Genomic DNA, 72,089 nt, shown 5'->3' with positions numbered 1-72,089 from the left:
GAACTAGAAAAGATCTACAACAGATCTAGAACAGAACTAGAACAGAACTAGAACAGAACTAGAACAGAACTAGAACAGAACTAGAACCTGTTATCATAGGTTTATAGAACAAATTTTGTATGACAATTTGTTTTATAAGCCTTTATGAATAAGACCCTTATTCGTAAATCCAACACGTACTTAAGTTTTAGTTCTCATTAAACTAATCTTATTTAATGGATCATTTATATGCTAAATTCTAACAATAAATAAATCTTATTTATATTCTTAAAAACCATAATTACCCGGAAGAAATATTTCTTTATTATTAACATTTTCAAATAGCTAAACTGGTATTAAATAACAATTTTATGAATGAAATAAAGCGAAATATTTGAAAAATTAATGTCACAATGAAAACACAAAAGAATTAATATGGTAGATGGCTAATGTTAAATGATGAATGTTTAAATATAAATATGTCTTCATCAATATAAATGCAATATATGGTATTGTCTAGAATTTATTTGAAAAAAACCTTATAGAAATGCCTCTTTAAAGTTATTTCTGAATTTGCAGTCATTTTATAAAACACATAATTAAACATTTTTAAGCAAATTATATGAAGAAAAACTTATTATTTTGCTATTGTAGCACATGAAATTAGTTTTTGCAGCAAACGTTTGTCTTCCGTCTAGTTTTATTTATGAAATGTAAAATTTAATCAATTAATCTAGCAAAAACACGCCACATAAAATGAACATAAAGTGTCATAATATTTATTTACTATATATGATAAATTATTTAACACACTAACACCTCTAGCATAATCTCACTAAAAATAAAACAAAAAAAAAAAAAAAAAAAAACTAAAACAATTATTGACCAGCAGCCATAACCACAAGCATAGCGCAGTGGCAATAACAAACAGCAAGTGATGCAAAACAAAAGACTTAAGATACAAACTCTATAACATTTATGTTTAATTAACTCCCACTTTGTTACAACAAATAGCTTGTCTAATAATAAAACTAAAATTTACAAAGAAAAACTTTAAAACTATTTTATAGAAACTTGGAATTAAATAAAACTCTAACAAGTTAACAGTTAATGTTGGATTATTTTTATTTTACTTAATATATGAAAATAAAACTAAAACAAAGCATTGTCTAGAAAAAAAAAACAACTTTCTTCACATTTTTAAACTAAACCATAGTATTATTATTACTATGTATTTCTATATGTTAGTATATACAATTTTCCATTGTAATCAAATTGTTTTTGTTTGTATGTTTATGTAGTAAAAACATTACAATAGACACACCCGCCTAACACTACAAACACAACAACATTTCCAACAGCAGCGGTAAACTGGTATTTATTGCACATTTGATCACTAGTTTCAACTGATGTAATTCACTGAATATTTCAAATAGTTTTCTTGTTTGCTGTTCAAACTGAACAAAACAATAACAACAGATATAGCAACAGAAAAAGTTGAAAAAAATCTAATCGTGTTTCTTTCAAAAGAATCGAAATAATACTTTTTATATTGTTTACACTAACTTTTATTATTTCTATGCTATTGGGGGAGTTTCGTTTTTTTGTTGATCTAATTGAATGGATTTCGTTTGATTAGCTTCCTAAAGTATATATATTCTAGGAAAAGTTCTTGTTATATCGATATCTTCATCTGTCTGTTTTTATCACAACAATAGACAAAAGGGTGACTTAATTTTACCAGAATAATAGAATATATAAAATCCTTAAAACCCGATTTAAATCGGATGAATTGGGGGCCTATTTTCAAAAATCACACTCAAATACTCCTCTAAAATTTGATCCCATTTAGAAGTGCCGGTTTTTGCTATTAATTTAAGAGAACAATTTGTTCTATCTTTTGGTACTTTCTTGGTACTATTTTATTACTATTTTGGTCCTCATGTTCCTTTTAAAACAATGGACATAGATGTAAAATGTATACCACTTTTTTATCTCGTTGAAAAATTTGTACGTTTAAGGGGTAAAATCGTACTTACTTTTGGTACTTTATACCAAACATTGTTTTCTTTTTATTGGTTTGTACATATGAAAAAGGCTCCCTCTACGATTTTTTGAATAAAATTGTTGTTGCATTACTTGGGAGAAAAAAGTACCAAAGTGAGGTAAAATTTAAATTTTTATTTAACTCAAACTAATTGTTCTAATTTTGATTAAATTTTACAAATTAATAGATTTAGTTACACTAAAACGAAAATGGGTTAAAATCCTTACTTTTCAATGTAAGATTTTTCTGGTGTGCTATTGGTACTTTTTTGTTACACCCTACACCACTTTAGTGGGAAGGATATATTGGGTTTGTGCTGATATTTGTAACGCAATGCCAATGGACTTGGAATCAATTTCTGAGTCGATTTAGCTATGTCCGACCATGTAAACCTTGTAATCAAACTACAGGTTGCAATTGAAGATAATTCAATGAAATTTGGTACATGATCTTCTATTGTCCCAGGGAAGTGTATTGAAAATGGTTAACATCGGTCCATTATTTCACCTAGCCCCCATACAACTGAACCCGACGAATAGGGCTTTTAAGTTGATAATTATGTTTAATATACCCGTATCTCGACAAAAAGCTGCAAAACCAAGTTATATACTAGCTTTGATGACTCTCATGAATTTTATATTTATTTATAAATGTACTTTAGATATTATGATAATTTTTGAGAGTGATCACATGATAACTCTTTGATAATTTTGAAATCCATATTTCAGTTAAATTTAACTTCGATAAGGCTAGCGAAGCAACCAGGGTATAAATATAAAACTCTAGTACCCTGGTTGCTTCGTATAAATATAAAACTCCCCTCTTGCAATTGGAGTATAAAAAAGTTCAATTGTTTAAGCTTTCATGTTATTTTTCTGTTGCTGTTTCGATACCAGTTTGATTGAATATGCAAGTACTTTATTATACTACGTATAAATGTATTTCATGTATCATGTATGTATCTGAGTATCTGTGTGTTTTTTTTTTTTTTTTTTTGTTATTATTCATAGAATAACAGTTAAACTGCATTAATCTGCATTTGCTTAGCAATGCTTTAAGAATTCTTAAACTCGTACCAGTATATTATTATTCACATTTTTTACCTTCGCTATAAAAAAAGTTGTCTTTTCTTACTTTTAATATGAAGTCAAGAGAACAAAATTTTTTTACAGAAAATCCGGTTTTATATTATATATTAAAGGTAAATGTTGTAAAAAAAAATATTTTATACAAAATTGTAGAGTAAATGTAACATATGATATTTATTAATAAAAAAATTCTGCATTCATATTTTCTGACAACAAAATGAAGAAAACCATATGAAAATACTCAAAATTATGCCTTTAGTTCTATAGCTAAGCCTATATGTTAGTCAAAAGGGAAGTATTTGAAAATATTAGTTTTAAATGATTTATAAACTAGACATTTAATATATTTTTGTAATTCTCCAACGTTTTTGTGCAAACATTTTAACTATTTGATTTAAGTAGTATTGTAATGAACTATTTATATATATATTTTAATTTCATAAAATATCGAAAAAAAAAATTGGGGTTTTTAACACATCTTGAAAATGTCTGAAATGCCTACTAGCCTTATATTTTATTTACTTACTAATTTCTTATAAATTCAAATAAAAGTTTGCTAATAAAACAAGTAAGAAAGTATATTCGGTCGTGGCCGAGCGAATGATACCCTGCACCAGGTATAAATATTAAATATGATTTAATTTTCATAGTAAAGCATTTATCTTGAATATTGCCTTCTTTCCGATTTATGTATTTAAGCAATTTATGGACGAAAGGCTAATGTGAACCTATCTCGATCTTAATTGTGCCGTTTTTTATCGAGATATCTTGATAGTTGGGACCTATACCTTGCGCACAAACTTTTTATGAACAGTAAACCAACCAGACGGACGGACATGGCTTAATCGACTCAGAAAACGATCCTTGGTATTCTCTAAGGTGGGTATAGGACGTATATTACTGTGCGTTGCAAACATCAAACATCACAAACCCAATATAACCTCCCCACTAAAGTGGTGTAGGGTATAACAAATATTTAAATATTTATGTATAAAAAACCTACTCAACCTCACCCAATTGCTGCTGTGAAAACAGAACTGAGTCAAGGTATGCTTTAGCAACAATCCCGTTTTTTGTTTTTTTTAATAATATTATGCTCCAAATTAATACTTAATTAAGTTTGTTTTTAATTTTATATTGATTGCTAAGTTTACAGTTTATGACAAATTATTAAAATTTTTAACTGATATGCTTTAATGTTGTAAAGATATTTTAAACAAACACATACGCTGTAAAGCAATAAAAATTTAAAAAAATTATTATTCGTTTACTTTTTGCTTGTATGTATGTGAAATTAATTAAATAGGCTGTAAAAATTTTGGTTTAACAAGGAAATTTTAATATACTACATGGTTAAATTTTAGTAACAAATCAATTGCAGAATCAATCATATATTTTTGTAATTAAAAAATTTAGAAAAAAATATGAGTTATTTAAAGATTAAAGTTGCACACACAATAAATTTTATAAACATAATACTCAACAAGTTAGTGCGCTATATTCGGCTACGCCTAATCTTTAATACCCTCCACCAATAACCTACTTTTTATTAAAACCCATTTAACTATATTATTTTTAGATAACTTGGCAAAATTTTTGTTTCCTTATTGAGGGTACTAACATTTATGCATATGTCGAACTAATTTTGATTAGGTCTAGAAAAATTTATATTAATAGGCCAGTTCGAAAACATTTCAATAGTCGAATGTCGAATTTTATCGGGATATAATCATTTTATAACGAATTAAGTATTAAGTGATTTTCAGAAGTAAACCTTATATGGAAGCTAAGACAACTAATGGAACAATCCGGAAAAAATACACATTTATATTGAATTTTATCCCCATTACTTAGATTGTCAATGTGCTTTTAAGTAATTTTCGGAATTCGTCCTTATATGGGAGTTGTGACCAATTATGGACCGATAAGAAAAAAATTTCCTATAATGATTTATATGCAAAAAAAAATCAAGTCGAATTTTACCTCAATAGATTTATTAATAAATGAAAACTGTGGGTTTAGGTTATTTTTGGAAGTGGACTTTATATAGCAGCTATGATCAATTACGGGCATATCCGGAAAAATTTCGTAGAGTGATTCATATGTACACAAAACATATTTGTGTCGAATTTTATCTAGATATCATTATTTATTAATGTGTCGAATTTTATCAAGACAAAACTTATTTGTGTCGAATTTTACCAAGATAGCGTTATTTGTGTCGAATTTTACCAAGATAGCGTTATTTGACAATGAAATATGTGCGCTTAAGCGATTTTCAGAAGTGAGCCTTATATGGGAGCTATGACCAATAATGGCCCGATCTGTAAAAAATTTAGAAGAATGATTTGTATGTACACAAAACATATTTAAGTCGAATTTTAACCCTATGGCTTTAGAATTCAATGAAATATATGCGTTTAAGTGATTTTCGAAACTGGACCTTATATGGGAGCTATGACCAATTATGGGCCAATCCGGAAAAAATTTCGTACAGTGATTCATATTTAGACAAAACATATTTGTATCGAATTTTATCCAGATAGCTTTATTTGACTATGAAATATGTGCTTTTAAGTGATTTTTAAAAGTGGGCCTTATATGGGAGCTATGACCAATAATGGACCGATCCGTAAAAAGTTTAGTAGAATGATTTGTTTGTACACAAAACATATTTAACTCCCATACCTTATATGGGAGCTATGACCAATTGTGGACCGACTGAGATCTACGTTGAGGATATGATTTCTGTTCATATTATATTTGCATGTACTAAATTTTGTTATGATACCGATATATTTGAGGAAGTTATATAATATATACCTTTGTATGGGGGCTATGGAAAATATTGGATCGATTGTAAAGATTTTGAACGTAATTGATCACTGCCCTCAAGAAATAATGTGTGACAAAATTCATCGAAATATCTTTTGTAGTTTCTGAGAAAAAACTACTTAAGAAAAAAACAAATTTTTTCGAGGTAGTCTGAAATTTTTACTCATAATTTTTTACGTTGTGAACCAATTTTACTGATTTTCAATACCAAACTGCTTAGGATAACAGTAAATATTTTTGGGTAAAGTTGGTTGATTTGCTTTGCTTAGTGGAACGACAAACATATATATACCCTCTATCACCACTGATGGTGGTGCAGAGTATAATAAAAATAGTTGGATTATGTAAGACTATATAACTATAATGTAGTCTATAGTGATGAGCTATGTCTAAGCTGTAGTCATGATTAGATCAGCACCGTGGTCCTGATAATATATTATAAAATATATTTAAGTATTGGACATGAAAATATTTTTAGTCTAATTAACGATTTAAATTTGTCTGTTTTTAATTTTACATTTTACAAATAATTTGTAAAGCCTTCTAGAAAACCTTTAATTTCTGATTTAAAAAAAAAAAAATGTGAAAAAATATTTTTAAAGCCTTCTAAAGACCTTTTATTTCTGAATTTTTTAAATATGACGTTTAACTTGAAATTTTACAAATAACAATATTTATGCAATGCCTAACGAAAATAAACATAAATCAGTAAATATAAATATTTTGTTTAGAATATTCTAGTTGTTGTTCACATTTCACTTTTAACCTGATTCATAAGTTCTAAATTTAAATATTAAAATAATAATAAACTAAAATATATTCCAAAATGTCTTAAAACAGCCTGTTAAACCAGTAATTTAAATTAAGCAAAAAAAAAAAAAAAAAAAAATAAAATAAAATGAGAAACAAAAATAAATTCTTTAAATTCACTTTTTGTCTAGATTTTTTTTAATAAATTTTTATTGCTTCACCAACAGCCAGCATTTTGATTATTATTTTAATTCGAATATTAAAGTATAAACCGATAAAAAAGTTGTTAACACCTTGCCGAGGCTGGTGTATGCCAAAATATCTGATATCTAAAGATAGATTTGTATACATTTGTAGTTATTTAGTTATGAATATCTGTATGAATGTTGGTTTATAAGTGTTTTAGTTATTTACCGTGATATTTAGTTGTCAAGCCACATATTTGTATCTATTATATGTATATAAAAAACATAAATATGAATGTACATTCATTTGTATTGTAAATACAATCAGCTTAATATTTATATGAACTTTTTTTATTAAAACAACAAATTGCTAAAAACAAATATTTATTTTTACACATTTCATAATAGTTATAGAAAAAAGTAGTAAAATGACAATTAAAATACAAAAACATTCCAAAAATCACCTACATTTTTTATGATTTTCTCTACAATTTACTTATTGTTAGTTAATCAATTTTATTGCAGTGACAGTGATATACATACATACATTTATAGCAGTAGGCAAAATTCCAAATATAATGATTAAATTATTTTTATTAATTTTTTTCTCTTTCGTTGATACAAAACCCAAATATAAACTGGGCTTGTAACGAAGTGGGTATATTGTTTATTGATTTGAACTATTTTTTTTGTAGTAACTGAATTTGTTTGTAGAGTGGTCAAACTAGCCGGGTTGTACAAAATATATTGGTTTCATAGTATCTATTTATATATATTTTTGTGCACCCTACTTAAGTAGTTATGTGAATATTGAGGAGCAAATAAATTTAATACAATTTCCATTGTTTCTGGAAATCGCACAGGCAATTGCAACGCCAAAAATTTCTCTTCAATTGAGTGTCTGTTAGTAGAGCCAATTCAGGTGTACCTCAGGGCAGGAGTCCTCTTAGTTAGTTGGTTAGTTAGTTAGTTAGTTAGTTAGTTAGTTATTTAGTTAGTTAGTTAGTTAGTTATTTAGTTAGTTAGTTAGTTAGTTAGTTAGTAGTTAGTTAGTTAGTTAGTTAGTTAGTTAGTTAGTTAGTTAGTAGTTAGTTAGTTAGTTAGTTAGTTAGTTAGTTAGTTAGTTAGTTAGTTAGTTAGTTAGTTAGTTAGTTAGTTAGTTAGTTAGTTAGTTAGTTAGTTAGTTAGTTAGTTAGTTAGTTAGTTAGTTAGTTAGTTAGTTAGTTAGTTAGTTAGTTAGTTAGTTAGTTAGTTAGTTAGTTAGTTAGTTAGTAGTTAGTTAGTTAGTTAGTTAGTTAGTTAGTTAGTTAGTTAGTTAGTTAGTAGTTAGTTAGTTAGTTAGTTAGTTAGTTAGTAGTTAGTTAGTAGTTAGTAGTAGTTAGTTAGTTAGTTAGTTAGTTAGTAGTTAGTTAGTTAGTTAGTTAGTTTTAGTAGTAGTTAGTTAGTTAGTTAGTAGTTAGTTAGTTAGTAGTTAGTTAGTTAGTTAGTTAGTAGTAGTTAGTAGTAGTTAGTTAGTTAGTTAGTTAGTAGTTAGTTAGTTAGTTAGTTAGTTAGTTAGTTAGTTAGTTAGTTAGTTAGTTAGTTAGTTAGTTAGTTAGTTAGTTAGTAGTTAGTTAGTTAGTTAGTAGTTAGTTAGTAGTTAGTTAGTTAGTTAGTTAGTTAGTTAGTTAGTAGTTAGTTAGTTAGTTAGTTAGTTAGTAGTTAGTAGTTAGTTAGTTAGTAGTTAGTTAGTTAGTTAGTAGTTAGTTAGTTAGTTAGTTAGTTAGTTAGTTAGTAGTTAGTTAGTAGTAGTTAGTTAGTTAGTTAGTTAGTAGTAGTTAGTTAGTTAGTAGTTAGTTAGTTAGTTAGTTAGTTAGTTAGTTAGTTAGTTAGTTAGTTAGTTAGTTAGTTAGTTAGTTAGTTAGTTAGTTAGTTAGTTAGTTAGTTAGTTAGTTAGTAGTTAGTTAGTTAGTTAGTTAGTTAGTTAGTTAGTTAGTTAGTTAGTTAGTTAGTTAGTTAGTTAGTTAGTTAGTTAGTAGTTAGTTAGTAGTTAGTTAGTTAGTTAGTTAGTAGTTAGTTAGTTAGTTAGTTAGTTAGTTAGTTAGTTAGTTAGTTAGTTAGTTAGTTAGTTAGTTAGTTGGTTAGTTAGTTAGTTAGTTGGTAGTTAGTTAGTTGGTTAGTTAGTTAGTTACCTGTGGTTAGTTGGTTTGAAAGGAGGTTGTACATATATACATCAAATCCGAAGAAATACACCTATGCCCCTATCGGTCCTGTTGTGCGCTCCTTAACCAGTGCCTCAGGTGGAAATCGAACCCACCTTCTCCGGTCTACCAGACTGGAACACTAACCACTATCCTACCGGAGGCCATAGAATCTCTATAAGTATTGTATGAAATCTTCTATGCGGACTAAGGTACCATTACAGTGATCACATCTCATTAGAATTTTAATTTTTTTTTATAGGAAGACTATATTTTTGATTTTTTTAACACATACTTAAATTTCTACGAACCACATCGACAGGTTGTAGAGTTTACGTTTGAGAGGAGAGCGAAAAAAAAATTAAATCAAAAATGCATAACAAAACAATTCAAACCGTTTATATTCAATGTGAATATTGAAAGCGAAAGCCAGCCACATCGACAAGGTAGGTGGGTTTTTTGCTTTATATATAAAATATTTTTTTAATAAAGCATAAAAACTACACACAAAATGCAAAAAAACAAAAATAAGTGTCATACTCGTTATTGTAGTAATCTCCAGTAACTACGCTCTTGTACAGGCAGCCTCAAATTATATACCAAAATATACACTCAAAACGAATGAATGTCCGAGAAACTGAAAGTCATTCAGATACCATACAGACACACCAGCTCACATGCCAACAAACAGTAATATGCAGCAAACAAACAATGAATACAATTTTGTTGCAAGACCCACAGACAAATGAATAAAAAAAGGAGTAAAAAAATACAACAGCATTTTGAGTGCAAAATAAAAGTTGAAAACTACAACGTTAAGAGAATAAGAAGAAAAAGCAACGTAATTTACCATTACCCAGTAAAAAGTCCAAGCCAAAACGATACCAACTGAGAATGAACAAAAAATGTTTAAATGAAATAATAATAACAATAAGACTAGTATGAGTACCAACCATGCCACAAACTCAGTCTCCATATACACGAACACACACAGCAGAATAATAAATAAACAATAGCGACAGACATATGTACATACTTATGCCCCATACAACAATTTTCTCGCCATGCTAAACAAAAATGTTCAACATTGGGTTGGGTGTTTAAAGGCAAAATTACTTATTCTAAAATTAAACTGAACAAAAAAATACTCTGAACTAAACTCAACACATCATGCTGGCATAATAATACTGGTCAATAACAATTTTTGTCTACCGAACTGCTTGTTATCGATGCATTTTATTGAACACAAAAACTCATAGATACATATACATACATACAGACATATGTACTTGTACTCGATATACAAAGATTGTGTGTGTCTGTTGATTTTAAGTATAAAACTTATAAGTAAACAATAAGAAGAAAACAATAAGAAAAAAATTAAATCACTAGCTCCCATATAATCTGTAAAACTTTAAAAATATTTATGTATACTGGAATTCAATACTCTTCCTGCATTCCGAAACCTTGAATCATATTTAATATAAAACTGGCTATTTTCTTGCTACCCTCCACAAACACACCAAGCTATGTACATGAATAACACAGCAAGCAGCAGCCACTGCAACAATCAACAAACAAGAACTACAACAACAACAACGGACGTAATTTAATCAGTATGATTTTGCACCTTTTTCCCCCATGTTGTTGTATTTTGTTTTTCGTGTTCCAGATTATATTTCAATTTAAACAAAAAGTACAAATAACAAAAAAACAATTTCATGTTGCAATTACTTACCTGAAACATAAGAACTCCTTTATTTTCGATTAACAAACAATAACAACAAGAACTGTAATGGCAAACAACACCATCTAGTAATAATAAAAACATCGACAGCCGTAAAACTGACCTTTATAGTAGGTCGATTATAAATACAATTTACTAAAGGTTGTACTTGAAATAATATGCATAAGTTGCACGACATTTTATAGTTTAGGTCAAATTGGCTAAATTGTTAGTTTTTTTTTATGCTCCGGTACTAGATTTCCTATGATTTTTCATTTTTGGGACTTTATATTAAACGAATTATTTTAGGTTTCGCAGCTCGCTTTAGATATTTTGTACTAAAGCTACGTTAAGTTCTAAATTAACTTTGGCGAGAATGATTTCCTGAAGAAAGACTTTTGAAGCAATCTTAGACTGGACTGATTATAGAACAACTAATGTGTAATAAAACTTACTACACTACACCATTGAGAAGTATGTTATAACTAGGGTCTAGGCTAAAATTAGGTCCTATCACTAAGTGGTAGCCAGTAGTTTTCTAATAAGGAGAACCTTTTCTTCAGGTCATTTTGGTGCTAAAACCTTCGTCGACAAATCGATTTTCTGAAACCTTTCGTTTCAGAAATTTCGTTGGAAACTTTTTTATATACTTTTTCGACGTAGTTTTTATACTCTACGTAAAATAGGTAGGACCAATTTGAAATTTTAAAAAATTTTATAAAAGTTTTTGCCCTAATGTATACGTATGTATATAAATAGTCTTATTTATTTATTTGTCCATAACAATACAATTAAAAATTATATTCTAACCAAATTTCCCGAGCAAGGTGACGATGACCATACGCCCGTTGTACTATAGCAGACCAGAGTCTCTGCTGGGAATCGAACCCTAAACCTCCAGACTGACAGGCTAGCACACTACCAACTAGCCTACCGGGGCACGCTTTTAAAGGGCCTTATTCATAAACATTTATCAAATTTTGTATGAAAATTTGTTTTATAAAGCTTTGCTAAATGTTTATGAATAAGACCTAAAATTTTTTGATACAATACACTTGTTTATCATTTATAATGTCATTTTCTGAAGGGGACCTTATATAGGAGTAGGGTCAATTATGCACAGATGCTCATAAAATTTGGTAGGGGGATTTAGGATCATTTCGGACTCTATCGTGCTTTCAACAGACAGACGGACGGACAGACATGGCTAGATCGTCTTAAAATTTTATAAGGACCCAAAATGTATACTTTTGTGGATCTATGACCAATATTACGATGTGTTACAAACGGAATGACAAAATCAATATACACCCCATCTTTTTTGATGGTGGGTAGTTACTCTCTTGAACACTCTCTTTTTATTTCATATGAAAACCAAAAAGTACCAATATGTAAAAGTACAGATTTTCAGCAATTTCTGTATTTAATTTTTATTTTAGTTCATACCCCCAAAAAGAACTGAATTTACAAAAAGTACTAAACACCTGCCTGGTGATTTAAAACAAGGATAAGTGTAACATTTTTGTGGTATATGTTTTATCACAGAAAAAATTATCAGTAGTTTATTTTCAATTAACATGTTTTTCTCTTTTTTTAGTTTTAATTTAAGCAATTTTTTATTTGTCTTAATTATCTCGTTGTTTAAAACATAAGTTTACAAATTTGATTAAATTTTTAATTGATTCAATTAGTTTTTTAATTGATTGAAAAAAATTTTTTAGTTTTTTTTTTAAATATTTTATTTTGATTTCTTATGCAAACAATGTTTATAATTCTTAAATAGTCAATTCGATTTTAGGCATATAATATTCAAGTTTCCTGACAATTTATAAAACACTTTATATGTTCAAATTTGATAATAAAGTGATATTTTTTGTAAATGCTCAACGCATTGTTAAAGGTCAAGCATTCCTTTAAGATTGTGAGTAATCAGTTAATAATTTGATTGTTTTAATCATCAATTTAATTGGTCTTTAATACATTTTCTACCAAACAATCTAATTCAATTGATTAATAAATTAATAAAAATTAGATTTTATTTTTATTAAATATTTAATTTATTTATTTAAATTATTGATATTAATTGTTCTGATTAATTCGTTATTTGGAAAAAAAAAAGTATTTTTTTAATTTTTTTACAAATTTGATAATTGATATCATCATTTTAATGATAGGTGCAAAACTTGCTTGATACAATTATTTTGATAATTGAAACATATTTTTAGTTTTTTCTGTGATATATGAGATTACCGAATCTAATCGTTTTTACCTCCTAAAAATTATGATTATGATATGTTGCCAAGAATTTCGAATACATAAATCTGTGAGTATATTTTCAAATTGACGATTAACACTATTAATGGTGAGAGAATTGTTTCAAGCAAAGTCGTATAAAACTGAGTATCGTGTTAATCAAAGAGTATTGATATTGTTATCACAATGCTGAGCCAAGAGTACTTTTTGCTAAAATATATTTCTGCATCTGAAAGCAAAACGATTTCTGGCACAAAATAATCATTATCCAATTGACTTAACTTTCTGCACCTATTAATTTAAGATACTAAGGAACAAAATTAAACTATTTACAATCGGAGATATAATGGAAATTAGTTTGTAAGTTCAATGAAGCGTTCAAGAACATTTCCTGATGAGTAAATAAATACGTAATGTATTTAGTATCATTATGAGTATTACATACATATGTACATACATATGCTAAACTCTAGAATTTATTAAAATTACCCAACAAAAACTTACTCTGAAAGCTAATAAGAAAATAATAAACATAATTTAAATTTGTTAAATCTATATGAAAGACTCAAAACAAACCGAATTTTGGATTATGCCAGTCTTGTAGTAAATGAGCGATATGTACTTATAAGTAGGGCTTTAAAGATGTATATTGTTTAACGCACAAAATAAATTTTTCGATACAGAATACGAAATTGGGTCTCGTGATCTTTACTACGCTGACGTACTTATAATACCACTGCTCATTTATTTTTTTGCACATCAAATAATAATAGGTATTATACGTTTGTGCCGATGTTTGTAACCAATCGGCTAAGAATCACTTTCTGAGTCGATTTAGATATGTCCATCCGTCTGTCCATGTAAACTTTGTGTGCACTCTACAGGTCTCAATTTCCAAGATAATCTGAAGAAATTTGGCAAATACTCCTATTTTGACCCAAGAACGAAGTCTATTGAAAATGGGTAAAATCGTTATTTTTTATTAAAAAAAAATAATCAAAATTTGTAACATAATCACTGGTGTAGGATGTCATATGGTCGGCCATGCCCGACTATAAATTCTTACTTGTTTTGACTTTGCAAATAAAATGCAAAAATTCAAAATTATAGAAAGACATTATTAGAGTACTTAAAAGTAATGCCAACGGTATATAGAAGTCATTGGCATTTTTAATATTGGTCTAATCATAAAATCAACTGATAAATGAACTTTAATATTTCAAATAACAGATGCATTAACACCATATTTTGCACTTCAGGTTTTCTACATTATTACCATTTAGAAAAACTACTTGAAGGACAGACTTTATGTTGCATATTGTGACAATTATTTTGATCTTTAAAAAAAAGGTTAAACAAAAATACGAAATATACATACACATACGTACTATCTATATTTTTTTAACTTTTTTATTTTTTTTCACTTATTTTCTGTAAATATGCTAAATAATCAGCAGCATCATGTTAAAAGAAAAAGAACTGACAACAAATATATCAAGTCATTTATCTTTGTTTCAACTTTTATCTTGTTGACCATCATTTTGAATAGTAGTCATTGACTTGTTCCTCTCGTTTATTTGCTTCACTTGCAACAAATATACGGAACATGTTATACTATCGATTTTTGTCTTTACAAGTTGCAACCATTGAAATGTCATTAATTTTCCAACTGTCATTTGAAGTATTATACATTCCACCTTTTTTTGCTGTTATTTTCTCATCACTCTTCTGGGCCAGCCAATAGTCATTCAATGTGCAATTATGAAATGTTTATGATGCCCCATCCATGGTGTTGATTACTTTATTATTATTTATTATTGGGGATCATTACTCTTATCATGGTCAATATTATTATTGTTATTGTTTAATTGTTATTATTTCTTTTTATTTCAAATTTTTTTCTGTCTACTTGTTTATTTTTCCATAAATAATAATTTATTAAAGAAAATTAATTACATTGGCACGCAATTATCACAAATAGGAGTATTATTAAATAATAATAAGGGTACTCATTTTAACGAGTTTGCACAAGGTTTTATAAGACTGATTTTAAAATTATATTTTCTTAGAACATTCCAATTTACAAATTTTGCACTCCGTTTACACAAGAGTTCTCATACATACATATTATTGTACAATACAATATGGTAATATTTTTAGGAAATCTAACTAAAGTATTAAATAAACCATCAACAACTATGTGTGTTAAGCATTTATGAATATGGGGTAATACTAAGTAGTAGCACATAGTAGAAAATCAATTTACTTTTATTATTAATGCACATAATTATTTAAGTTTTTAGTATTTTTTGTGGCTAAACTAGATCACCTCATAAATCTTTAAACATCACAATGAAGTTATGAATGTCTGTCTCAATGTATCAAAATAAAAAATATACAACAAATATCCAAAAAAAAAATACCACCAAACAGAAATCAATTTCAACCCCCACCTCAAAATAATAAGAAAATATAAATAATTTAGTAAATACCGCTAATATTAGCAAACAAAATACATGCATATACTAGATACAATATTTATATTAATTTGTATTTCTACTACATGACTATTTTGAATATTTGTGTTTGTGGGTATGAATGTGTATTGAAATGAGCCGACAAAGCAGAGCAGAGAATAATAGTAGTAGAAGTGGTAGACAACGTTAACTGAAAAGTTTATGACGCATGCGCAACTTGCATACAAAATTATTTTGTATGTACTCGTATACAAGAAACAACCAGAAACTTGGCATTTTTTCGTTGTTGTAGTTTTTTTTTATTTTTCGTTAAATACATTAAACTCTAATACAAACAGTTGAAGAAAAAATAAATTGTTTTTTTTTAATTACAAAAACAAAAGAAAAGAAACAAAAAATTTAAAGAAACAAGAACTATAAATACTGCTATTACTACTACTCCACAACTAACTTCTACTTAACATCAACTACGATGACTGACTTAACAAAACGTCAACCAGCTTTAAAAACATTAACTCTAAAATATCTATAGATACTGCCAGTATGGCAGAGGTTCTCAAATACATATGCTGCAAAGTTTTAAGAAATTATTGTTACGAAATGGGCCAAGTTCTTACGAATTTTGAAGAGTGTTTTCATTTTTAAAACAAAACGTTTAGTCCTTTTTTAACATAACTAATACTCAATATTTGATGAAAAACTATGAAAAATATGGTCAGGAATTATGGACAAATCCTCAAATTATTTGTTAGATCAATATCGCTCATTTACAATAAGACTGACATTATTCTAAATTGTCGTTTCGAGAAAAATAACTTAAATGGATTATTGATATTGTCATCCCGTTTGTAATACATACATAGAAAAGTATATGGGAAATTTCGTGTCAAGTGACTCAACTCAAAAAATCGATTTTGTTGAAATTTGCACTAAGGTTAGTACTATTGGATAGTATGCCAGACACAAATTCAGCTCTATCGGTCAAGAACTGTCGGACTTAGAGGGGATCAAAGTTGGACATTTTGGTCATACAGGATTTTATTCAAATGAGTGTAACTTCTTATCTATTGGTCCTAGTAAAATTGTCAAAAGGAGTTGAGATAGCTATTTTTTTATTGTTTTGTGAAAATTTCATCCAAATCGGAAGACATCGATTTTAAATTATATTCTGCGTTCTTATTATCGGATAAATCGGCTTAGAATCATTTTCTGAGTCGATTTAGCTATGTTCGTCCTAAAGAATTTTGAAGATAATTCAATGAAGTTTGGTACATGATATTCTATTGTCCTAGGGACGAAGCCTATTGAAAATGGTTATGATCGGTCTATTATTTCATTTAGCCCCATACAATTGAACCCGCCGAATAGGACTTTTAAGTCATAATTATGTATAATATAAACGTATCTCGAAAAAACTGCAAAACCAAATTCTATACTAGCTTTGATGACCCTCATGAATTTTATAATTATAGGGTCTCATTTGACCTTATCCCCTATACAAAGCCCCTTCAAAATATGATTTAAATGTCCACAATTTTATTCAACAATGAATGGCTTAAGTATATTTGAGGCGAGGTACTGTTCCCTTTAAATGCTTTCTTATTAAAACTAAATCACATTTTATAACTGGTGTAGGGTTATGTGGTCGGCCTCGCCCGACTATAATTTCTTACTTGTTAAATACGATATAGCCATGTCCGTCCATCTGTATGTTGGAAACACGATAGGGACCACAAGGCAGGAGCTATACATTTAAAATTTTATATAAATATTCCCTATTGATAAGCTTTGCCTGCTATTGAAAATTAACAATATCGATCCATGATTTCCCCTAGTCCCTATACAAGTGGCCCCATGAAATACAGTTTAAATGGTCAAAAATTAGTTGATTATACAGAAAATCGTTTTTTGCAATCAATAATTATATTGTAATATATGGTGGACATCGGACCATAATTGAGCCTAACTCCCATATAAGATCCCCTTCAGAAAATCTCTTTAAAGCTTAATAATACAAGTAGAGTGACGAAATTCCACATAAACAGGTTTTATAGAAGAAAAATCACACTAATAAATATTATGATGTCGGTCCATAATTAACCCTGTCCTCCATATAAGGTCTCCTTTAGAAAATAACTTTAACGCTCATAACGTGTAGAGATGAAATTCGGCAGACTCTCGGAGTAAATTAGCGATATTGTTCCTATTGCATGGTCAATTATGGACCATAAAGAGAATCTTAAATGGAAAGCTTTATTGTTTTCAATAAAACAATCATATAATTTTCTTCAACAAAAATAATCAAAATTAATCCTTGAAAATAATCAAATTAATTATTTGATTAATTTTGATTATTTGCAATTAATCCTGATTATTTTTAGATTAATTTTAATCGTAATCAATTAATAATCAGACATTTTATACCAGAGAATTAAATAATCATTACGATTATTTTTGAAAAATAATTTAATTGATAACACTGTAAGTATGTCAAAAAGACACAGAAAAACGCCGAGACACCTAAACTTAATTTTGGGTCGTAGAATCTAGTGGCATAATCCGTTTTGAAAAGTTGGGTCAAAATCTGGAGATATTGCATTTTAAAGTATGAAATTTTATGTGGTAATTTTTTCTTTTTTTAAATTTTGAAAAAATTTTTCACGCATAGACATACGAACTAATGAAAAACTAAATATATTTCCATAATAATTCAAATGGACTCTAGTTTCATGTATTTATTTACTTTTCTATGCGTGAGAGTTTTGTTTTTTAAATTTAAATAATCAAAAAACTTTAAAATGCAATATCTCCCGATTTTGACCCAACTTTTCCAAACGGAGTATGTCACTAGATTCTACGACCGAAAATTAAGTTCACGTGCATCGGAGTTATTTTGTGTCTTTTTGAAGGTTGAAATTTCACGTACAGTGTTATTAATCGTAATCGAAATTTTACAGCTATGTTTTTAAGACAGTAATGATATTTAATGTCATTTTCAGTAGGGGACCTTATATGAGTTTAGTATCAGTAATAGACCGTATTTCGAAGAACTTGGTAGAGAAATTTTAATTTGTATAAAACTTTCATAGCAATGGCGTCATTTTTAAGCCAGTAATGATCGTTGAAGTCACTTTCTGAAGGGAGTCTTATAAGGAGGAAGGATCAATTATAAACCACGTCTCAAAAAATTTGGTGGGGATAATTTAGTTCTTACAAAATTTTGGTTATTTCGATTTTCATCCCATTCAGCAATTGTAAATGATATTTTAAGCTGTTTTCTAAAGGAAGCTTTATATAAGGTAATTATAGGACGATCCTCATAAAATTTAGAGGAAAGCTTCTGGTTCCTATAAACTAAAAACTTTTGTCGATTTTAAAGCTTATATAGTCCTAGCTATTCATGAGAGATTATAATAAAAGTTAAAAAGATAAAATTTTAAGACAATGATATAGTTAATTTTTCATTTATTTGCGAACCCCTGCTCTACAATACAAATAAAACATACATACAAATGTATGTATGTAAGTGTTTAAAGTTTTGATTTTTGAGTAAAGCTGACAAAAGTTGGTTTTAACCATAATCTCACATTGAGTTTATCAAAAGTCTTTTTAAGTTTATTTCTTACTTTCCTGAGTTCATTTTCATTTTGGAGTGTTCGTTAGTTTTTCTTCGATTTCTTTTGTTTTTCTACCACGACTACTACATTAACTAAACTTTAAATTTGAGGGTAATTTTCATTGCGTTTTTTTTTTCTTCTCAACTTTTTTTTATAGTTTCATTACTATTACTATTTTCTTTTGATTATTTTTCTGCAGTAGCTAAGATTGTTTTTACAGCAACAGCAATAACAACATTGAGCATGTTGTACAGCACTAAAAGGTAACGAAGAAAAAAAATAAAATAAATAAAAAAGCACACAAAAATAATCACAATTCAACGCGAGCGACATTTTTTACAGCTCATGCACGCGTGCGCACATTCGCAGCGGTATAAAAAGCGAATGTAAGACCGCCAACCACACACAGTCGGTACAAGTATTTCGTTGTCGCAAGTAATTTTCAGGCGATCTTTAATACTTTTTTTAGTTAAAATAAATATATAAAAAAATACACGAATAATATTTTATTTGGATTATAACAAAAAAATATAAACATTTTTATTAAAAAAATCACACAAAATGAAGAAGTTTATGGTTGTATTTGTTGCACTTTTTGGAGCCGGTATGTATTGAAATATAAAAAATAAAACACTATATGGAGAAAAAAAACTAAAGTTAAACCACACACAAGTGTCAAGAATAAAGTGTTTGCTGAAATAAAGGATTTAAAAACTTTTAAGAAAATTTTATAAAAAAAATGGACAAAATGACCTTAAAGGTTTTAACTACCTAAATTTCTTTAAAAAGTGTTGAAAACAAAAAACTGTGATTATTTAAAAATAAAATTTATAAAATGTTTTTGCTCACAGGATTCTAAAAATAATTAAAAAACAAAAATTTTTTGTGAAGTTTTGAAAACCTTTAATGACTTTTTCTAAGAATTTCAAAGTCTAAAAAAAAACTAATTTCAATTTTCTAGAAATTAGTAATAAACTTTGGTGGTTTTATTGCAAAGGAATTTATTAACTTTGTGAAATAAAAAACGAAACAAAATGTGCTAAAATTATGTTATTTTAATAACTCAAAAAAAGGATTTGCTTAAGAGTTTAAAACAGATTTATGAGTTTAAAACTGCTTAATTTTACCTGAAAAATATGTGTTTAAAATCATAAAGAAAAGTGAAATTAATTACACATAAATGGATTAAAAATAAACTCAAAATTTTAGACAATAAATTATAATTTTAAAATTAATAAATTTGTTAAAGTAACTGAAAATAAACTAACTCGAGTGCAAATTTACTTTTTTAGGTTGCCACATTATTAAATCCTTTTAAAGCATAATTTTGTGAAAATATTTTTCATAAATTCAAAGTAAATTTCCATCAACATCATATTCCATCAACATGCAATATTAAAGCATAATATATTAAAAAAATACTTAACTTATTTTGCTTTGATTATATATAGGATTTAATTTTGGTCTGTGAAAAATGTATTACAGAATTACATTCAATTATCAACTATGGCAAGCCCAAACTACTCACATCCAACTAGTTTGAACTTTCAAATGTCATTCACATTATTCCACTCAAATCAGACATGCATGAATAATAAGTAATATTTTCAACAACTTATAACTTTTAAATATATTTTCAATGCACAATATTAGAAAAAAAATTATTTTGAAAGTAGTATATTTTAACCTAAAAATGTTCTACTTTAAAAACTTGATTTTAATCAATTTTATTCCATTCCACCGCTCTCTCACTCTCTCTATCTCTGTTTAAAATTGCAACAACTAACTGTACATTTGTGACAACTTTCAATTAAATTTGTATTGAATTTTTTTAATAAATAATTATTAAATTCTAGTTTGACATACATTTACGTTTAAATATTCTGATTTTTTTTTCAATTAATCCAAACCAACTTGTTTTAACAGTTAAAGATATATACTTATTTATATATTTATCTTAAAATCGCAACAGTTATTTAAAGGAATTATTTTTTTTGCAATTACTATTTATGTAATTAGTTGTAAAGATATTAACTATTTTAATCTCATAGAAACCTTTTCTAATACTTAACAAAATATAGTTACTAAAAAAATAACTTTTTAAAATTATTTGAAAAGTTTTTTTTTTTTTTATAAAATCTACTATGAAGTTTCTATCAGTTTCCTTTAATTTATTAAAATATTTCCCTACAATTTCAAAATGAATAAAAATTAAGTTGTTTAAAGGTTTTGTGAGGATAAATCAAAGTGCAGAGCTTGCTCACTTATTTTGTTTCTAAACATTAAACATATAATTATTGTAGTTTATAAACATTAATAAAATCTCTTAGCAACATGTTTCTAAGTAAAATCACTTAAAAGAAATATTGATTTACCTACAATTCCAGATAAAAATTAAAAAAAAATCCATTAAATTGATTTTAAATTCAATTTATTTTATAAACTTTTCGACATAAACATGCTTTTAAGACATGTAATGTAAACATGTTGCTAGCAACATTTAAGATTCTGATAAAAATTGTTCAAAAAATAAAATTTTTTGAAGTTTAAAACAAACAAAAAATTTGTTTATATTATTTTAAATTTTGAAATAATTATATAAAAAATGTTGCCAGCAACAATGTTTCCCAGCAGTTTTATATACAAAATTTAAATGGGTGTGAAAATTAAACTGAAAACTAAACTATGTTCACAGTTTTAAGCACTTTAAGTATTTTAAATAAAAATTTACTTTATCAACATTGAATTCTTAGCAACATGTTGAGAAACAAAAATCTTGGCGCAAATTACACCCTAACACGCTCATATAAACAATTTCAAGCTTTTCTAAAGCTTTCAAATATGCAATGTATGATACCATTAAAGCGGCTTAAACCTGCTTACTAAATTTAATTTTGTTTACTTGTCTCTAAAAATAATTTTTTTCAAGTTTTTTTCTTAAAAAAAATTTTGTTACTTCATCAAAGAAAAACTTAAAAAAGCTAGATATAAACCAAATGAGTGAATGAGATATAAAGAAAGTAAAACAAACACAAACTAGTGCATTTTTGCTTGCGCTGAAAAAAAAAGTTAAAAGCATAACTAATGTTATAAGTAATTTTATGTTACACGCCTTAAAATAAAAGTTTATCTTAAAAAGTTGATATTTTGCAATGAATATTTTTAATACAATTTCATGCTTGGCGTTTTTTTTTCTTGTAAAAAACAATCCCAAAAAAAATGTTTTGCTAAAAGATAATAAGTGAAACTCAGTAGTTTGAAAATTTAGCAACGTATTCATAAAGTTATAAAAGGTTTATTAAATACTTTTCCTTAAAAAATGCCTATATTAAACCTTCAATAAGTTTATTAGCAGTTTATGAATATGGAGTGTTAGTTTTTTTTTAGGTAGTATGTAAAATGATATTTAGTAAAAGTTTGTTAGTTTTGTTGAATTTTTAAGTAATTTTGTTGCTGTAAAAGAGCTGTTGCTCTTTTCTTTTTTTGTTATTACAAGCATACTGTAATATGTTGCTTATTGCCTTTTCAAATTAATAAAATATGGTAATATTACTTATATATAACTAAACTAAATGTTATCTAATATCTGCAAGTAATGCAAGATTATTTTATGTTATTTTTATTGGAAAGAAATAAACAGTTTTTCTTTCAGTGTCTTTTAAAAAAATTTTAATGATATTAACTATCCATTAGCAATTTGTTATGGTTTTATTTGTTTTAATTCCGATTGATTTGCATTAAGAACTTCAATATTCACCTACTTTAAGCGTGGGTTGTTTGACAAGTTTTTTTATTTTTGTCACACTTTAGTAGGTGCTATTGTATGTCAGTTTTGTGGTGTAAAGAACTTTATAGATATTTTGTGTTATTTATGTCTAAATCGTGACAGTAAATTGGCTGTCAGGGTCATATTGAAAATGGAAATATTGCTGCTGTCAAAGTCAAATATTGAAATCATTCGAAACCTTAGAAATGTAACACTATAAACAAATTAAAAATTTATTAAAAATTATTCTTAATAAGATAAGAAGATATACTCAAAGAGTAGGTACATTAAAGTATCTCGAGAAATAACCTTTTTAAGAATTTCATGTAACCACTCAATCAATTCGTATTAAAGTACTGAACACGAGAAAAATAAAAAAATATTTTTTTTTTTGGAATGATCCTCAGCGATTGAAAATCCTGACCTCAGTATAATTTTTGAAAAATAAACTATTTTAGATTTTTTCGAAATGAGTCTCAAAAATTCCTTAATTATCTGCTGATTATGGGAAAAAAAATTTAAAATTTTTTTAGAATATTTTTGGTCCACAAAATGATTTTTAGTGGGTTGGAGAGACATATTGTTTTCGCTTGTTATGGAAATGGTTATCAAAATTGTCGTAATTTTTAGCTCATAAAGAAAAATATTTAAAAAATAGTTTGGCATTTGGTTTAGTCCATTTCAGAATTTTTTCAAATTTATTGAAATTTATATGCCCTTAAAAATACAATAAAAGTCGTTTTGGGGATCAGATATACATTACCAACAATTTTAATTATTTTTCCCGCAACAAGCTCAAAATTATGGAATTTTTGACACTCAAATTGAAAAGATTGCAGAATTTTTTTTTTGAATATATTGCACTGAGATCAAGATTTTCAATCACACGTAGGGAACTGTGGATCTTTTCAAAAAAAAAATGTTTTTTATTTTTCTCGTATTCTCATAAAAGTGGTCCACGGGACACCCTAAGGTACAATAATTGTAAAAACACTCAAAGACACTCTGTGGTCAAGATTTTCAATCACACGTAGAGAATTGAAAACCTTTTCAAACAAAAAATGTTTTTTATTTTTCTCGTAAAAGTGGTCCACGGGACTCAATATGGCATATTAATTATAATAACTCTCTAACCCCCACTTTCTCAATGTTTATTTTAACCGTCAGAATATCTACCGGTTATACGATAACCGGAGAATGAGATTGTGGCCCCAAGTTTTTTTTTTAATTTTCTTAAAATTCTTAATTCTATCATTGTGGAAATTAATAAAAATTATTGTTTAAATATTTGAAAATATTTCTAATATTTGTTTAATTATTTTGCGAATAATGTTTATTTAATACATATCATTTTTGCATAAAATTTACACTCACATTACAATTAACATAAATAACAAATTCTAATCAATATGAAATAAAAAATACAAAATTTTTTTCAAATTTTAATAATAAAATTTACATATATACAGATATATGGATGTATGTATTTATGAATAGAAAAAAATTTACATAAAAATATATTTCAAATTAAAAATAAAATATGTAACATTTGAAATGCATGATTATAATCTAAAGGTCATTGAAAATGTTATGGTCAATGTTGCCATAAAATAAAATATTTGAAAAAAATACAATTAAATTAAAAATTAACACATGAAGTCTAATTAAGACTCAATAACGTTTTGCTGTAATTAAAATTGTATATTAAAACTGAAAAACTAGAAAAGATTAAAAAAAAAACGAATAATCAAGTGTTACTTAAACGAGGCAAAAAAAAATATTGAATATTTTTCTCGAGTATATTTTTTATATTTAATTAAAACTTTAATTATTATAAAATAAAATTTAATAAACAAATAAATAAAAAAAATTATTAAACATACATATGTTTAAAGTCCAATGACTCTTGACATTATAAATACGTATAAAAATTTATGTTTAACATTTATCTACTCATACACAAAAGAAAAAATGCAAAAACGTAAAAAAAAAGATATTAATTTAAAATGAAAGTATTGTAATGCATATTAAATTAATTTTCAATTAAATGAACAATTTCCACTTATGAATGAATGAATGTTTATTTGTATTTACATGATTGTCTGTGAATGTGTAAAACAATACCAATAACAACATACATATAGAAAATTTCAGCACTTATGTTATGGTATAACACTATGTTTTAAACCCATTATACATATGTATATAATGGGTGATTTTAGCAATGGAACTAAAACACTAAAACTAATCATGTAATGTTTGATCAAAATGTTTCTTGATTACCAAAGTACAATAATTAAAAAGTTTTAACTTTAGTTCTTTCACAGATTACAGAAATTAACCTTAAATTTGTTTACTGGGTAGTTAGTTGCAAAATAAAAGTGGCAACATACTTAAATACATTTACATACATGTATACTATACTTACTGTTCAAGCATGTTATATTTGTATGATATTAAATCAAGCATAACAAATGTTATAAACAATATTAATTTAACTCAATTAATTGCATGTAAATTATAAATATACAATAAAACGAATAATAATAAATACCTTATAATTTGTTTTAATAAAGTAAAAACTATTATTGTGTATACATTCATTAAACAAATATGTAAATAAATAAATAGCAATACATAAACACATACAAATATACATACATATGTGTGTATGTTCAGACAAATGAAATATGTAAAACTTAATATATGGTAATACTAGTTTAAAACAATTAACTTTTATTTATAATTTACGAGCCTTAACACACAAACTGAAATACAAGTAAATAATTTCTAAATAAATATTTAAAATTAATTAAATTTTTATGGAAACTACATACCTTTACATAACTGTTTTTTTTAGCCATATTAACACTTTTCTTTTTTCTTTCGTTTGTTTTAATTACATATACATATGTATGTATTTAAAGCATTATTTGTTACTTTGTGTAAATCTCAGACAATTACTTAAACAAGTGGTCTCTTAGTATTTGTTTAATTTAATATACCAGTACAATTTATAACAATTGTTTAAAACCATACAAACTTGCCGGTTTTGTCTTTAGTTTTTTTATATTTTATTGTTAATTTTTTTATTATTATTGAAAACCAGTTGACATTGAATACGTGCTAATAGTAATTGTTGTATAAAAAAAAACCAAAGACTACTCTGTAACAGTCACATTATTTGCTGTGGCAAGCCTTTGTGGTATGTCATCTTGGCATTTAGCTTTAGGTTGTTTTAATACTGTTAACAATTTCCTGTTTTACCAAAGTTTTTTCTCTTTTTTTTAATTAAAACTGTGTTAATTATAACCTAGTGTTAATAATAGTTGTGGTTTCAGTTTTAGTTTGGTTTTTCTTTTTTTTTTTTTAATTAAAGAAATTTTAATTTAACAAAAAAAAAAAAAAATAACATTAATATTAACAGATTTGTTTAAATCACAGGAAATGCTTTTAAATGAAAATATTTTAAAAACCAATTTTCAAAAGTAGTTTTTGGGAGTTCGAGATTTGAGAAGATTGAACATTAGGATGTTTCGTGAACCACTTTTTTTGTAGGAAGACTAGAAAAAGGGCCTCAGTTACCCACCGGCGATTGAAAATCGTCACCATTTTCAATAGGCTTGGGTCAAAATAAGGGTCATCAAATTATCTTGGAAATTGCGATCTGTAGAGTACGCACAATGTTTACATGGACACACAGACGGACAGACGGACAGACAGACAGACAGACAGACAGACAGACAGACAGGCAGACGGACGGACAGACGAATATAGCGGAAAGTAATTCTGAGCCGATTGGTATACTTTAAGGTGGATGTATGACCAATATTTTTGGGTGTTACAAACATCAGCACAAACGCATAATACCCTCCCCAGTATAGTGGTGTAGGGTATACAATTTTATACCACTGTATTTTTATATTATTTATATAATTTTACATAAATCCAATTGTAATAGTTCTAAAGTTTTATATTTCCTGCTGTAGTTTATAACAATACAATATTAAACTTTTTCTTCTGATATCTGATATTACAATATTAAATTTTTAAACTTTTAATTAGAAATAAAACAATTGTATAATTAATTAATATATATTTCAATAAACAATATATAAATAAACCACATTTATTGATATGTATATGAAAAATATTAATTAATTTTATATTATACAAAAACTTGTGTACACACCTACAAACCATCAATGAGAAATGCATAATTTTTAATAAAAATTAATTATAAATTTTATAAGTTTCCTAAACTATCATGTTCAAAAGTGATAGATACTATAATACTAAATCATTATAAAAAAAAATATTTACAATAATTTTTTTTATATTGTTTTTTCAATTGTTTTATAAACAACAACTATGTATGAAGGTATTTCCCCATTTCGTGGTATTACTGCAAAACTATTGTTATATGCTCTATATCAATATCATTTGCTGAGTGTAGTAAACTTAACTATAAAATATCATTTTTACCTTGCAACTAGCTTGCTTTGCAATAACTTGTATTAAAATCCAATAAAAATTTTGTATTTACTGACATTTTAACGCTTAGTATTTTTGTTGCACTACTACTTATGAGTACGAGAGTGCTATTGTATATTTACTACACTTCATAATATCGTATTTTTATTTTTGTGGTTTTGAGTCTTGAAATTTCTATTAGTGTGTGTTTGTGTGTATGTCTGACAAATGGTATTTAAATATTTGTAAAACTCTTCGAAATGTCACAAATGTATACTTTAGTTTTATGTTGTTTTTTTCAGTATTGTTTGTTATTTTTTTTCCTTAACACTATTATATGTCAAATATTTTTTTTTTTTTTTTTGAATTTTTTCTCGTTTCATGAAAATTGTAAAGAAAAATCACAGCTTTTTGTTATTTTTGTTTAATAATAAACTACATAGTACATACTTATTGGTAAAGTGTTATGTAAAATGCTTTTCCTGGCTTTTTATATGCCAAGAAAATTAAAATTTATGACATTTGCACAATATGAACACCTGAGTAAAACCTTTTAGTTTAGGTTTAATAATATCGCTATAAAAATATTGAATAGGTGGCATGTTAAAATTTTACAATTTTAAATAAACTTTAGTTTACCCCTTTTTTAATTCTTTACTTCAAAAAGCTCTGAAAAAATTCTTTATTTTTAAATTTTAAACAAATAATTCCATAAATGTATGTTAATGCGTTTTTAAGCTGATGTGTGGTTTAGACCAGTTTTAATATTAAAATTTGTAATTTTAATTTACGTTTTATTAAATTATAGAAAAATAATTTATAATTTCAAGTTATTTGATTAGGAGTTGTTTTAATTTAATTTATCTTGAAATTTGATTAAAACACATTGGCAGCAAAAACGTGTTCAAAACAAACAGGACAGCACAACACAAATGTCCAAATCTTTTTTACAAATCTGTAAAAATTATTGGTTTATTTGTCTTCATCTAAATAAACAAGTATCACTTGTTAAGGTGTTGATCAGCGTCTAAATTCTTGTCAATTTCATATTAAAAAAATTTTTTTTGTCATAAACAAAAACTAGTTTATTTAAATGTCATTTAAATGGCTTTTATGGTTAAGAGAAAAACACGCAAATATTTGAAAAAAATATTGGTCAATTTAAATGATGACGTTTTATTTTTTGAGATTTTTTTGGAAATAGTTCTTTTTTTTGGCAATTTTATTAAACTTGTTTTAAATATTTCCGTATAATATGGTTTCTTATTATATTTCTATGAAATTCAGTTTCCTTTGAAGTTTCTTTTATCAACTGAACTAGCAGGGAAATTTATGTTTTGAAATGATGTTTTAGTTGAATTAGCATTTAAATGTATATTTTTGGAATAATAAATGTTTGTATAATTTTATTGATATTTTATTTAAGCAGAAAAAATCGTATTTTAATTAACTAATTAACAATATTATTCAAACATGTTTTAAATTAAAATTCTCAGAAAAATAACAAAATCACTGTTCATAGAAGTACTAAAGGAATTATATGGTTTATTCTAAACTTGAATTTTGTTATTTTATTAGAAACACAATTGATTTGTTTAACTGAAGATCGCAAAATATAAATGTATATAAACAAAAGACTAATTAATTGAGAAGATGTTGTGACTTCAAGAAGATTCAACAATGGATTTTTCTACATAATCCATCATTGTATAAAACTCTATTAAATTTGTAATATAATTGAATAATAATTTACCATATATACCTACATATATTACTTCATATTAGTAAAAACTTTAACAATTTTTACCAAAAAGGGAAACAAAAACTATAAATTAAGTAAAATTATACAATTTGCCACATAAATCATATATAACAAATTTAAACTAAAGAAAAAATTACATATACACATATCTGTTCAGACACTCAAACATACATATAAACACTATAAACAGCATGTATAAATGCTTAATGAATTGCAAATGTAATTGAACTATTTTTATACCCTACACCACCATAGTGGGGAGGGTATTATACGTTTGTGCTAATGTTTGTAACGCACAAAAATATTGGTCCTACACCCACCTTATTGGTCCCTAGCCCCCGAAATGGGCTTTTAAGTTCATAATTATGTTAAATATTGTAGTATCTGTACAAAAATCGGCAAAACTTAGTTCTATATACGTCTTAATTATATTACCGATTTCCGTAATTATCGTACTTTATTTGACCCTAGCCCCCATACAAAGTCCCCTTCAGAAAATTACTTGAATGTCCAAAATTAACTTATAAACAAAAATATCACGATGAAATTCAGCACAAATAAATATTATATAAATGTAAAAATATTCACAAAATTTTCTAGGGCTTGGTCCATATTTGCCTCTAGCCCCCATATAAAGCCTCTTTCAGAAAATTAGTTTTTCATCCATAAATTGTTTAAATGTATCGGAACAAAGTAATATTAAAGATAAATCCATTATTATGAAAAATAAATCACATTTAATATTCATAACTGGTGTAGGTGTATAATATGGTCGGTCACGCCCGACTATACTTTCTTACTTGTTATTTTCATAAATTTAAAAAAAGAGCAACATTTAACATAAAAAAGAAGTGAAAATGTTCAAAACTAAAACAAGTTTAAAAACAAATTTTGTTTTTGCCAATATTTTATAGTCAAGTGTAGTAGTTAGAGAAGACTGGGGCTACAACAAAAATCATTTGATCAACAAAAATAATGGTAATTAATCCAATGATTTGTTTACACTTCCAAAATCAAAATATCTAGATGAGAAGTGAACAAAAAAAACTTAACACCCATTTTAAAAGTAAGCAAAGCAAGAAATTTAAAGTTAATGACATAATATTTAAAAAAGCATATAAAAAGGCATATTAAAGCTTTTAAATAGCTAAATGAGAGCCAAGTGCTTACTATTATTTCTCTCTCCATTTTCTATGCTGCAAACAGCAGTCTTAGCCACAAATAACAATAATTTATCATGCGTCATTAAAAAGAAGAAAGAAAAAAAAAACATGCGTTTACACTACATGCTTGCATTACATACGGCTACATACACTTTGGCTTAAACCCCGACTCAGTCCACCATGGTTCACCGCATGTCTGAATACCACAACAATGTCCATTAAAAAATGTATATGTTACTATTATTTCTCTGTCTCTTTCTTTCTGTCTTTCTTCTTTTCTTGGTGTTGTACATGCATGCATACATATTTTTGAAATAAAGGTGTCGTGATGTTTTTGACCATTTTCTAGGTTAGTAAGCCGTAATGTTAACGAACTGGTTTGTCTGTGTTTTGATTATTTTTGTGGATTTCAGCTTGTGTGTATTGCTTTTTACGCTGCACACCGTCCAAATGTCTTGTTTACATTTATAATTATTATTTATCTCTGTTGGTTTTTTTTTTTCGAGAGAGCTTTCGTTTTCATTAGAATAAATATTAAGCAAATTAAAGAAAAGAAAAAAACTATATTAACAAATAAATAAACCTAAAAAAATATTATGCAATGTCTGCAAAGTAACAAAATTTCATAATATTTACTTCATGCTAATAAAATAACAAGACTGAATGAAATCCAGCCAAGTTTTTGCTACCACACCCATATTGAAATTTCAATCAGCCGTTTATTTCTTTTGCACCTTTTCTTTTTGCCTTAATGTTTTAAATTTTTTATTTATTATATTTTTTTTTAATTTCCCCATTTTCTTTACCGCTTTGCTTGTTGTCAGCCTCTTCTTTAGGTGCAATGTATTGACTGTGGCTTTTAGCTTCTTTTTGTTTTGCTGTCTGGTCAACGACTGTTGGCTGCCTGGCAAAATGGCAACAAATTGTGTATATAAGTTAAATCTGTAGAAATAAACTATTTAAGTTGTGGTGAAGTTTTTTTTTTTAAGGAGTTATACTTAGATGGATAAAATTTTAAATTAAATTTCTGTCGATCATTTCTTGATCATTACAGTGTTTTTAAATAAACTTAAAAATCTACAAGTAGATTTATTTCGAACAATTTGTAAATTGCAAAATGCTCAGGTTCATGATTGATATTCAACATATTTCACAAATATGTTTATAATATGGTAATTTTCACCTAAAAGTCTACTATTTGATCAATCCAAAATCTACACAGTGAATTGTAGAAAACTGTAGAACTAATTTTTGAAGTTGGAACTTTTTATTAAAACACTTTATTCCCTGTAAACCGCAAATTCAGAGTTTTTATACCCTACATAACACTAGTGTGTCCCACCTAAAAGTATATCAATCAGCTTAGAATCATTTTCTGAGTCGATTTAACTATGTCCGTCTATCCGTCCGTCCGTCCATGTAAACCTTGTAATCAAACTAGAGGTTGCAATTTTGAAGACAATTCAATGAAATTTGGTACATGATCTTCCATTGTCTCAGTGATGAAGTATATTGAAAATGGATATGATCGGTCCATTATTTCACCTAGCGCCCATACAACTGATCCCCCTAAAAGGGCTTGTAAACCTTGTAATCAAAATACAGGTCGCAATTTTGAAGATAATTTAACCAAATTTTGCATATGATGGGTAACGTATGTCCAATATTTGACCTAACTCCCATACAACTGAATCTCCCGAATAGGGTTTTAAGTTCATAATTATGTTCAATATATTCGTATCTCGACAAAAAAAAAGCTGCAAAACCAAGTTCTATACAAGCCTTGATGACCCTGATGAATTTTTTGATGATAGGGCCTCATTTAACCCTAGCCTCTATACAAAGCCCCCTTCGAAATATGACTTAAATTTTATTTAACAAAAAATGGTTTCACCCGACTATAACTTCTTACTTGTTAAAATTAAAACTGGTTTCAGAGTCGCTACTTTAAGATTTTTTCTGTATAAGTAAAAATGTCAAAGAAAAGATTGCATATTATATAATATTCATAAACGCACAAAATGTCAAAGTTTTCTTCTACAATTCCAATCATTAAACTTCAACACAAAAATGTTGTCCAATTTTAATATCTTCTTATAAACCATTACTAAAAAACTTGTTTAATTATTTTTCACAAAACTAAGCCTAACATACTTAGATAAACAAAATTAAAATTTTCTTTAATAAGGAAAAATCTTTAAAACAAATTGTTTAAAGTGAAACTTAAATAAGAAAAATCTTAACTGCAACATATTCCTTTTTGTTGCACTAACATAAACACAGTTACTTACTTAGTTGTTTATTTTTTAAACCAGTATTTGCTTAATTTGACCTAAAAAACAAAGCCAAAGATATTATGTAACAACCACATACCACATTATTTAAAGATGAAACTGGTACTACAAAGATGAAACAGAGAAGAAAAAAAATAACTTGCAACATAAAGATTCAACTCCTTTTTTGTTTAAAAACTGCAACAAAGACAGAAAGAAAAAAAACCTGTAAATGAAGCTTGTGATATGTGACACACTTTAAACACTACAGCAAGGTAGAGTGTATAGTATAGTAGTAGCAACAACAACAACACCACATGCAAGCAATGTTTTTTTTTTTTTTTGGGGCATGTTGTATGCCATTCAAATGTACAAGTATTGCGTGCAATTACTACATGTCAATTTGCATGAATTGTTTTTTGTGTTTAAAAAATTGGAAAAAAGTACAGAAATTTTATTTAAAAATTCAAATAACCTTGAGTATATAGAGGCATCTTCTTTTCACTTTTTTTTTCTACTGACTCTGGTTTTGAAAGGATAAAGATGTACTACTACCTGTTATTTCATATGAAATAACATGAAAAATAATGTAATTTTATTTAATTTGTTTCTGTCTTCTTTTTTTCCCTTTTACTTTTTGTCTTTTTCATAAAACTTAATTGTTATTTGATTGTGAGTACAGAATGAAAAATGAAAGGAGTTAAGTTGACCCTGAGTTTTTTTGTTTTTTCTTAACATGACATGATGATGTTGTTATATACATACATATGTATGTGTGTATGTACATTTGCTTGTATTATTACTTTTGCTTTAGTGTTATAACGTTTTCTAATAATTAACAACAATTACCATCACTTTTTCCATTTGTTTAATAAATTGTTCATATATTTGCTGCTTCACGTTTTTGTTGCATGTACACTGTTGTCGAACAATTTATTTGAAGAAAACTCATAACATCATGTTAAAGTTTAGTTTGTTGTGTTAAAAGGTTGATATGAGTACTTTGTCGTGTTTGTAACACTTTCTAGGAAATGTCATATATTTCCTTTATTACATTTGATAGTGTTCCATTTAGTAAGATGTTGGTTTGTTTGTAAGAAAATCTACACAGGATATTATTTTTTTTTTTTTCTTTAGTAACAATGAAGAAGTGGAGAGATCTCTTTGAAAGCGTCTATCATTTCGTGATCGTTGCAGAAAATTAATAATTTTAAAACGATCATCTTATTTAATGTAGTAGTAAAAAAATTTCGATTTAAGAAAATCAAAAGTTTCTCTATAGACCCTAGAAGTGTGTTTAAAAGCCATTGAATTGCATTATTTTATTAAAACCTTTGTTATTTAATTGCTTTTTAACAATTTGCTTACACTTACATATAAGTCCTTTGTATGAAAAATGACTTTTATATGTATATGAGTTCTTATTACATTTTCTAATAAATAGCACATACATTTACACTGACTCTGCTATAAAAGTTTTCAAATAATTAACAGAAGCTGTCATAACAATCCTGACAAAAAATTACAATTTGCCATAAATATGAATAAATATTGACATCTTGGTAGATTTTGTATATATGTAAATATATTTACATAAAGATTATTAAAAAACTTTATAATAGTTAATAAAGAAGAGGCAATTATTAACACCTACAATATGCATTAAATACATGCTTATCTACATACATATATGTATATAAAATACTACCTCTACTACCTCTGAAAGTTTTAAAATCAATTTTAAATTTGCATCACAAGTTTTAAAACTCCAGCAACTAACTATAGAGTTTCATCATTTATTTTTCCGGTAATTGTTATTTAACTAATTCCCATACAAAATAATGCCAATAACTAGTAACTACAATTTACAATTTAAGCCTCATACCTTTAGGCAATTTTTGACATCAATCTACAACTTTTTATTATAATGTGACATTTATTTCGCTAGGTCTACTTAAGTTATTAACATTTAAGTTTACCAAAAAAAAAAAAAAAAAAAAACTAAATAATTTCAAAAATTGTATCATTTCATCAATAGCAGCAATTGACTTTCACTTTTGTTATTTGTTGCTGCTATTTTAGCAGTTGTTGTTTTGTATGTTGTAAGTGGAGCACGTTTAAATAGATTGCAATTGCTGTCGTATTTTCAATTATTGCCACACACACACAGCACATACAACTATTATTCACAACATCAGTTTAGCTACAATGTCATTTACATAATATTGAAATTTACCTTTACAATAAAATCGATGAATGTATATGTGTGAGGATGTTGCTATCGATGTGTGGATTTAATGTTAGATATAAAAGAAAATAAATTGAAATTGTATAAAATGTTTGAGATAAGATTGATAAATTTATTTATTTTATTTAAAACGTTCACTTTTGGGAAATATAAATACATGTTCCGAAGATTTGTTATACCCTGAGGTTTATGAAATATTTAAATTGAAATTTCCATATTGATAATTATGATTTAATCGCTTAAGAATTTTAAATTTTTATAAAATTTTCTAATAAATTAAGTGCTGAAATGAGATGTAAATCAAGGAAAATGTGTAATATTTTTCTTAATTTATGCATAAATTTCTCTCAAATAAGATTAAACTACTTTGAAGAATCGACTAGCAAAAACTCGGTAATGGGTTGTACTTCCATAACCACTTACTTTTCAATGACTACTACTTACCGACTGCATTACTTAGAAGTACTCTAGTAATGACTTTCTTATAATCTGATGTAGAAGTACTTTATTTTCGGCTTTGTCATTTTCATTAAAATAGCTAAGCAGTGGTTCAATGTGTATAACATTTGACTAACAAACTGAAGTCCCTGGTTCGTATTCTAGCTGGCTCTTTTTATTATTAAAAAATAAAACAACTTACTCAACAACAGTTTTGTAAGAGAAATTGCAAGTACTTCTTTAACTCTTTATTTGTAAGCGTGCGTTGAAGTACTTGCGTCCAATGACATCACCGTGTTAAAATAATGACTTAAAATGCTAATGAAGATGTAGTGAAAAGAGGTTTAATTAGCTTTTTAACTCATTACTTTTCAATGTAAGTTTTTTCCTGGGAAGTTTTATAAATATCCAGACCGATATTTCTTAAACGTTGCTCAACTATAGTTGAAAATTTTATTACAAACAGCATAATATCTTTTGTAATTTGATAGTGAAGTTATACCTAATGATTTAGGCAAACAATCAAACTCTTTTAGAAAGGATTTTTTTTGAAAATTGTTTTGAAACATTTTAAAGTGATGGTAAGACTTTTAAAAAAAGATATAGTGACTTTTAAAATACCATAAATTAAACTTATACAGTTGATAAATTATTAGACTGTCAATCAGTTTTATATAGAAAGGTTTTGCTTCCAAAATAAGATTTCCAAAACTGTTATTGCAAACAATAAATTATGATGTCATTTCAAATTTAATTTAGCTGGGAATAATAATTTGTTATTTTTCTTTTATCTTAAAAATTTAAGGCCTTATTCATAAACATTTATCAAAGGTTTATAGAACAAATTTTTTATGAAAATTTCATATATAAACCTTTGATAAAAGTTTATGAATAAGACCCTTAAGGCTTTATTAATAAAAAAATTTAATTTAGAAACGTAAATTAAATGTTGTTTTATAAACCTTTTATAAAATAAAATGTTATTTATGAATAAGAGGGTTAAAATGTTTCTAATTGAAAATTAATTTTAAATCACTTTTACTTTATTTATAAAACATTTCAAATATTTACAGTATTTTTTTTAATTACCCAACTTCATGGCTAGTTAGACGCCTTTAACAGTTTTTCATTATTTTTAAAAATTTTTTTTGAAAATATGCTTAAAATATAACTTTAATATTTTCAACAATTTCATGGTTCACCTAACAATAACAGACAGCTGTGTTGCTATAGCAAATGAAACAATAATTTCTCTAAACTTAATATGTAATTAAATTTTATTTATTTACTTTCAAATAGCTATAATTAAAACGTTTAACAAAGTCATTAAACAATTTTGCAGTTATTAATATTTTAAAGAAAAAAATTTTTTCTAATTAATATTAAATTTGCACTATAAATATATGACTAAACACAATAAACATTAAAAAGAAAACGAAATTAAACAAAAAACAATTTACTAAAGTTAATAGTCGTCTACACGTTCAATGTCTTGTTCAACATTATTGTTTAGCTTTAAATAAAACAATTTATTTTTGTTTTCTTTTGTTCAACTAAGACTCACTTGTATAACATTGGCCGTTTATAATTATAAAAATAACGGTCATTGGCATTTGCACTTGCCACATTATGGTATTTAGTGCAACAGATATACATATCTACCCATGTATGCATATAATAACACGTAAACTACTTGAACTCGTTTAGACTAGTGTTTGGTATTACAACATTTAAAAATTTTATTTATAGTGCCAATGTTGTGTATCGAAAAAAAATACACTAAACTTTATACAATTTTGAAAGACTATAAATTTTTCATAGATCAGTTTTTGTTGTTTTGTTTTCAATTTGTTGCTACAAGTAAAGTTTTAGCTAATTTGCATTCATTTTTACACAACACAATTTAGTAATTATTTGTGATTTTTGTTGTTGTTTTATTTTAATACTAGCAACAACAACAAATTTAGCATAATTCATTTTTCATGATGTAATTTTAAAATTGTTTTCAAATAAATTTTATTAAAGGTGTAACTAAATTGATTTAATTTGTTTGTGGTTGTTTGCTGTTTTATTTGTTGCAAAAAATAATGTAAAACAAAATGTAATTGCAAAAAAAATGAGAGCATTTATCAAGGACTTTAACAAACTGTATTTACAATTTAAGCATGTTTTTAGTAACTGTTTTGTTTTTGTTGATTTTGTTTTTATCTAACACTAACAAATTTGAAAATTTACCCATTAAAGAGATTTGTTTGTACTACACAGTTTACCTCATTTTTGTGGTTGTGCAATTAGATTATCACACAGTTTTCCCAAATATTTTATTTAATGTTTTTTGTCAGATAAAATTACACAGTTAAGCATAAAAACGAAAGTTCTTTTTAAAAAAAAATAGATACAAAAAATTACTTAAAAACTTAATATAAATTTTACTAAAGTTAAGTTCAAAAGTTAATATTTCTATGCTCCGCTCCTTTATATTTTAATATTGTTTTACTCTGTTTATTAAGTTTTGTCATAAAGTGTTTAAAATTTATAGCATATTTTAAGCTGTTATTTAATTAACCTATACTTGTATACGATGCACACTCAGGTATGTGTTGACAACGCCAAAGAACTTTTTTCATTTCACTTTATTTTAAAACTCTGTGTTTAGGTAGTCATTTATTTAGTTTTAAAATTTTGTGGTTTAATGTTGTTGTTGCTACCTTTACTTGTTTTTTTTTTCTATGATTTGTTTATATTAAAAGTTGTTAAATATTTTACAAACGCTTTTTTTGTTTGACTTGTAGTCGTACTTTATTGTGGTTTATTTGAAAGAGTTTTTGCTGTTTTTATACCCTACACCACTATAGTGGGTAGGGTATTATGTGTTTGTGCTGATGTTTGTAACGTACAAAAATATTGGTCCTACACCTGCCTTAAAGTATACCGATCGAATCAATTTCTGAGTCGATTAAGACATGTCCGTCCATCCGTCCATCTGTCCAGCTGGCTGGCTGTCCATGTAATTTTCAACACATTTTGATAAAATTTGGACCATACGAGTTTTTCGACACAATGCCGTTGTCTCTTGGTTGAAATGGTTGAAATCGGTTCATTATTTAACCTAGCCCCCGTACAATCAGACCTTCTGATTTAGGGTTTTTAACTCAAAACTACATCAAATATACTATTATCTCTCTAAAAATTGGCGCAACTAAGTTTTATATAGGTATAAATTACCTTGCTGATTTTTATAATAATGGGCCGTCGTTTGACCCTAGCCCCCATATAAACCCCCCTTTAAAAAATATCTTAAACGTCCAAAAATTTTCTTATATTCATTGGTATCCCTACTGCCAAATTGTTGAGGATTAGCCCATATTTGATCCTAACTCCCATATAAAGTCTCTTTTAGAAATTTTGTTTTTTTTATCAACATAAAAGATTCTTTATGAAAAATAATTTTCCAGATATACTCATGGTGTAGGGTATCATGTAGTCGGCCACGCCTGACAATACTTTTCTACTTGTTATTTCTATAAATATTTTGAAAGTTAAAAAGTATTGGTATATATATTATATAAATATCACAAATAGCAACTAAAACTGTTATTGGTTTTTTAAATTTCAATATTTTTTTTTTGTAATTTTCAGTAGTTTTTTTGTAAAAGTTTTTTGAAACAAACAAGATTTTTAGTTTTTCCTTTGTTTTAAATGTTTTATTTATATTTGATAAAAATTTTCATAAAATACTTTATACATATATTCATTTGTATGCAGATCTCATATCCCTGTAAGTATGCTATGTTTTATTTAATATAGCATACTTTTAGGAGTTGGCATGATAATTGTATAAAATTTACAGTAAATTACATATAAGACCTTTAAAAATAATAAAATTTTGTGTATTATATTTAAATAAAATATTTGTACAAAAATTAAAAAATTTTAACAAATTTTTTTTTCACAAAAATTTCATAGCTCATACAACAATTTGTTTAAAAATGTAGTATATTTAAAAAAAGGATATTTTGCATTATAAAACAGTTTAATTATATAAAATTCCAAAACTCCAAAAATTTTTGTTCGCTATTTACAGCAGCATTTAATACCTATAAAATATTGTAATATTATAACTGCAAAATACTTATACATTTTCAATTTTAATAATTTACCATAAAATATATTTACATATATATTTCAAAATAAACTACAGTTTAATTAATTAAATTCATTATATCACAATCAGACACAATATCATGAAATATTCGTATAAAGTTTTCTATATAAACTACCAAAACTACAACTGACTAATTTTAAGGACATTGGCACTCATAAGCATAGAAATATTTTACAATTACAGTTATGGATATTTTACATGTATAAGTTTGAGCCTCTTTTATAATCATTATTAGCCGTTAGATTTTTTTGCTGTTGTAGTTGTAGAATTGTTGCTGACTATGGCGCGTAACGTGATATTTAATATTGTAAATATTGGCTACTTAAACATTCAGTGTCACAATGTTGTTTATAAAACTTCAATATCGTCAATTTAAAATGTACATAAATACATACATATATACATTGTACATAAGTATGTAGTTGTACTGAATATATTTATAGAATATAGTGTTTTATTCATTTATAAATAGTTTGTCTATTTATTGCTGTTATTGTTGACAGTTACTATTGGTTTTTATTCTTTCCTTTAACATGTTTATTTTAATGTTATTTATTTTTTTTGTCATTGTAAAGTATTATTGAAATAGTAAGAGTATTAAATAGGCACAGCTATTTGTTACACAAACAAATAATTAGTTGAGATTTAATGGAAACATACAGATACAATAGAATTGGAAACATAACACAGAGGGATAATTAGGCTTGCTATAATGAAACTTATTGCCTGTATTTAGGCTTTTATAATATGTGTATTTATTTGTAACAACTGTAGTGTTTAAAGCTTTTTGTGTTTGCCGTTTTTATATTTATACATATATTTTTTTATAATTTTTATGCCTGTTTTATTATTGTGAGCTGTTAATTAATTGTATGCTGTTTTCACAATTTATAATATAATTTTTAATTAGTTTTGACACATGTGTTGGTTTTAACAGTATTTTTTTTCTCTTTCTTCTTTATGATTTAATTTGTTGTTATTTATTTTTTTCATAATTAATATTTATTAATAATTTAATTTATTTCAATTGTATTTTTTAGCTGTTGCCCAGGACTCATTCAAATGTCCCGATGATTTTGGTTTCTATCCTCATGATATATCCTGTGATAAATACTGGAAATGTGACAACAATGTTGCTGAATTAAAGACCTGCGGTAATGGTTTGGCTTTCGATGCTTCTGATCCAAAATATTTAACTGAAAACTGTGACTACTTGCACAATGTTGATTGTGGCGAACGTACACAATTGGGTAAGTTAAGAGCAAAATTCATATATTGTTTGCATATTTATTAAATTTCCTTTAATTTTCTCACTTAAGAACCTCCAATTTCCACACCTCACTGCTCCCGTTTGTATGGTATTTTCCCCGATGAGAACAAATGTGATGTCTTCTGGAACTGTTGGAACGGTGAACCCTCTAGATATCAATGCTCTCCCGGTTTAGCTTACGATCGTGATGCTCGTGTCTGTATGTGGGCCGATCAAGTACCCGAATGTAAAAACGAAGGTAATTTCGAAAAACTAAAAAATTTAAAAGCCATAAATTATATATAACTTCTACTAAACTTACAGAAGTTGCCAATGGTTTCTCTTGTCCCGCTGCCGGTGAATTGGCCAATGCTGGTTCTTTCTCCAGACATGCCCACCCTGAAGATTGCCGTAAATACTACATTTGCTTGGAAGGTGTTGCCCGTGAATACGGTTGCCCCATTGGTACTGTATTCAAAATTGGTGATAGTGATGGTACTGGTAACTGTGAAGATCCCGAAGATGTTCCCGGCTGGTAAGTTTTATCCCAAATTTTCTCAACTCATCTTAATTAAGGTGTTGGTAGCTTTAAAGCTAGTTTTATAATTTAGCCATATAGTCACAAACTTTTCCAGCAATTTTTAGTTTCTATACACATACATACATGCATATATCAGCTGCTTGTTTCTTTTTTTATTTTCCAAATGCTTGTGTTATTGAATACCTAAACCCACCTTGTTTAGCCTTTTTAAGTTAAGAAATCACCTTTGAACTAAAAACTAAAAATAAGCAAAAAGATAGAAAATATCTCCTTACATATCCTTAACCGTTCACATATAAAAAAATCCCTTTACATTACAGCGAAGACTACTACGGCGATTTGGATTTGAAGAGCATCCGTAAAAGTGAACTTTTAGCTGGTCTGAATAGTGAAGGTCGCAACAAGAGCAAAGCCAAAGCTGTCCCCTCCTCCTCATAAACTCATTCATCATAACTCTACTACATAAACAAACAAAACAAACCAATACAAATACACAACAACATTTACATACAAACATCCACAATACTCTCTCTCAATGTACACGTACCACCAAAACACTCTCAATACAAATTTACAAATTTACGTGTATTTTTTTTTAAAGTAACCATCAAAAATTTTATACACTTTTGTACTAAAACAAAAACAACTACAACAAAAATACTATCCTTATAAAATACTCCTGTAAACAAAAATGTTAAAATTTTTCCAAAAGAAAATCAAAATTGTTTGTGTAGGTTCTTCTAATTGAAGAAAAATAATATTTTATTTAAAAATTTTGTTGTTTTACTTCTCTGTATGAGCTTTATTTTGGTTTAATTTATATAATTTTTTGTTTTGTTTTTTAATATTTCAAAATGCTATATTATTTTGTTTGTTTTTGTTTATCTAAAGTTAAGCCATCAGAGAGAAAACTAAAAAATAACTATATCATTTTTATAATCAATCAGTTGAGTGAAGAACAATTGAGTAAATTTATCAAAATTTTTTATATAAAAATGTCGTAAATACTTACTTTTAGACATTTCTTTAAATTTAAGTGATTTTTGATTTTAAGTTTATAATTTTATTAAAGAAAAAAAAAAAAAAAATAAAAAATAATTACGAAAAAAAATATAAAAAAATAATTTAAAAAATACAAAAAAATTTAGTTTGATTTTTTTCTACTCTAACCCTTTACTAATTTTCAGATATTTCGATACAATTAATAAAAACATTAAAGACTTTCATTATACATTCATCATATAATAACATACATACATATATCCTTAACATCCTTTTTGATAGTCGATTAAGGATTTGAGGTTTAGGTGAGGTTCAATAATTGTGATAATTTGGTGTGTAAATTTAATAATATTGTCAGAATTGTTTTTAATAAATTCTTCTCTATGCTGTAAAGAAACATTTCGGTTGTTTCTATCTGTTTTATGTTAAAATAATTTTCTATTGCTTTTTTAATTGTGTTTTAAATTGTAAGCTACATACATACATATGTATCTGATCTTTGTGGTAGTTGTTATAAATATGCACTACATATTGAGTGACATCATAGTTTTTAATTTCATAAATATTTTGTTTTTTCAGTATGTATTCTGAATCTTTGTTAATGTTATGGGACAATCTACATCCCAGTCTGTCTGCCTCCCTGTCTGTCTGTCTGTCTGTCTGTCTGTCTGTCTGTCCTTTAAATTATATAAATTTAAATAATTTTGACGGCCAAAAATTCCTCAACAACTGATCAAGTGCGGTTTATAGATCTGCTTGAGTATATCAACATGCTATATTTAAAATTTTTAAAAAACCTGTAAGACCAACCCTTAATTAAAAGATGATCGGTTTTTAAAAAAGATTGGGGATATATTGATTTTGTTATTCCGTTTGTAACACATCGAAATATTGGTCATAGATCCACAAAAGTATATATTTTCTGGGTCCTCATTAAATTCTAAGACGATGTAGGCATTACCGTCCATCCATCCGTCTGTCTGTTGAAAGCAAATAGTTGAAATTTTCCACAATAAAATAGGCAATATCGGTCCACGCATTAAAAATACGAGTCTAGCATTGAAAATCGACATAAGTAAGTTTCTTACTAGCAAAAATCTCTCTACCGAATTTTATGAGGATGGGTCCATAATATACCCTACCCCCATATAAGGTCCCCATCGGTAAATGTACTTTAACGCTCATTACTGCCTTTAAAGTAAGAGTATAAGTAACAAATAAGTTTCTTATGAGTTAAAATCTCTGTATCAAATTTTATGATGATCGGTTCACAATTGACACTACTCCCCATATAAGGCTTCTCTCAGAAAATGACTTTAACGCTCATTACTGGCTTGAAAATACGAGAATAGCGCTGCAATTCGACATAAGTTTGTTATGAGAACAAATGTCTATATAGAATTTTATGAGCATCGATCCATAATTGACCTTACCCCCATATAAGGCCCCCTTCAGAAAATGACTTTAACGACATTACTGGCTTAAAAATACGACATAGGTAAATTTCTTACAAGCCAAAATCCCTCGACCGAGTATAGCGTTGAAATTCGAAACAAACAAGTGTTATACGAAGGGGAATCTATCTACCAAATTTTACGATAATCGGTTAATTCATCTACCCTACTGGTGGGTATATAGTATAAGATTCGGCATATCCGAATATAACACACTTACTTGTTTACATTAATATCAATGTATGATAATACAATTCTGTAAAAATAAATAAAAAAATCGTGGTAATAAGTTCAAAAGCTCATTTTAAATTTAAGCAAATATTTTAACTAACTTATTTATTTCATTATACATATTAAAGTAAAGAACTTCGAGGTTATATTTTAATAATATCTACATAAGTATACATACATACTATGACACCAAAGATCTTTCTAAAATACATATAAATAAAAACAAATTCAAGTAACTCTTTAAGAACTCAAGAATTTTCTTGTGTAAAACAAAAGTTTATTTCTTATGAAATGCGGGTCCTTGGTGGTTTCAAGTTAATAGTTTCACAGTGACTCTCTTGTATTTATATTATAAAACACAACTACAATTATATAAACATACATACAACAACATACTTTTTCTCTTTTCTTATTTTCTCATAAGTAGACAAACACATAGAAATAAATACCCGCACTTTAGTTGCCATTAAAATGATGACTTTTTCCTTACTTTCCTTGTGTATTTATAACTCTAAGGATAGCTGGGTGAGTGTGTGTTGATGTGTATTTGTATGGCATTGACTATGTGTGTTTTTATTTGTGTAAATGTATTTGTCTATTTCTGTAGTATTATAAAACAAGGAAATGGAATAAAATAAGCTTATCCAATTAAAACTTGTTTGAATTAAATAAACACATCTTTAGAGATCTTAACATGAAAAAGATGAAAAAAAAAAACTGAATAAATAAAGTTTTATTTTATATTTATATATTATTTTATAAAACTAAACATCTTAGCATTTTATATTATTTACTTTTTTTCTTTCAAGTTTAATTATAGCAGAAATAAAATTATGAAAAATATATTATAAATCTTGAAATTAACCCATTAATGGGTTTGGGATTATCTGTCAGTAATAATTGTAGGAAATTAGTGCTAAAGAAATAAAATTAATGAGGACAAATAATAAATCATGAAATTTAATCTTTAAAGAGCCAATGAGTATTCCTTGAACAGTAATTATAATGGGAGTGCAGTAGTGTTTACTACTGGGAATAAGCCATAAATTTACCTAAATATCTTGTTTATTATCATTCCTTCTTATCATTCCTATCTTATCAAAATATTGTTTTATAAATCGCTGAAATATCTTTTTCTGAAACTAGAAAAATTAAATTTTTCACAAATATGTATCTATGTACTGTTAATAAGGTCTGTTTGGTAATAATATACAAGACAGCCTCCAGTCTGTAGTCTAACTAAAGACAATACTGTCATTACTACCTGTACGAGTCTTACATTCTAAAATTAAGCATTACAATCCCAAACATTTCAACGGTTAAATCAACAAATTCTGAGGGTTTTTTTTCATCTTCATAAAATAAACACAAATAAAAGTGATTAATAAAAATATATGTTTATCTTTGTTTAACCGCTTAATATAATAAGACAAAATTTGGCTATGGTAAATATACCAGTTATAGTATTTTTGGGAATAATATCTTTAACTAAACACTACAAATATAAATACACACATCCTAAAAATACTTGAAATACTCAATTATGGATATATGTTAAATACCCAGCAATTTTACAAAGTGTATCCCATATAAACTCGAAATCAAATATTTTTGTAACGCAATGCAAATTCAAAAGTTTAGTCGAATCATCCCGAATCGCAGGGTTTTATTACTGAGTTGGTATGTGTGCTTATACTTATTAATGTTTACGTTAGTATTATAATTGAGTTGTTAGAGAGCTATAAAAATGAGAACAGAAAATATATGTGGTATGTAACAAGATGACGGTTCACGGTTTTGTCTTAATCATTTTCCAACAAATCCTACACACATGAATGTCCTTTTTTTTTTTGTTATACACATTCTCCCCGATTTACAGCATATGTTATATTACGATTAGTATACAAATTCTAGAAGACTCGGCATTGCCGAAATGCGTTTCCAAATATTTAAAACGGTGCAACAACCAAATAAATAGAAAATTGACTTTTCGTACTTATAAGCCAGTAATGAGCGTTAAAGTAAACTTTCTGAAGGGAGCCATTTAAGGGGGAAGGATCAGTTATGAACCGATTCTATTGTATAGGAACTATGCGAACACATGGACTGATATTGCCCATTTTCAATATCAAACAGTGCACTCTAGTGAATTTCAATGAAGAATATTTGTGCAAAATTTCAGCTCTCTAGCTTCTCTCGTTTAGGCTCTATCGTGTCTAAAACAGACGGATGGGCAGACAGATGGACAGACAGACGGTATAGTAATAGAATTTAATAAGAATCCAGATATTTAGAAGTGTTACACACGGAACGATAAAACCATCTTTCTTGATGGTGGGTATAAAAATTACCTGAAATGTATAATTCTCGTTTATATATTTGCAACAAGTTGTTGACTTTTGGACATAATAATTATAATTTTACAATAAGTTTTTAATAAAATTTCTGTTGCTAATTGTAGTTAATTGCAAAATTTGTTCACCTTAGTCGAGGGTTAGGTGCATTAGCTTTTAGTTGTTTTTTTTCTTTTACAACTTCTTATTTTTTGCAGCACCTAAGCCACAAAAATATAATCCTTTTTTGCTATTTGACTTTAATTAATTTTAATGACGATAAGCGCCAAAAACAAAAAAATTAAAAGACATTATTATATAAAAACATATGCAATGTAGCATTAAAGTATATTAAACTTGCCCCTTGACAAGCAGAAAAATTTTCTGTTTGTTATTTAATGTTAATTAGGTTTCAAACAGAAACTATTTAAAAATTAAAACAATTTTTCATAATTTATCAGAAGCATGTTGTCAAAACTATTGCATAATTTCAACCTTGCAAAATAATTTCATTTTAAGAGCCTGTCTAATAGAGATTATTTATGCCCATATATGTGTATGTGTTTGTTGACACAATAAAAAGAAAAGCTTAATAAAACCAACAAAAACAATAAAAAATACGAATGAAAAGAAACAAACTTAAGTACTTACATATAATAATATAAAACATTAAAAAAGTATATAATAAGATTACTAAACAAAAAAAAAAAAAAAAATAAAAGAAAATAAAATTTCATTTATATAAGAAATAAGCTTAGGACATAGTCTGACAACTTGCAACCACAAGCGTAAGAACACACATCAACATAAAACTACTAACAAGGTAAATTGTTTACATTAAAAATTAAAACAATTGATGCAGGTGTGTGTGAATAAATATTTTGTAAATTCGTAATAAGGTGTTCCAAATACGTTCTTAAGAAAATTTTAAATTAACTCAATAGAACGAGTTAATTGGGCTAAATAAGTTAATTGTTGATTTAATCATGACATGATATCCCTTAAATTTTGGATTTACAAGTGTATAACATTTTAATATAAAACTAAAACTTACTTTTTGTTAATTTGAGTCAATTCATATGTATGTACTAACATAAATAAATATGGGCAATTTCATGTCAAGTGACCCAACTCAAAAAAATCGATTTTCATGAAACTTGCACCAAGGTACTGGATAGTGGGCTAGGAGTTAGAGGGGGTCAAAGTTGGACATTTTGGTCATAGAGGGTTTTATTCAAATGAGTGTAACTTTTCACCTATGGCACCTTGCATCCCACTAAGTGAAAAGTTACACTCATTTGAATAAAACCCTGTATGACCAAAATGACCAACTTTTTTGTGTCTATCCTACTATCTAATAGAATTATCATTGCTGCAAATCTCATCCAAATCGGAAGACATCGATTTTAAAAGTTCGGTCACTTGACACCCATATTAAAAACTCTTGCGAATACCACTTCAGCTGGTAATGTAGTTTAAATAGTTTCACTATTATTTTTTTAAGAAATCACATAATTCTTAATTATATAAAGATTTAACAAGTAAGAGTGTTATATTCGGCTGTGCCGAATCTTGTATACCCACCATCAAATCATTGCCAAAAAGGAATGCTTCCTTATAAATAAACTTTGATATTTAAGAATCCATGCTTTTATTATCCAAACAATTTTCTCATTTATTACATCTATGTATAGAGAAATTTTTGTCGAATTTTGTCGCTATACTTGCATTTTTAAGGTAGTAAAAAGCGTTTAAGGTATTTTCTGAGAGGGACCTTATTTAGGGGGGGACGTTTGGTCAATTATGGACCGATCCTCGTCAAATTTTCTAGAACGATTTTAGTTTAGTCTAGTAATGAGAGTTAAGCCATTTTCAGAAGGAGACGGGTTAATGTCATTTATGGACCGATCCTTATAAAATTTTACTATAATAGTAAAGTTCCTATAAAATATGTTCGTGTCGAATTTCATCGCTATAGATGCTTCTTTTAGACAGTAATGAGCCTTAAAGCCATTTTCTGAAGGGAACCTTATATGGGGGGTAGGGTCAATTATGGACCGATCCTTATAAAATTTTATAAAGATATTAAGGTTCCTGTAAAATATGTTCATGTCGAATTTCATCGCTATAGATGTTTCTTTTAGTCAGTTATGAGCGTTAAAGTCGTTTTCTGAAGGGGACCTTATATGGGGGCTAGGCGAAATCGTGGACCGATATTGCTCATTTTCAATACCAAACAAACTGCATCAATATAAAATATTTGTGCAAAATTTCAGCTCGCTAGCTGCTTCCGTTTGGACTCTATCGTGTTTTCAACAGACGGACAGACAGACGGACGGACATTGCTAGATCGTCTTAGAATTTAATAAGGATCCAGAATATATATACTTTTATGGGTCTTAGATGAATATTTCGATGTGTTACAAACGGAATGACAAAAACAATATACCCCCCATCTTTTTTGATGGTGGGTATAAAAACGGTATTTAAAAATTGGTTAATTTTGAATCACCTTAATATATGCAAACAAATTTTAAATTAAATTTTGTTTAATTCTAATAATATTATTGATATGGAGATTAAATCTATGTCAAAGGTAAAATGACCTTGGTCAAATTTAATTTTTGCTATACCATAGATACATACATATGTATGTATGTATATATGTGTGTGTAGTATGAGTGTATGTATTATCGCCTAAGGAAATAAGATAATAAATCGAAAAACGAACTTCCATTAAATATTAATTTTTGAAAACATAATTTTTTGTTAAAAAAAACTTGAAAAAGAATTTTTTGTTAGTAGAATATTGTAGTATTTACAATTCGTTCATATGACCACTTAGACTTACTCAATCAAGACTTTTAGCTTTCATTTATAAACTACTACATTAAGAATTTCTTGATACCAGGATTTACGCTATATTGTATACTCATGATTCATTTTATGGGTCGACTTAGCAATTTCTATCCATTTAATGGTTCGTCCATTAAATAAACCAAAATTTTCCAATTGTACTCTTATGTAAATTTAATTGGGGTTTCCTCAAAATTTGAGGTACTTCGGATATGTTATTTATCCTTATCCTTATTCCACACTATATTATATCAATCGACTCGGAATCAGTTTCTGAATCGAACTGAATTATGTCCGTCCGTCTGTCTATCTGTCTGTCTGATTGTATGACCGTGCGCACGTTAAATGTTGCAATTTGGAAGATAATTTTATGAAAGTATATACTCTTCTATGAACCCAATAACGAAGCTTATTGAAAATGATTGAAATTGGTCCATCATTTAAGTCACCTAGCTCCCATATTGTCGTACCTGTTCGATCGATTTTCACGAATATTAGATAAATAGAAATTAAATTTCAATTTAGATAATATGTATGTACCGTATATATGTATATTATAAGTCTAGCCATGTCCGTCCTTGTGTCAGAAATGCAATAGAATACAGACGGTTGTACATACATCCCGAGGGCTGAAATATTCCAAAAGTATTCACCATTTCAATAAACTCACATACAAGTATCCTCCGGGAATATAGTTCCAAAAGTCCGCATTTAATTCTAGGTTTCCTTCAGACATTAACCAAAGTCTATCAACCAAATTTCATGATGGATTTAATATTACTCCTATACACTCCTATTTCCCAAAAAATCTATTGAACTAGTTCCATAGTCTAAGACTTATATTTTGATAGGAGTGTATAGGATTAACACTTTTACTTGTTATTTCTTATGCATTTCTTAAAGAAAACATAATAAACTAGTAAGAAAGTACAATCGGGCGTGGCCGACCATATGATACCCTACATTAGTTATGAATATTAAATGTGATTTAGTTTCCGATACATTTAAGCAATTTATGGACGAAAAACTAATTTTCTGAAAGAGGGTTTATATGGGGACTAGGGGCAAACATGGACCTATCCCGATACAATTTTGTGATTATATTTATATTATATTTATTTGAACCTTGGGCCAAAAAAGGCTCGTGTACCAAATTTCATCCAATTATATTGAAAATTGCGACCTGTACCTTGCACACAAGGTTTACATGGTCAGTTAGCCAGACGGACGGACATAGCTTAAACGATTCAGAAAATTATTCTAAGCCGATTGGTATACTTTAAGGTGGGTATATTGGGATATTTTTGTGTGTTACAAGCATCAGCACAAACCCAATTTACCCTCCCCACTAAAGTGGTGTAGGGTATCAAAAGAAGTGCTATGCATAAGTGTATCTCCTTAGTTATACATGTATAATTATTACGTAATGTTTTATTTTGTTAGTTTTCTTTTCAAAAAATAATAAAGACAAAATAGCATGTACTAATTGAAAGCTAAAATTAAATTAGTTCATTCTTACCACAATAAAATACAGTTGAATTAAATTTAACAATGTTGTATAACAAAATAAAATATGATACAAGGCTAAGACACACAATTGTATCTTTCTACACTCATGCGCTTATATAAATATTTATTTCTATGTACATTTGTATATACATACATATGTACATATGTATCTAAACATGGAATGCAAAATACAAAGATTATTAACTGTAATATTAAAAGACAGGATTGCCGACTTTAGACATAATGAAAATGAAGTGGGAATTTCTTGAAAGAAATACAAAAATATATAACATGTTTAAATTTTAAAGAGAATTTCAGAACATCAGACTCTGTGAAAATGTTGACATCATTTTTAAAATCATTATATAAAAATATTTTAAATAAACATATTCGCAATACATTTTGTATCAAAATTTTCGTTATCTCCTTTAAACTCAAAATTTAAAGTTTTATAACCCAGGTCCATTCCATAAAATTTATTGGGAATAATAAATTTAATTATTTGGCAATAACAAAGAAGAACATATTTTTAAATGAAACCCTTAAAGTATACTATAGAAAACAAACCCATACAAGACAATACAAAAGACTGCAAGAGCAAATCAACACAAAGGACTAGAACAGTAAAAGCAACAGGAGATAATAAACACTTTTTATCATTTTATTTTTTTAAATGTGTTAAAAAAAAAATAAAAATAGAATATGTTGCTAAATAAAGGACATAAAAAAGAACTAAAATATTTCAACATAACAATACATAAATTGTGTAGAAAAAATTAAATCAAATAAAAACCACAAAAAAGCATAGTCAGGCATACTCATCTATGTAATAAGCTACATCAGCTGCTGGAAAATTTATGGTGATTTTTGGTAAGTGTCTCTATAGAAACCCTATATATACGTACATACATACATATGAAGGGTCTTGGGTTAATACGTAATAATTTTCTTGGTGTCACAAATAGCGATTTATTCTTGCGAAACTTCCCTATAATATATAGCTATAGCTTTAAAGTATATTTCGGAAAAAGACATAATATGAAGAAGAGGCCATTTAGTGGTAAAATCAACACAGATTTGTGAATCCAAATAGGTTAGGACCAATATTATAAGAGGTAATGAATGCAGAACAAACGCGTAATACTCTTCTCCTACGATGTTGTAGGGTATAAAAGTTGAGCAAAATAATACATGTTTATTATGACAACAAATTGCAGTAAACAATACTTTTATGAAGCACTTGTCTCCAACAATAAAATATATAACTCTTTGAGGGCACACAATGAAAAGCTGGGTTATTTTTACAAGCTTGTGAAATAAATTTTTTTGTTCCTTACACGAACGCTTAAATTAATTAATTTAAACAATATTAAATAGACAGTAATGTGAAATCATTGAATTATTTTAAAATTAAAGTATTTTTAAAATCCAACGGTTTCAGTTTGCAGATAATAATAAAAAAATAAATTTAAAAATGTGATCTAAAAGTTTATGTATATTGGTATTGTGAAAAAGAACTATTTTTCAATAGCATTTATAAAGAAAATATCAGAAAGTTTTTCTCATATTTAGATAAATTAAACGAATAAAACAAAGTCCAATATAGGAAACCTCAAATAAATACAAGATTCCATAATGGTTTCAACTGAATCCTATATGATATCTTACCTTTGTGTTCAAAAAAAAAAAAAAAAAAAAGATTAATAAAGTTATTTACTGTTTATTTATAAGTGTGGCCTCCGGTAGGTTAGTAGTTAGCATTCTAATCTGGTACACCGGAGGTTTTGAGTTCGATTCCCACCTGAGGCACTGGTTTAGGAGCACACAACAGTCCAGAAAGAGGTCTAGGCGTATTTCTTCGAATTTGATGTATAAATCTTATTACATGATTTTTGTATGGAAAATGAACTCTTTACAAAGAATTGAAATGAATACAACACTGCTTAGTTAGTCGGTTTATTTTCTGATATGCAAATGTACATTTACATATGTATATTCATATATTGTTTATACTCATAGGATTTGGTCGTAACATACGAATCCTGAATATGGTATATCAAATATTGTCAATACAAATATTTCTGATTAACAAAACATATGGGCAATTCCATACCATCGTTTATGACGTTTGCACGATTTCAGAGTGGTATAGATTTTTAAAAACAGGAGTACTTGAAAAATACTTTTGTCATTGTGTTTGATTCAGAAAAATGTTTGATTTTAAAAAAATTCATCCCATTCAGAACATTGTTTTCCAAAATACGAAGTAAAATAAGGGGATATCTTACGTGAAAAGAACGGAAAGTTTTTTCTGTAGTTGTTCTTCCTTCATATCCATAATTTTTAAATAAAGATACATTTTAAGAAAATTTTATTTGAATATCTTACGTAACATATTTTTCTCCAGCAGTTTTTATACCAACCATCAAAAAAGATGGGGGTATATTGCTTTTGTCATTCTGTTTGTAACACGTCGAAATATTGGCCACAGACCCACAAAATTATACATATACTGGGTCCTTATTAAATTCTAAGACGATCTAGCCATGTCCGTCCGTTTGTCTGTCTGTTGAAAGCTCGATAGAGTCTGAACGAGAAGAGCTAAGGAGTTGAAATTTTGCAAAAATATTTTTTGTTAATGTAGTTTGTTTGGTATTGAAAATGGGCCATAGCGGTCCATATTTTCACATAGCCCCCATACAAGTGGCCCCCCGAAAAACATTGTAAATTGTCATAAATTCTTAAAAAAACATAAGTATATCAATGAAATACTGCACAAAGAAGTTGTATGTGAACCAAAATCTCCCCACTAAATTTTACGAGAATTAGTCCATAATTAACCCTACCCCCCATATAAGGCCAATCTCACAAAACGACTATATCGGTCATAACTTCCTTCAAAATTATTGCAAAGCAACGAAATTCGACATATACAAGTTTTAGGGGAACCTTAATATCTCTGTTAAATTTTTTGGAAATCGGCCCATAAATGACCCTACCCCCATATAAGCTCCACTTCAGAAAATGACTTTAACTCTTATAACTTGCTTCAAAATGATAGTTAAGCAACGAAATTCAACGTAAACAATTTTTTGGGGAACTAAAATATTTTCTTCATATTTTATGGAGATCGGCCCATATTTGACCCTACCTATTAGGTTCCCCTCAGAAAATTACTTTAAAGCTCATAACTTTGTTCACAATCTCAGTAAATCAACGAAAGTCAACATAAATCTGACTTAAAAATATAAGTATGTCGATAAAATTCGTCATGAACTTGTTTTATAGGATCTAAAATCTTTCTGTCAAATATTATGAGCATCGGGGCATATTGTATCAAAGCCTTAGAAATCATTGATATGCGACATAACAAGTTTTATTGAAACCAAAATCTTCAGATGATCGGTCCAAAATTGACCATAAGTAAATTTACAGGAAATCAAATCATTAAAAAAATTTATTAAATATGATAAAATAAGTACTACCATCACCCTGACTATTTTACTATTTATATATGATAAATCAGTTCAGAAAATATCCAATAAATGTTTAAATTATGGTAGCAAAAACATCGATTTTTCCGAAATTCACTTGAAATTTAAGACACATGATTTGATGGTGGGTATATAAGATTCGGAACAGCCGAATATAGCTGTGGCACTTAGTGCCACAAAATATCATACACCAAATTTTATTTATTACATTATCTTGAAAAATGCAAAAATTTTAAGAATTTTTTTCAGTCCTGGTTTACCTATTTATTAAATTGCCCATATTCATTTGTATTCTATTAACAGACTGACGAATCTTAAAATTTTTCATTTGCATAAACAATTGAATTTTAATAATTATGTAAATTAGTAAGATAGGAGCACTACAAGTATGAAAAATTTAGTTTATTTCCAAAAATATTGAAGATAATGTTTATATATAAAGATATCAAATTGGTACTTTTTATAATGATATTGTAAGAAAACATAATTAAGTTAATATTTTCACTATACATATTTAATAGCCACCTATATTTCACTTTTCTTACTTAACTTTTATTTCTCCACTTTTTCTTTACCCTATTTATAGCGAGGATTACTATGGTGATGTAGATCTAAAAGCTTTGAAAAAATTGGGCTATTAAACAGGACACCTATAGTCATCAACTAACCTAATGAAAAACAACCATATTTTGGAATTTGTAAAAAAAAAAAAGAAAACAAGTGTAAGCAGCATAACGAAAATCAGTTTATTACCATTTTTTGTAGCTAGAAAGACTGAAACAAATATTTTACTTCCAAAAGAAAACAAATAGATAGAAATTTTCATGTATATTTTGGATTGAACTGAATTCTGTTTATACTTAAGAAAAAGAAACGTTTATTTTTCAAACCAAATAAATAAATTTCAAAATAATTTTTTTATTATACCATAAACAATAGAAGTAGCAGAGAGTAAAAAATAATATTTAAATTAATTTTAATTGTTCAATAATAAATATAAAAATAAAATATACATACCTACCGTATGAAATAAATAAAAAATACACATAAACAATATTTAAATAAACATATTTATTTCAAAACAAATAGTAAAACAAGCTCTTACACAAACACTTTTATAAACACACAGCTACACTTAACTAAAGATACAATTTTTTTTTTATTTCTTATGTGATACACAATTCATACATACTAAATATATATATATATTTTTTAATTCTTATTTTAGTTATATAAACATGTGTTTCCACATTTCTATTGTCTTCTTGCATTTTATATGAAAATTAAATTTTATTTTAATACTCGTATTATATTCTATTTCAATACATTTATGTAAATATATACGAAAATTTGTAATAAAAACAAAACGTCTATGAATCTAATAAATTTTAATAAATATATTTTTTTTAAGTTTTTAATACTACACTATTTATACTTCTATGCTTTCTTTATAGCTTTTTTTAATCAGGATATTACTAATACCAGAAATGTATACAAATGTACTTTCAAATTTAAAACTGACATTTTAAACACTTACAATTTAGTTAATAAGGAAATATAAATAGTTTAAGACTTTTTATTTTTATTAATAAAAATAATAAAATATTGATCAATGTTATTATATTTTTAATCACTCATGATGAGCCCAGAAAAATTTACGTTGAAAAGTAGTGTTTTAAAAAAACCAATAAAAGTAATTTGTATTACTTATTACTTATACATTGGTATTTTAACTCATTATTTTAAGAACGCCATGACGTTGACATTCTAGGCAAGTACTTACCATGTTCTCTTACAAATATTTACTTAAATAGGTCATTACGAATAGGAAGTTAAATAAGGACTAAGAAATTTCCGATTTAGTTTACAACATGGTTCTCGTATTCATAAGTGCGCTGTCGTTCTCAGAGTCACTTTATTATGCATCGAATAACGGTTTTCACTCGAATTACATAAGTACTTTCATATACGATTATACGTAATTCATTACTAGTGTAATTAAAAATAAAGCAGATGGTGTGTAGTAGTCAATATGAACAACGATCTACAAAGCACTTAAAATCTGAGTCGTTCAAATCTTATTTGAATGCAATTTATGAGATAATTCATCTTGTCGCCATTAGAGTTTCGATGTAGAAAAGTGTTTACTGTTTTTAAAATATTTTACTAAGCAAGTTTAATGTGAATGTATAAACTCTTTCCAAAAACTAGCTTATTGGTAATAAATCTTATAAAATAAAAATATTTAAATCAAACATTTCATTAGATCTTTAGATTTTGAATCATAAATGGGCTCCTGAATGTACATTTTCGAAAATATTCGAATTAATTAATCGCTCGCCAAATTGTATGAGTTTTTGTTCATGGGATCTAGTCTCCACATTAAGCCTCAAAATCCAACTTAAAATCTGTTAAATAAATCCCATAATCACTTAACCCTTAAGTTATACAATACAATTTTTCGATCTATAAAGTATAAATATACATATGGGGAATTTCATGTCAAGTGACCAAACTAAAAAAATCGATTTTGAAGAAATTAAGGTTAGTAGGTCAGCTCAATCGATCAAGAACTGTCGGACTTAGAGGGGGTCAATTTTGAACATTTTGGTCATACAGCAAAGCAAAGTTTTTGAGTTAAAACATCCCACTCGCATCTCATTATGGGACTAGAAAATGTACAAGCTTTCGTTTGAGCAAAAAAGGGCCCATTTTGAAAAAAAAAAATTAAAAAAAATTATTTTTTGGAAAGAATGAAGAAATAGCTACCTGAACTCCTTTGGACAATTTTTGCTAGGACCAATAGGTGAAAAGTTACACTTATTTGAATAAAACCCTGTATGACCAAAATGTCCAACTTTGATCCCCTTTGACTCCGGCAGTTCTTGACCGATAGAGCTGAAAATTTGTGTCTGGTCTACTATCCCGTAATACTAAACTTGGTGCAAATTTCATCTAAATCGGAAGACATCGACTTTTAAAGTTGGGTCAATTACTGTTAGTTTTTGTGTAGTGACTAGTTATTTTAACATGTGCTTGTCCCACCATAGATTACGAAGAGACACCATATATTACGAAAAGCTTTTAGTTTGTTTTTTAAGTGTCCACTCTCTTGCCTACAAAGTGGACACTAAAGTGACGATTATTTTCACCCTCGTTTACAAAGAATACATCCGTGACGAAAGACGAATTAGAGCCAACCATGTGGTTAGACGTTAGTGCAAATCACTGTCTTTTTCTGATGCATTGACACTTTGTCGAAATGCTGGGATACTACTACTACTAGTACTACTTTAAAACCCGTTTTGAAACGACCTTTTTATCATTTGATTTAGATAGTCAAATGTTGAAGGACAAAAAAAATTGAGAAATTATATCTTATAGAATAAACTAACTTTTCATTTTTGGTGTGAACATTAGCAACATCCATTTCGGAGCCACCGTTGTGAACATATATTCCGTCCGTCTGTTTGTTGAAATAATCTGTCCATCTGTCTGTCTATTTGTTTAAATTATTTACTAAAAAATAAGCAAAATTAAACTAAAATTAATGTTTTATAAAAATGTAAAAAAAACTAGATTTCAAAATAATGAAAATTTGTTTAATAAAATACCTTTTTTCAAGATACACTATGCAGAAGGGTACATAAGATACTGCTCATACTTGTTGTATCTTTAAAAATCGTTTTAATCTACTCACAGCTGGGTATTATATGTTCAGACATGATCGACTTTACATTCTTAATTACTGCAAATTTAAAAGAATAATATAAACATAAATATTCTTTACATATTCAATTATCTACGAATGTATTACAAATATCTAGTTTATTTTCTATTTACGATTTTTTTTGTATATCAAGTCAAAATAATTTATTAGTATTTGTAAATACTTTTAAAAGCAATACACTATTACATATGTACATACATACACACATTCAATAAACACTAACATATTTCATTTGGGGTTTTTCATTAAGAACGATGAATTTTAGTGTTAAATTTAGATTTTTTTCAAAATGATCAGTCCAATTGAGAATTTAGATTGATATTTTCAGGAATACACAGAATCCAAATTCTATTCTATATGAAAGACTGGCCGAATTATTAGAGATTTCTAGTTCGATGTTGGCCAGAAACTATATAGTTACAAGGTTACAGAATTTAATTAAATTCCGCAAAAAAATGTAAATTGGTCACGTCCGTCTTTCGATTTAACAAAATTGGCATAACGAGAGCTTTGATAATGAAATTGAACGTTCCTGAAGAATGAAAATTTCCACGATTAAATGGTGAGATGGAATTGGCAAGACCATTACTATTCAATACATTTCAAAAACAAAATGTATCGTTTTAATGAAGAACCCTTTGTTATTAAACATATTGCTCATTTGCAAGAATAAAGTAGCAAGTTGAAAAATTCCCTTCATAGAAAATTAATATAAATTCGTCTCAATATTCTGTAGAAATCAAAATCGTTATTATTATATTTATGTTAAAAAAACCCTTAATATAACAAAAAATTCTTTAACATGTCAAACTAAATTGTTAAACGAAGGATTAATTATCATTTTTGATAATTCGCAATTATTAAGTTACAACGTTTTTGCTTATGCTCAATGTTTATGTTTCTAAATTTTAGTTTGTGTATGTATTTATTTATATAAGTATGTATGTATGTTTTTTGTGTAGATTAAGCTAAGGTATTAAATTTAATCTAATTGAATTAAAAATATAAATTATCAAATAAATGTATTGCTTATATAAATAAACATAGAGTTGTTTGTTTGTTTGTTTCTTTCACTCTCACTCCGTCTATGTCTCTTTCTAACTCCAGCAATGAATTTCAATTGAATTTTGTTGCTGCAGACATTTAGAAATTGACCAAAAACTAATGAAAAAGGTTTGTATTGAATTTAATATGAATTACAAACTAATGGTTATAAATAACAAATTTCTATGGTCAACCAAAGGGATTTTTGTTAACTAAATAAAAACAAGTTAAATTATTTTATTCAAATAGAGACACATTGTGGGCATAGTTTATTATGTAAAGAAAAAAAGTTTTCGAAATCTATAAAATTGAATGAACTTTTTAAATGTTGTAAGATAATTAAAATTGTTTTTTAATTGTTACGTTTCGCAAGGGTTTATTTTAGTGTTTTAAGGTGATATTTTCTATTTAAATACAAGTAAGAAGTTACTCTCGGGTGTGGTCAGCCATATGATACCCTACACCAGTTATAAGAACGAAACTGATTTGTGTAAAAGGGGGATACTATGGGGCTCATGGTGAAATCATGATTGATACGGCCCATTTTCAATATGAAACATCCTGCATCAATAAAAAAATCACAAACCTTTGTTTGGACTCTATTATGTTTTCAACAGACAGACGGACGACCATGGCTAGCTATTATAATCCAATAAGGACCCAGCCAGGCATGGGGGGTAATGACTACATTTTCAATTACAATTACATTTGAAGTAATTGAATATTGGCAAACTACAATTACTTGTAATTGAAGTTTCGCCAATTACAATTACTTGTAATTGTAATTGAAGTTTCGCCAATTACAATTACTTGTAATTGTAATTGAAGTTTTGCCAATTACAATTTCTTTTAATTGTAATTGAAGAATTTTCAATTGAAGAATTTCCAGTTACAATTATATGTAATTTTGTAATTAGTAATACCTAAATTACAATTACAAGTAATTGTAATTGGCAAAACTTCAATTACAATTACAAGTAATTGTAATTGGAAAAACTTCAATTACAATTATAAATAATGTAATTGGTTATTTCTCAATTACACATTACAAGTAATTGTAATTGACCATGTAGTGAATTACTTTGTGTAATCCTGCCTGGACCCAGAGTATGATACAAACGGAAGGATAAAATCAATATACCCCCATCTTTTTTGATGATGGTTATAAAACAACTAAAATCAACAACATTTTTCAATCCTATCGGAATAATTGTTTCTTGCTATTGTTAGCAATTTAAACTTTTTAAAGAATTTTCTCTTTTTGAAGAAGAAGGGGGTTTAAAAACAAATCAATGTTTTTAAGCATTGTACATATTTTATATGAGTTTTGAGTTGAAATCCTGTATACATTGTACACTTGTATAGAAATCGTATGTATATATGTAATATATTTTCAATAGACTTTGTAATTCGAAGATTAAAATTTGCTTTCAGCTAATAGTTCTATAGAAAATTCGAAAAAAATACACACAGAATTACAACAGAGAAAAAGAGAACAATTTGAAATCTTTATACAGCACAATTAATAAACACAGACAATATGCACAAAAATGTTTGCTAACATGCAAGGGAAGTGGCTTTTATATTTTGTTGACAATTTTTGTTGCACAATTTTCAAACCAGTAGCTGCAAGCAAGGATAATAGTAGCACATACAAACACAAATAAATGTAAAGTGTATATATATGTGTGTGTGTGTAAACTAATATGGAGACAAGAAGTCATAGACGCATAAAAAAGATAACAAAATGTTAATTATTGATAAAAGCAAAAAAATACTAACAATAACAAATGTTGCATATACATTCACATTGTTATTATGCTTAAACAAGTAGAGAAAAATCGAACAAAAAGAAATAGTTTTAACATTCTGAAATATATGTGTGTGTGTTTATTATTTTCTCCATATTTTGTCACATGTATGCCTCATTTACACTCATACACAAAGTGAATGAGAACTAGACTCTGTTGGTGCGACAACCATAAAACCCCAAATAACAAGTTTCATGAATTTAAACAAATACACAAATGCAACAAATATTCATGCATATGTAAGTATGTGTATAAAAGTTACATACATATACATATGTATATACATACATATATGTATGTAAGTATATTAGGGTGGCCCCCAAATAGAAAGAAATAAAATATAACTAAATACGCAGTCTTGGCCTTTGGAAGGAGCTTTTGATTTTAGAATACTAATTTTCTATCCGATCTAGTACCAGCTATATAAAATGTACATATGTATATCAATATACATATTTATATCAAATTTTATAAGCTTTGATGTACAGCGAATTTTGATTTCATTGGATTATCATATCATTCCTTTTGGTGAGACATGGAAAAAATGGAAAAAGCTTAAAAAAGAACCTTTTCATACTTTGATCTAGCTCACAAAATATTGATCTCAGGACAAACATTATATTATTAGAATGAACCAAGCTTTCATTTTCGATGGAAACATTCAGTGCCCTATTTCTCTCCATGCAAATTGGGCCTGCCTAATATATATATTTAAAAGCATATATTATTTTTGGTTATTTGTTCGATTTAAGACTGAAAAGTAAAATTTCAAATATGATAAAAATACAAAATTTGTTGATGATAACTAACATTGCTTTAGAAAACTTCTCTCTCGAAAATGTGTATTTCGGAATTATTGTCCGTCTAGAATAGCTAGTAATCTTTCTTTCTTGCCATATGTGAATTTAAAAGCCTACTCAGCCTAGCCTCGTTTGTTGTATGTTTGCATACAAAATCACCATTACATTGTTCATGTAAACTTTAAAATTTACATTTATACTGGCTGCTTTTGTTACAATTTACAGGGGCAAATACAAACATACTACAACCAGTATTTAAAATTGTAAGTGAATGTTGAATGCTCATCTATAAACTCATGTATAGAAACTTGTATTAAATATACAAATGTAACATTAGCTTATGCATTGTATTACCATACCATTTGCTTACAAACATGTTTGTTAATTGAAATCAATAAGTGGTCATTGTACTGAAAAAAAGTGTACAGCAGATATCCATTATATTATGACAAAGTTTTAAGTTTTCTACTCTTAATTTTAGTTTAATTTCGAAAATAGTTTAGATAGTGTGTTAATATAATGTTTAAAAACTATTTAAAAGATATCCCTAAAATGAATAAAATTGCATAAAATTAGTCCAATGAAAGTTCCTTAAGTAGCGAGAATATCACACAAAGGCAAAATAATGTTTTGATCGATATATCAGGTGCTGCTAATCTGTGAGAGATATCGATTTCTTTTCTATTTTATTCCCTTCTTTATTCTCTAATTTTATCCGTTTTAATTGTTAATAACATTATCCTCGGTTTACCACATACTACAAAATTTGTATTTTGTTAAAAAAAAAAAAAAATAATTTTAACTTGTCAAAGTGTTGTCTATAATCAGATACATTTATTTACCTACACTATGTTAAAAAAATCCGTAGACTTGCAGACGATTTATTAAACACTAACCAATTTATAACATAAATGTCTATGCAAGGAGTACATATTTTTATAGCGGGTATGTATGTAAGTATGTACGTTTTACCACAACATTGAATTTAACAAACATTTTAGTTTTATCAAGTTGTCACCACTGCTGGTGCAGAACTGTTGTGGTATTTAGTCTATGTTTTGTTGTTGTTCATACATATAGCTATTTGCTGCAACTGTCAATCGGCTACATAACTTAAAAACAAAACCAAAAAATGTGAAACCGAAAAAAACGAACACTTACATACATATACTTATATATACATTTATATAGTATTTAACAATTAAATTGCTGTTTGAATCAGTGAGTGATACTTCATTAACGCATTAACTAAAAATTAAAAATTTGTATGGTGTTTAAATTTGTTTTTTTCTAAAAATATTTTACTAAATCTTTGTTATTATTTTTTTAGCAATATCAATAGATTCAAAGAGTAGCCAGCTTGTAATACTACTAAACTTTTATAAATATCACCACAATGCGTATGTTAAATATTAAATTATGAAGTGGAATAAAATATTGCTCATACGTCTGGTGCTACAAAATATTTACTTAAGGGCCCTTCAGACGATCACACTTTACGTACGACAAGTCTAATGAAAAAGTAAAATGAAATTCCATCCGTATGACAAAAAGAGAATAAAAGTCGTATGATTTATATTTGTTGTGTTTACACGATTGGTATAAAACAATAACAAAGTAAGATGAAACAGCTGTTTCACTTTTTTTGTATGTGTTTACATAAAAATACATCGCTGATCTAATGCGACTTGCTTGTTTTTTGAATCATTTCAAAAAATGAAGAGAGCCATACGGCTGTCAAATTTTCCTTCCGTATTCTCTCTCAATGTGTGATGATTTCGTTTCATATTGCGTTTAGACGATCCCATCCGTTCTCTTCTACACAAAATTTTGACAGATTATATATGGCAAAATTTAGATTTAAAGGTGGATTCGAAACGTTTTAATTTTTCATGAAAGGAACGAACAAATGAAAGAACATTGGTCGTAGAATTTTGAGCAGATTTTTTTACTTTATAATAAATTTACGACGATAAGTTTTGTCTAACTACTACAAAGATCAACATAAAACATCTAAAAAAATAAAAAAATGTATATTAAAGTTTTATATTTGAGAGCATAATTTCAGGCATTTCTGCTCTAATTTGTTCTCTTGCTCATAACTTCTGGCAACACTGTCCTATGAGTAACCATCAACAAACTACTAATAGGTTTATTGCCTCACAGCAAACATTTGTACTAGTACGTATGTAAGTAAGTAGTAGCATACGGCAAAAAGAAACTGACAAATAAATTTAATACCACACATGTTAAAACATTGTTGTAAGCATAATTTTCATTGTCAATATTGGTCCTGTTTTATGTTGTTCTCGCACCATGTAGACGTTTGTATAAAATATTATATGTAGTGGTAGTATATAGATGAAGACAAATTGATTTATGGCCAATTAAAGTTTAGAACTGAAAACGTATTACATATTACGTCTAGATATTGAAATAAACTATAACGTAACCTGTAGTTTGGTTTTAAATTTAAATAAATTAAATCAGTTGTAATATTAAATATATTTCACCTTAATTTAACTACAGTTGTACAAGTAATTAAATTCATAATTGTAAAGTATGCTATGCCGAATTAGAACTGAAGCCAAGCTTAACACGGGTTTTTTCTCCAAAATCTTAAAAATTCAAATGAAGGGTACCTCTAATCAATTAGAGATATTAACCACGTAGTGGCTGTAGTTTAAACCCAAATTCTCGTGGAGAGAATGTTGGTTTAAGGACTGATATATCCTATAACATATATGTCTGGATTCTCTCTCCGGTGCTGTACGCATCTCAACAGATGTCACTGGGTGATGTGACAAAGCAACTTATGATGGATTCCTAAACCTGTTGAGTATCTCTTACTCTTCGTGAAGTAGGGCGCCAGTATAGGTTGGGGGATTTTCAGGTTGACACTTGGTAGTTGCCTGTCATTCCGTAGATCGTTCTTTATGGTCTGAGAATGGAACTAATGTAAGTTGGAGATCGATCGGGAAGACACCTATGCCCTATAGGAGACTAGTACTGATTTAGTAGATCTTTTACTTCAGGGAAGTTCTCGGTGATGTTGCCATATCAACAGGATGCATTTTGTTTCATGCTACGCGACATATAGTTGAGAGCTACCACTCAACTTGTCAGGGCAATTATTGGGTTCGAATTGACTTTGTAAATTCCTACATCCTTTGTCACGTTATCTGACATACAGAGGGATCCTGATTTATTGTCTGGGTATTTCGGACTACCAATTACATCTCTAGGTGCTGTTGTCGAATCAACAGAGCCATCTCAGTAGTGTGGTTGCGCGGGCTTTAAAAGTTAGGGAATGCACTCGAATGAGTCATTAGTTGATGGGGATTGCATTAATGCAATCTTTCATGACATCAAAAGGGTGGTAACCTTCCGGTATACCGGAAGATTGATTTCACCTGATGTTGGGGTTTTCTCCCCAACTGAGATTGCTTTTTCCTTGTTATTACCAGGCACAGACCTGTACAAAAATTGCCACCTGAGTTCTACAAGGCTGTCAAGGCAGGTGATCACCTTAAGCTCTTAGAGCTCTTCTCCATTCGTCCTTCCCCGGGGGAATGTAACCATGATGGAAGACCCCATCTTGGTTTTATTGCAATCCCGGAGAAAAGATGTGCTACTAGTACCTATAGTCTTAAACTGGTGATGATTAAATGTATCTTCGACCTTTCCTGGTATGGATTTGACATGAGGTCGAATCAGAGAACCACAACGGAAGTGGTCAGAAATGGTCAGAGATTGGAAAGCTAGAGTTCTTGAGAAATGTGCTTGTGCATGGACCGGCAGACCCATGTTCAAAAATTTCCACCGGAAAAAGTACCACCGTGAAATAAGCGGCAGGTGGTCGCGAAAGCACTTCGAAATCTTGTCCATCTGTCTGCCCCTCAACCTGCCTATTTATGTTTGGATAAGGCATATGTTTCTGGTAAAATTAATAAATCTCGTAACAATATCGTTATTATTAAAAAAAAATATTACGTACAAGTTTAATAGATTCAAATTAAAACCCAGACAACATTTTCTTGTTAATTATTTAAATTTCACTATAATAATTAGAAGTTTCCGTTATTTAAATTATGAAAAACACACAAACTCAATAAATTAAATATTAAACAAAAGTACTAAAATCCTTTCTTCATCACTGTAAATCTTCCTCCTACTTTATTTACATTTCTAAGGGTTTTTTAATGTTACGTCTTCTTATCAATATTAATACCTAAATCGAAAAGCATAAAAATCTTTATTATTACAAAAATACAAAAGCAGCTGTGAAGTTCAATAAAAATTTTAATTTTTTCCTATACCAACAAGCTTGCATCCCGGCAATAATGTTAAAAGTTTATGCCATAAAAAGAAGTGAAAAAAACCCTTTAGTTGAAAGAATTCTATGGAAAAGAAAAAAATATATATAAATGAAATGAACAATCCAATGAATGCCCTAAGAAGAATATCGCAACACTACAAAACAGGTGGGAAATATGTAGTGTTTGTATATAGAATTATGGAAAAATGAGAGAAAAAAATCAAGGTGTTGTTAATGCCAATGGCAGTAGTGATGTGATTTTTCTTCCAACTTTTTATATTACTATGTCCTTTGAAAAAATAATATTTTTTTAGTAGAGGTTTTATCCATTTGCGTTTGAATTTAATACATTTTATTGTAACACTCACCGCTGAGCGTTTAAACAATTGCGATGCATGAGTGTATATGCGTACATATTTGTATATACATATATATTCAGTCGAAGGTCTCTGAGCTTTTGTGGTTGACCGCATTTGCAGCAAAATCTGTTACCAACGCATTACTTGACCGAGTGGAGCCATAAATATCTATGCGATACTGAAATACAATTACGTAACATAACAATGAATTGTGAACACTTCGATTGGTTACGATTTCTTATTGTTGTGGTCTTTAGGGCAGTAGCTTAGAATAATTTTTTTTCTATGGGATAATTTCAATATAGTTTTAACAACAAACCTATAGAACATTTCCTACTCTCTTTTTGCTTTAATTAGTAAAAACCTTTTGATTTATATTTCCTTAGAATTTAAATCAAAAAATTAACAATCTAAGAACTTACTATGCACAGAGTGCAACTATTGACATAAAAAGTGACCTTGATTCGGGGTCTTAACATTCCCTTAATAACCACGCCCTTCTATATTGTAGACTTTAAGAATCAACTATTTATTTGGTTACTTGTAACTTTACAAATGTACACAGCAGTTATTTGGTACGATTTATGGAAAAGAAGACAAGGTAATAAAAAATATATGAAGTAACTGAGGGATGTTATCTTATTATAATAAATGAGTTCATAGTTATAGTACAAATTTTAAGACACTTATGAAAAATATCCAAAATAAAACAACTTCTAGTCAAATTTTAATTATCAAAATTTGGAGTTAAAATGGATTAATATGTATTTGGTCGCATACATTCCTTGGTTATTATGGATCTGTCTTTTCAGAGTGAATTGCACTCATTTACTATGAGAATTTGTATGTATGTTGAAGTAAGTTAAATAAATATCAGGGAGTAAATGTACATTCATACTTGTTTGCACTTATAAAATAAACCATATACTGCAACTATTTCTTGTATCCGTTTGTTGTTAGCGTTTTTTTTTTTCATTGCTTTTAGTATGCTTTGTTTTCTTGGAAAAAATGAGAGAAAAAATATTTATTGGTAAATTCCATGAGCTGATTATAATGAAAATAAAAAAAATCAGTACTATGGACTAAAGTAAAATTTATGTTCACGACTTACAAAGTTCAATGGCGAATATCATAAAATAGCACCCAAATGACATACTTGCTTTCTTTCATACGCAACATATTAAAACGTACATACAGAGACAAACTCATACGTATATTTACAATCTTTTAAATGTACGTATGTGTACATAGTTTTCATAGACAACAATATAACAACTACTCAGTAACATAAGTAATCGGACATAATTATTGACAAGGGCCAGTGAAGAGGAGGCCTTGAATTATTTAAATTCGGTGGAAAGATTTATGTTCCTATAAAAGTTTCTTAAGTTTTGGCTCGTAAGAAACTTACTTATGCCAAATTTCATCTCTACACTCTTACTTTTAAGCCAATAATGAGGCGACATTATATGAGGGTAGGGTCAATTATGGACCGATCCACATACAATTTGCTAGAGAGGATTTTGCTCGTAAGAGACTAACTTAGGTCAATTTTTATTGCTTTACTAGTATTTTTAAGCCAGTAATATCGTCGTTTTTTGAAAAGGACCTTATATGGGGGGTAGGGTCAATTATTGACCGATCCACATATTGCTGCTCAGGGACTAACTTCTGTCAAATTTCATTGCTATACTCGTATTTTTAAGCGAGTAATGAGCATTACAGTAATTTTTTGAAGGGTAAGTAGGGTCAATTATGAACCGATCCATATACAATTTGGTAGATAGATTTTGACTAGCATGAAACTTATTTTTTGTCCAATTTCATCGCTAATATGAGAGGTAGGGTCAATTATAGACCCATCGTCATAGATTTCGGATAATATGAAACTTATTTATGCCGAATTTCATCGCTATACTCGTACTTTTAAAACAGATATGCCCGTTAAAACTGTTTTTCGGGGGTCCACTTGTATGGTGGCTATCCGAAATCGATATTGCCCATTTTCAATACCAAACAAACCTTATCTATAGAGAATATTTGTGAATAGCTCATCCCGTTTGGACAGACAGACGGAGAAACATACGGACATGGCTAGCTCGTCTTAGAATTTAATAAGGACCCAGAATATATACACTTTTATGGGTCTATGACCAATATTTCGATGTGTTATAAACGGAATGACAAAATCATTATACCTCCCATCTTTTTTGATGGTGGCTATAATAAAAAAAGAACAAGAAAATAACTACAACTCCAAGAAAAAACAACTAGATATGCCAAGCAATAAAACCAACACATATCCAAACGTACAATAAGCAATGTTGTTGTTGCTTGTTTTTTTGTCAAAGCATGCAAAAAATCCTGTTTTTCGCTGAAATTTTCAGAGGTTGTCTTGGATTTTTGTCCATACCTCCGTTATTTATGGAAAGTTTTTGCTGGTTTTAAATAGGAAACTTCTCGAAAGCAAGTTTTAATATCTTCAGAAAATTGATTTCAACATACACACAGACAGACAGATGGACAGACTGACAGACAGACAGACATTGCTTAATCTACTATAGAGATCCTATAAAGTATATTCTATATTCTGGATATATATACTTTATAGGGTCGGAAAATTATATCGTGGAAATTACAAACCCTTCTCACGGTGGTGACGGCTATAAAAATCTAAATATTTGGAGCCCTCAAATATTTAGTTATTAAAAAAAACAAACTACACTGTTTAAATAAAGTACATTTATAAAAATCACATCCATTCACTTTACACATACTAATACATACATATATAAGTCCACTATAACAATACTGGACTTATTTGTTCCCTCATATTTTTGTATTTATACTACAACTAGTAGTACTCTCAAACTATGTATATATGTATGTATGTATGTATTTCAAATAAGAGTAAAAGAACAAAAAAATCATAGAAAATAATCATAAAAAATTGCAAGTATATAAAAAATTCAAAATAACAAAAGAAATATATGTGGAGATCTGAATGAATAGTTTGAAAATGGAAAAAAACATTGATATAAATAGAAGAGAAATGTTCTTTTTTTTACAAGGATAATAGTCATATTTCTATTGCTATTTTTCTTGTGTTACCCGTACTCTTACAATTTACTTCACCCTCTTCACTTAACTTACAATGAAACAAATTCTTCCGCAAATGAACTAAAATCAACAATGGAATGTACGTTTTTGGTATGTACGAGTATGTTTTTATACTATACACCACTTTAGTGGAAATGTTATTTATTATACGTTTGTGCTAATGTTTGTAACAACTAAAAAGTAATGCTCGTACATCCACATATCGGCTCAAAATTACCTTAATGTCATCCGTCCGTGTCAACCTTGTAAGTACACCCAACTACAGATCGCAATTTTCAAAATAATTTGATGAAATTTGGTACACAAGTTACTTTTGGCCTATGAACGATAAGAACAACATTTTTCAATAGTTAGTTCTAACTATCCAGAAATCGTACTATGAAGGAGCAACATTTGACTCTAGTATTTAGACCCCATTTCAAGGTCTATTTTAAAAAAATACTTAGTTTTATTTTCATAATTGAATAAAATAGTAAATTGATATTGAGCTTAAAACTTTTATAAATGATTTAATACCTATATCCAACAAATTTCGTGAGAATCAATCAATAATGGACCACCTTCGTATAGCAGCTGTACGGTATTATATAGAGTGTCATGACGGACAATATTTTCATACTTGTGTTTTTTATTAGTATACTCTTCTTCATGTTAAATTGCTTTCTTTTCAGTATTTGTTAGATTTTATTTCAGGTTACTTTTTTCAGTTTTTTTTTTTTTTTTTGTTAATTTGTTGGCCTTTGTTTAAGGTTGACCACCATCATACAAGTGCTTGTGGTACGAAAAGATACTGAGTTTTCATTAAAACTACTTTTTTGTTTATTTGCAGTTAAATTATTTTCTACGAAATTCAGTTGATTGACAACACAATAAAAATAAAAACCATCACATTGTTAGATATTTTTTTGGAAAATTTACCTCAAAAGTTGTATAAAAATAAATAAAATGAAAGGTATTTCATTCAATGCAACTGTTTATGCTTGATTTTTGAAAACATCTATTTTTACTTGATTCAAAGGATTGTTTTCTATTTTGAGTAAGGTAGGGTAAATATTAGAAAAATACTTTTTAATTCATGAAAGCAAACATAAACTTTAAACTAGAAAACTAGAGACAATTTTATCTTTAATTTAAGTAAAACAAGTAAGAGTGTTATATTTGGCTGTACCGAATCTTATATACCCACCATTAAGTCATTACCGAAAAGGAATGCTATGAATAAACTTTGATATTTAAGAATCGATGATTTTGTTATTATGGAAACAATTTTCTCATTTATTAGAACAATTATGGCGCGATCCTCGTAGAATTTTGTAGAACGATTTTGGCTTATACAAAACTTGTTTTTGTCGAATTCCACCGCCAGTATTGAGCGTTAAAGTCAAGGGGACCTTGTATGGGGTAGGGGCAATTATGGCGCGATCCTCATAATTTTCTTTTTGTTCATACAGGTCTTGTTTTTGTTGAATTTCAACGCTGTACTCGTATTTTGAAGATAGCTATGATTAACGCTCATTTTCTGACAGGGACCTTATGTGGAGGTCAGGGTCAATTATGGACAAACAGACGGACAGACCAAACAGAAGGAATGAAATTCTCTTTTCTTGGAAGTTAAATTATAGTATTATAGCATACAATTAAGTTGACATTAAATATGTTATTCCTTTTGTAACACATCGAAATAATGCTCAAATACCTACAAAATTATATGTAGTCTGGGTCGTTATTAAATTCTAAGATGATCTAGCCATGTCCGTCCGTCAGCATTTGCAATCACGATAGGGACCAAACGTCGCTCAAAGACCCACAAGAGTAAATATGGGTCCTTATTAAATTCTAATACAATCATTAAACCATGATATGGACCACACGGGAAGAGCAAGTAGACATTTTGCATAAATATTCTTTACTCATAAGGTTTTTTAAGTAATAATACCAGTACAGCATCGGAATTCGAGATAAACAACTTTTATAGCAATACAAATCTCTCTACCAAATCTAATGAGGATCAGTCCATATTTGACCCCATATAAGATCTTCCTCAGAAAATAAGTTTAACGCTGATAACTGACTTAATAATACTAGTATAGTGACAAAATTTATATGGTATGGGATCCATAATTGATCCCATACCACATTTAAGGTCCTCTTCTGAAAATAACTTTAACGTTTATTACTGGCTTAAAAATACGAGTACAGTTATGAAATTGGAATTACACGGACCGAATTACACGGACATAGTTTGAAAATTTTATAAGTATCAGCCAATAATTGACCATAAACATTCCCCTTCGGTAAATTTTGTGCTCATGACTGAATTAAAAATACTAGTACAGCAATGAAATTCGAAACACATAAATGTTATATGAGCCGAAATTTATCTTCCAAATTTTATAACCACTCTTAAAGAAAACCATTAGTTATAAAAATTGGCTAAAAATTATTTCTTTTGCCCGTTTTTGGTTTTGTACATTTTCCATAGAAATTTGTTCGTATTTTTTTAAACCATTTTTCCTGGAACGCATCTGTTGTGCAAAACGAGCATGTTAAGTATTTGCCTACAATGTCATCACCGATTTAAAATTCAGTTATAATGCCAATAGGACATACATACATATGTGCATGTAAGTAGTGTTAAGTGGTTTTATTAACCTTTTAATCCTTCCACGTAAAAAAATTAACCGATTAACCTTTTACGAATACGAGTGCACTTATTTAGAAGTATTTTGAACATGTTTGATAAAAAAAATTTTTTGTTCAAAAATTGTTTTTGAAGGATGTCTCAGGATTCTTTTAAGCATGCAAATATATGA

At 27.8% G+C, this 72,089-nt stretch overlaps 1 protein-coding gene across 2 annotated transcripts; it reads left to right on the top strand.

The window, feature by feature from the left end:
- Positions 1–19,489: 19,489 nt before the first annotated feature.
- On the top strand, positions 19,490–55,480 carry LOC119606136 (protein obstructor-E). Of its 2 annotated transcripts, none has more exons than XM_037959532.1 (5): positions 19,490–19,741; positions 40,466–40,675; positions 40,745–40,933; positions 40,999–41,209; positions 54,681–55,480. In XM_037959532.1, exons 1-5 carry the CDS (start codon positions 19,699–19,701, stop codon positions 54,733–54,735), a joined length of 708 nt encoding a protein of 235 aa, XP_037815460.1. In that variant the 5' UTR covers positions 19,490–19,698; the 3' UTR covers positions 54,736–55,480. The 2 variants fall into 2 exon arrangements, with proteins under 2 accessions (XP_037815460.1, XP_037815459.1); XM_037959531.1 differs by lacking the exon at positions 54,681–55,480 and adding an exon at positions 41,536–42,651.
- The last annotated feature ends 16,609 nt before the right edge of the window (positions 55,481–72,089 follow it).

Source organism: Lucilia sericata, unplaced genomic scaffold, assembly GCF_015586225.1.
Source record: "Lucilia sericata isolate MDLA Ls3-8-SP2 unplaced genomic scaffold, ASM1558622v1 Contig000554F_arrow, whole genome shotgun sequence".
In the NCBI taxonomy this organism is placed as follows: domain Eukaryota; kingdom Metazoa; phylum Arthropoda; class Insecta; order Diptera; family Calliphoridae; genus Lucilia; species Lucilia sericata.
The sequence above is the reverse complement of the archived record's forward strand: the minus strand, read 5'-3'. Positions and strand labels throughout refer to the sequence as shown.

Bases quoted from the DNA above. Each gene is read 5' to 3' on its own strand.
- LOC119606136 (XM_037959531.1), top strand. From the start codon at position 19,699: ATGAAGAAGTTTATGGTTGTATTTGTTGCACTTTTTGGAGCCG. The intron at 19,742-40,465 runs GTATGTATTGAA...TGTATTTTTTAG, and splicing joins TGTTGCACTTTTTGGAGCCG to CTGTTGCCCAGGACTCATTC. The intron at 40,934-40,998 runs GTAATTTCGAAA...CTAAACTTACAG, and splicing joins ACCCGAATGTAAAAACGAAG to AAGTTGCCAATGGTTTCTCT.